Source organism: Prionailurus bengalensis, chromosome B1, assembly GCF_016509475.1.
Source record: "Prionailurus bengalensis isolate Pbe53 chromosome B1, Fcat_Pben_1.1_paternal_pri, whole genome shotgun sequence".
NCBI classification, from domain to species: domain Eukaryota; kingdom Metazoa; phylum Chordata; class Mammalia; order Carnivora; family Felidae; genus Prionailurus; species Prionailurus bengalensis.
This window is the reverse complement of record NC_057344.1, coordinates 165,869,206-165,923,192: the sequence shown is the minus strand read 5'-3', so window position 1 is coordinate 165,923,192 and position 53,987 is coordinate 165,869,206. Positions and strand designations below refer to the sequence as shown.

The 53,987-nt window shown below is 39.3% G+C and overlaps 1 protein-coding gene and 1 pseudogene across 1 annotated transcript; both read right to left on the bottom strand.

The window, feature by feature from the left end:
- Nucleotides 1-526: 526 nt before the first annotated feature.
- Nucleotides 527-35,060, bottom strand: CNGA1 (cyclic nucleotide gated channel subunit alpha 1). Its single transcript, XM_043572720.1, has 9 exons — nt 34,790-35,060; nt 21,606-21,726; nt 20,621-20,743; nt 19,114-19,176; nt 15,041-15,082; nt 14,841-14,951; nt 13,077-13,184; nt 11,977-12,083; nt 527-2,647 (listed from the first exon to the last, which is right to left on the bottom strand). The coding sequence occupies exons 2-9, from the start codon at nt 21,710-21,712 to the stop codon at nt 1,233-1,235; spliced, it is 2,076 nt and encodes a 691-aa protein (XP_043428655.1). The 5' UTR covers nt 21,713-21,726; nt 34,790-35,060; the 3' UTR covers nt 527-1,232.
- A 9,880-nt stretch (nt 35,061-44,940) lies between these two features.
- LOC122478912 lies at nt 44,941-46,449 on the bottom strand (annotated as a pseudogene).
- Nucleotides 46,450-53,987: the final 7,538 nt, after the last annotated feature.

Here is a 53,987-nt window from a genome sequence, read left to right as displayed (position 1 = left end):
CTGAAGTCGGACGCTTAACCGACTGCGCCACCCAGGCGCCCCTCAAGCTTTAATGTAGGTATGAATCACCCAAGGGTCTTGCTAAAAAGTAGATTCTAATCCAGTAGGTCTAGGGTAGGGCCTGAGATTCTGAATTTCTAAGAAGCTGCCATTGACCTTTCAGATCTCCTAACATTACAACAATTTCCTTTGTTAATCACCCAGCAATAGAATTATTTTTATCCCTTTTTTATTGCTGGCCAGTCAGATAAGGAAGATAGTAGTCATTGCTGTCAGGCCTTAAGAATCAGAGAAATTTTGGGGCGCCTGGGTTGCTCAGTCGGTTGAGCGTCCGATTTCGGCTCAGGTCATGATCTCATGGCTCTGAGTTCGAGCACTGTGTCGGGCTTGAGCCTGGAGCCTGCTTCGGATTCTGTGTCTCCCTCTCTCTCTGCCCCTCCCCCATTCATGCTCTGTCTCTCACTCTCTCTCTCTCTCAAAAGTAAACATTCAAAAAAAATTTTTTAATTAAAAAAAAAGAATCAGAGAAATTTTAAAAAATTTATTATAAAAGATTCCTACATTTTATGATTTTAATGTTACATATTTATATATAAGCATATATATGTGAAGTCTAATTTGTCATGTTTTTATCGTAAGAAGTTTCTCTTAACTACGCTTCCCAAGTCCAAAAGTACAATTATTACTACCCTTAAAATGACTCTGAAGGTCTGTAAGATCCTAAACTCCCTACTAAATGATCCTTAAAATGACTCTGATGCTCTATAAGATCCTAAACTCCCTACTAAATGATCAGATAAAGAGTATTCATTTTAGGATTTATTTTACTTTACTGCCTTGTAATTCTTTTCAAAATGGTACCCTGAACATGATGTACATGGTAATTCCCAGATGCTCCTCAGTGATCCAAAAATGCCTGAAAGTGAAGGATACTTATTCACTTTTATAAAGCATATTACACAAAAGGAACATACATGAAAAAGATCAGAAGATATAGAGACTGACAATCATTCTATATCTTTGCACACTATCCATTCTGAAAAATCCTAAGTACGATGATTCTTTAATCACAGTACCTCGCAAGTGAGTATGTGGGCCTTGTGCCCTGCACCAAAGCACATTTTCCTTATGGAAAAATCCCCCAGCTGAATCTTCCTCTTCTTCCAAATTAGGGTGGCCTAATAACATCACCAAAAGGATCATGAGGCATGTCCTTGTTAACAACCAGGTTTTCAGTCCTGGGTGGAGTCCATGGGCCCACTTTCAACTCCAGATCCTTCAAGAGCTGAAAATTCTGTGTCAATAAGTGGTTTCAGAAATCGCTCGACCTTAGTGAGTCTTTGCTTCAGTTTCTGCTGCATTGACTCATACTCCGCCAGGATCCGAGCAAACCTCGTTTGCAAGAGGTCTACGGACCCCTCCATTCGGGTGACCTTCTCCTCAAGATCCTTAGGATCACTTCCAGCATTTGCGACATTTATATCCAGCAGGCCATCTTTCATCAGGATTTGCCTTCCTTTCTCTTCTAACATAGTTTTGGCATCTGGGTACTCAGTCAGAGCTTCCATGAGGTCATCTTTTGAGAGACAGAAGAGATCTGAGTAGCCAATGCTTTTAATATTGGCTGTTCTTCGATTGCCAGCTTTGCTACCTTTAATGTTAAGGATACTGATCTCACCAAAGTAGCTACCATCACTCAATACCACAAACTGAGTGATTCCATCATCTGCCACCACAGCCAGTTTCCCCTCCTTGATGATGTACATCTCTCGCCCGATATCCCCTTTCTTGCAAATGTAATCTCCAGGACTGTAGACTTGGGGCTGTAATTTCAAGACCAACTCCACCAAGAGACCAGCTTCACAGTCCGCAAAAATACGCACTTTTTTTAATGTGTCTAAGTGAACGTTGATGGCGATCTCTGCTCTCAGCTTATCAGGTAGATACTTCAAGACTTCTCTCTCATCAACCGTTTTTTGGTTGGTCCACAGATAGTCGAACCATTTAATAACTCTCTTTTCCATATCTTTGCTTACATTTCGAAAATGCATATATTGCTTGATTGCATCAATTCTTGCTTGAAATTCTGCTCTGGCAGCATTCATGTTGGAAATCATAGAACCTATGTTACCAACGATGGTAGCAAAAATTAACACTCCGATTAAGAAATCAACCACCACAAAGACAAACTCAGAATCCCTCACAGGAGGTGGTGTTTCACCAATTGTGGTCAAAGTCAGTGTAGACCAGTAAAGGCTGTACACATATTTTCTAGCCAAACGGCCAAATTCAGGATCATTAACATCAGGATACACCCATGTGTCATTTCCAAATCCAATAGCTTTGGAAATAGAGAAGTACACACATGCATTCCAGTGGATAATGATGACAATATACATAACAAGATTAGAAATCCTGAAGATGTTTGGGTAGTTTGTTCTCGTTTCTGTTCTCTGGAAGAATTCAAACATCCTAGAGATCCTTAACAGTCTGTTCAATCTAATTTCTGGATAGTTCCACCCTAGCTTAAAATACAGCAGATCAGTTGGTATCAGTGATATAAAATCAAGTTTAAATTGCAAGTTTGATTTATATTTCTCTATGAGTTTAACCTCTTCCTTTACCAGCAGTCCTTGTTCCAAGTAACCTAAAATAGAAAAAAAAATTTTTTTAATGTTTTTCACTTTTATGCCATTAGGAATTTTTTCTAAAATAACCCTCAGTGAACTTCACTGAGTGCAAAACAAGACTTCATTTCCAGTAAAAATGCTTTTAGCAATGCAATCAGATATGACTACCAATCAACATATGGCTACGGAAAATATTATTTTGCAGAAATAAAAAATAAAACTTTGTAAGTGCAAAGTGAGAGATTCCATACAATGTATATCTGCAATTCTCTCTAGATCCAGCCTGTCTATGCACGTAAAGCCAAGAACAGTGTTCTTGGGAAGTTTTCTAAAACACCCCAGCTCTTGTGCCTACAGCCATACACCACTCTCTTCCCAGAATCCTAGCCCCACCTTTGAAATTTGGGTACCTGCCTTACTGTGTATTATGTGTATTCTTGCTTGTGCCACCAATGTGAAGAATAAATGTCTTTCGAAGATTCATTTTCTCTAGCCCTCTTATCCCTCAGGCTTCCTTACACATCTGGGATCTTCCCTTCTCTGATGTTAACACAGTAGGCCGTGACTTTTAGCATTCTGATACATTTTATCAAGGAAAGAATTTGTTCCCCTTTCTATACTGGCCACCAGAGCTGTGACTAGGACAGAATAACAGGAACATTGCTCCAGCACACTGGGATTTACAACACGTCCCTATTTTACATAATGATTCTTAAATGCTATTCTCTGTACAGTGGTTCCCTTTGAATGTAGACAGCAGTGTAGAAACAGTAAGCTTATACCTATTTAAAAAGCATATTTAAGTGGGAAGCTATCAGATCCTGCTCCCTGGTCAGTAATGCCTCACCATGACCACAAAGTTGAGTTAAGGATGTGTGTACTGTTAGAAAGAGAAATCAAGAAACTGATCCCATTCAGAATTGCACCAAGAACCATAAAATACCTAGGAATAAACCTAACCAAAGATGTAAAATATCTGTATGCTGAAAACTATAGAAAGCTTATGAAGGAAATTGAAGAAGACACAAAGAAATGGAAAAGCATTCCATGCTCATATATTGGAAGAATAAATATTGTTAAAATGTCAATACTACCCAAAGCTATCTACACATTCAATGCAATCCCAATCAAAATTGCACAAGCATTCTTCTCAAAGCTAGAACAAGCAATCCTAAAATTTGTATGGAACCACAAAAGGCCCCCGAATAGCCAAAATAATGTTGAAAAAGAAAACCAAAGTGGGAGGCATCACAATCCCAGACTTTAGCCTCTACTACAAAGCTGTAATCATCAAGATAGTACAGTATTGGCACAAAAACAGACCAATGGAATAGAATAGAGAACCCAGAGTTGGACCCACAAACATACGGCCAAATAAGCTTTGACAAAGCAGGAAAGAGTACCCAATGGAAAAAAAGACAGTCCCTTTAGCAAATGGTGCTGTGAGAACTGGACAGCAACAAGCAGAAGAATGAAACTAGACCACTTTCTTACACCACACACAAAAATAAACTCAAAATGGATGAAAGACCTAAATGTGAGACAGGTAACCATCAAAACCCTAGATGAGAAAGCAGGAAAAAACCTCTTTGACCTCAGCTGCAGCAATTTCTTGCTCGACACATCTCCAAAGGCAAGGGAATTAAAAGCAAAGATGAACTATTGGGACCTCATCAAGATAAAAGCTTCTACACTGCAAAGGAAACAATCAACAAAACTAAAAGGCAACCAATAGAATGGGAAAAGATATTTGCAAATGACACATCGGATGAAGGGTTAGTATCCAAAATCTATAAAGAACTTACCAAACTCAACACCTGAAAAACAAATAATCCAGTGAAGAAATGGGCAAAAGGCATGAATAGACACTTTTCCAAAGAAGACATCCAGATGGCCAAGAGACACATGAAAATATGCTCAACATCACTCATCATCAGGGAAATACAAATCAAAACCACACTGAGATACCACCTCACCACAGAGTGGCTAAAATGAACAAATCAGGAAACTATAGATGCTGGTGAGGATGTGGAGAAACGGGAACCCTCCTGCATTGCTGGTGGGAATGCAAACTGGTGCAGCCACTCTGGAAAACAGTGTGGAGTTTCCTCAAAAAATTAAAAATAGAACTACCCAGTGACCCAGCAATAGCACTACTAGGAATTTACCCAATGGGAATTTACCCATACAGGAGTGCTGATGCATAGGGGCACTTGCACCCCAATGTTTATAGCAGCACTTTCAACATTAGCCAAATTATGGATAAAACCTAAATGTCCATCAACTGATGAATGGATAAAGAAGATGTGGTTTATATATACAATGGAATAGTACTTGGCAATGAGAAAAAATGAAATCATGCCATTAGCAACGTGGATGGAATTGGAAGGTGTTATGCTGAGTGAAATAAGTCACTCAGACAAAGACAGATGTCATATGTTTTCACTCATATGTGGATCTTGAGAAACTTAACAGAAGACCATGGGGGAAGGGGAGGGGGAAAATTAGTTACAAACAGAGAGGGAGGGAAGCAAAGCATAAGAGACTATTAAATACAGAGAACAAACTGAGGGTTGATGGGGGGGGAGAGGGGAAAATGGGTAATGGTCATTGAGGAGGTCACTTGTTGGGATGACCACTGGGTATTGTATATAAGCAATGAACCACAGGACTCTACCCCAAAAACCAAGAGCACACTTTACACACTGCATGTTAGCCAATATGACAATAAATTATATTTAAAAAAAAAAAGGATGGGGGGAAAGATGGCAGCGTAGGAGGACTCTGGGCTCACCGCGTCCTGCTGACCACTCAGATTCCACCTACACCTGCCTAAATAACCCAGAAAACCACCAGAAGTCTAGCAGAACGGAGTCTCCGGAGCCAAGCGCAGATGAGAGGCCCACGGAAGAGGGTAGGAAGGGTGGAGAGGCGGTGCACGCTACACGGACTGGTGGGAGGGAGCCCGGCGGAGGGCCAGCCTGCCGGCCAAGCAGAGTCCCCAAGTCTGGCTTGCAAAAGCAGAGGTGCCGGACGGAGTGTGTTCGGACAGCAAGCGGGACTTAACATCTGGAAGGTTATAAGTTAACAGCTTTGCTCAGAGAGTGGGAGGGCGGGAGGACAACGGGAGGGAGAGTTGTTGAGCCCCGGATGACAGAACGCAGCTTGGCGGGGAACAAAGGCGCTCGCCAGTGCCATCTCCCTCGCCCATCCCCCAGCCAAAATCCCAAAGGGAACTGGTTCCTGCCAGGGAACTTGCTTGCACCGTGCAAACACCCAATGTGGTGCTTCTGCGGATCCATCTCTCCAGCGGGTCTGACTCCCTCCCGGTGCCACAGGGCCCCTCCCGAAGCAGATCTCCAAAGGAAAAGCGAGCTAAGGCTGCCCCTCCTGCCCCCGTGCACCTTGCCTACCCACCCCAGCTAATATGCCAGATCCCCAGCACCATAAGCCTGGCAGTGTACAAGTAGCCCAGACGGGCCACGCCACCCCACAGTGAATCCCGCCCCTAGGAGAGGGGAAGAGAAGGCAACACCAGTCTGACTGTGGCCCCAGCAGTGGGCTGGGGGCAGACATCAGGTCTGACTGCGGCCCCGCCCACCAACACAAGTTATCCAAGACAACACAGGGGAAGTGCCCCGCAGTCCCGCACCACTCCAGGGACAATCCAAAATGATGAAATGGAAGAATTCCCCTCAAAAAAACCTCCAGGAAATAACGACAGCTAACGAACTGATCAAAAACGATTTAAACTATATAACAGAAACTGAATTTAGAATAATAGTCATAAAATTAATCGCTGGGCTTGAAAACAGTATAAAGGACAGCAGAGAATCTCTTGCTACAGAGATCAAGGGTCTAAGGAACAGCCAGGAGGAGCTAAAAAATGCTATTAATGAACTGCAAAATAAAATGGAGACAACCACGGCTCGGATTGAAGAGACAGAGGAGAGAATAGGTGAACTAGAAGATAAATTATAGAAAAAGAAGAAGCTGAGAAAAAGAGAGATAAAAAAATCCAGGAGTATAAGGGGAAAATTAGAGAACTAAGTGATGCACTAAAGAGAAATAATCTACGCATAATTGGTATTCCAGAGGAGGAAGAGAGAGGGAGAGGTGCTGAAGGGGTACTTGAAGAAATCATAGCTGAGAACTTCCCTGAGCTGGGGAAGGAAAAAGGCATTGAAATCCAAGAGGCACAGAGAACTCCCTTCAGACGTAACTTGAATCGATCTTCTGCACGACATATCATAGTGAAACTGGCAAAATTCAAGGATAAAGAGAAAATTCTGAAAGCAGCTAGAGATAAACGTGCTCTAACATATAAAGGGAGACCTATAAGACTCGTGACTGATCTCTCTACTGAAACCTGGCAGGCCAGAAAGGAATGGCAGGAAATCTTCAATGTGAGGAACAGAAAAAAATATGCAGCCAAGAATCCTTTATCCAGCAAGTCTGTCATTTAGAATAGAAGGAGAGATAAAGGCCTTCCCAAACAAACAAAAACTGAAGGAATTCTTCACCACTAAAACAGCCCTACAAGAGATCCTAAGGGGGATCCTGTGAGACAAAATATCAGAGACATCACTACAAGCATGAAACCTACGGACATCACAATGACTCTAAACCCATATCTTTCTATAATAATATTGAATGTAAATGGACTAAATGCACCAACCAAAAGACACAGGGTATCAGAATGGATAAAAAAACAAGACCCATCTATTTGCTGTCTACAAGAGACTCATTTTAGACCTGAGGACACCTTCAGATTGAGAGTGAGGGGATGGAGAACTATTTATCATGCCACTGGAAGTCAGAAGAAAGCTGGAATAGCCATACTTCTATCAGACAAACTAGACTTTAAATTAAAGGCTGTAACAAGAGATGAAGGGCATTATATAATAATCACAGGGTCTATCCATCAGGAAGAGCTAACAATTATAAATGTCTATGTGCTGAATACAGGAGCCCCCAAATATATAAAACAATTACTCACAAACATAAGCAACCTTATTGATAAGAATGTGGTAATTGCAGGCGACTTTAACACTCCACTTACAGAAATGGATAGATCATCTAGACACACGGTCAATAAAGAAACAAGGGCCCTGAATGATACATTGGATCAGATGGACTTGACAGATATATTTAGAACTCTGCATCCCAAAGCAACAGAATATACTTTCTTCTTGAGTGCACATGGAACATTCTCCAAGATAGATCACACACTGGGTCACAAAACAGCCCTTCAAAAGTATACAAGAATTGAAATCATACCATGCATACTTTCAGACCACAATGCTATGAAGCTTGAAATCAGCCACAGGAAAAAGTCTGGAAAACCTCCAAAAGCATGAAGGTTAAAGAACACCCTACTAAAGAATGAGTGGGTCAACCAGGCAATTAGAGAAGAAATTAAAAAATATATGGAAACAAATGAAAATGAAAATACAACAATCCAAACACTTTGGGATGCAGCGAAGGCAGTCCTGAGAGGAAAATACATTGCAATCCAGGCCTATCTCAAGAAACAAGAAAAATCCCAAATACAAAATCTAACAGCACACCTAAAGGAAATAGAAGCAGAACAGCAAAGACAGCCTAAACCCAGCAGAAGAAGAGAAATAATAAAGATCAGAGCAGAAATAAACAATATAGAATCTAAAAAAACTGTAGAGCAGATCAACGAAACCAAGAGTTGGTGTTTTGAAAAAATAAACAAAATTGGTAAACCTCTAGCCAGGCTTCTCAAAAAGAAAAGGGAGATGACCCAAATAGATAAAATCATGAATGAAAATGGAATTATTAAAACCAATCCCTCAGAAATACAAGCAATTATCAGGGAATAATATGAAAAATTATATGCCAACAAACTGGACAACCTGGAAGAAATGGACAAATTCCTAAACACCCACACACTTCCAAAGGTCAATCAGGAGGAAATAGAAAGCTTGAACAGACCCATAACCAGTGAAGAAATTGAATCAGTCATCAAAAATCTCCCAACAAATAAGAGTCCAGGACCAGATGGCTTCCCAGGGGAGTTCTACCAGACGTTTAAAGCAGAGATAATACCTATCCTTCTCAAGCTATTCCAAGAAATAGAAAGGGAAGGAAAACTTCCAGACTCATTCTATGATGCCAGTATTACTTTGATTCCTAAACCAGACAGAGACCCAGTAGAAAAAGAGAACTACAGGCCAATATCCCTGATGAATATGGATGCAAAAATTCTCAATAAGATACTAGCAAATCGAATTCAACAGCATATAAAAAGAATTATTCACCATGATCAAGTGGGATTCATTCCTGGGATGCAGGGCTGGTTCAACATTCACAAATCAATCAACGTGATACATCACATTAATAAAAGAAAAGATAAAAACCATATGATCCTGTCAATCGATGCAGAAAAGGTCTTTGACAACATTCAGCAACCTTTCTTAGTAAAAACCCTAGAGAAAGTCGGGATAGAAGGAACATACTTAAAGATCATAAAAGCCATTTATGAAAAGCCCACAGCTAACATCATACTCAATGGGGAAAAAATGAGAGCTTTTTCCTTGAGATCAGGAACACAACAGGGATGTCCACTCTCACCGCTGTTGTTTAACATAGTGTTGGAAGTTCTAGCATCAGCAATCAGACAACAAAAGGAAATCAAAGGCATCAAAAGTGGCAAAGATGAAGTTAAGCTTTCACTTTTTGCAGATGACATGATATTATACGTGGAAAACCTGATAGACTCCACCAAAAGTCTGCTAGAACTGGTACATGAATTTAGCAAAGTTGCAGGATACAAAATCAATGTACAGAAATCAGTTGTATTCTTATACTCTAATAATGAAGCAACAGAAAGATAAATAAAGAAACTGATCCCATTCACAATTGCACCAAGAACCATAAAATACCTAGGAATGAATCTAACCAAAGATGTAAAAGATCTGTATGCTGAAAACTATAGAAAGCTTATGAAGGAAATTGAAGAAGATATAAAGAAATGGAAAAACATTCCATGCTCATGGATTGGAAGAATAAATATTGTTAAAATGTCAATACTACCCAAAGCTATCTACACATTCAATGCAATCCCAATCAAAATTGCACCAGCATTCTTCTCGAAACTGGAACAAGCAATCCTAAAATTCATATGGAACCACAAAAGGCCCCAAATAGCCAAAGTAACTTTGAAGAAGACCAAAGCAGGAGGCATCACAATCCCAGACTTCAGCCTCTACTACAAAGCTGTAATCATCAAGACAGCATGGTATTGGCACAAAAACAGACACACAGACCAATGGAATAGAATAGAAACCCCAGAACTAGACCCACAAATGTATGGCCAACCAATCTTTGACAAAACAGGAAAGAACATCCAATGGAAAAAAGACAGTCTCTAACAAATGGTGCTGGGAGAACTGGACAGCTACATGCAGAAGATTGAAACTAGACCACTTTCTCATACCATTCACAAAAAATAAACTCAAAATGGATAAAGGACCTGAATGTGAGACAGGAAACCATCAAAACCCTAGAGGAGAAAGCAGGAAAAGACCTCTCTGACCTCAGCTGCAGCAATTTCTTACTTGACACATCCCCAAAGGCAAGGGGATTAAAAGCAAAAATGAACTACTGGGACCTCATCAAGATAAAAAGCTTCCGCACAGCAAAGGAAACAACCAACAAAACTAAAAGGAAACCAACGGAATGGGAAAAGATATTTGCAAATGACATATTGGACAAAGGGCTAGTATCCAAAATCTATAAAGAGCTCACCAAACTCCACACCTGAAAAACAAATAACCCAGTGAAGAAATGGGCAGAAAACATGAATAGACACTTCTCTAAAGAAGACATCCGGATGGCCAACAGGCACATGAAAAGATGCTCAACGTCACTCCTCATCAGGGAAATACAAATCAAAACCACACTCAAATATCACCTCACACCAGTCAGAGTGGCCAAAATGAACAAATCAGGAGACTATAGATGCTGGAGAGCATGTGGAGAAATGGGAACCCTCTTGCACTGTTGGTGGGAATGCAAACTGGTGCAGCCACTCTGGAAAACAGTGTGGAGGTTCCTCAAAAAACTGAAAATAGACCTACCCTATGACCCAGCAGTAGCACTGCTAGGAATTTACACAAGGGACACAGGAGTGCTGATGCATAGGGGCACTTGTACCCCAATGTTTATAGCAGCACTTTCAACAATAGCCAAATTATGGAAAGAGCCTAAATGTCCATCAACTGATGAATGGATAAAGAAATTGTGGTTTATATACACAATGGAGTACTACGTGGCAATGAGAAAGAATGAAATATAGCCCTTTGTAGCAACGTGGATGGAACTGGAGAGTGTGATGCTAAGTGAAATAAGTCATACAGAGAAAGACAGATACCATATGTTTTCACTCTTAGGTGGATCCTGAGAAACTTAACAGAAACCCATGGGGGAGGGGAAGAAAAAAAAAGGAGGTTAGAGTGGGAGAGAGCCAAAGCATAAGAGACTCTTAAAAACTGAGAACAGGGGCGCCTGGGTGGCGCAGTCGGTTAAGCGTCCGACTTCAGCCAGGTCACGATCTCGCGGTCCGTGAGTTCGAGCCCCGCGTCAGGCTCTGGGCTGATGGTTCGGAGCCTGGAGCCTGTTTCCGATTCTGTGTCTCCCTCTCTCTCTGCCCCTCCCCTGTTCATGCTCTGTCTCTCTCTGTCCCAAAAATAAAAAAATAAAATAAAAAAAAAAACGTTGAAAAAAAAACTGAGAACAAACTGAGGGTTGATGGGGGGTGGGAGGGAGGGGAGGGTGGGTGAGGGGTATTGAGGAGGGCACCTTTTGCGATGAGCACTGGGGGTTGTATGGAAACCAATTTGACAATAAATTTCACATATTGAAAAAAAATAAAAATAAAATAAAATAAAATAAAATAAAATAAAATAAGGATGTGTGTACTGTTATAAAATGTCTAGTACAGCTATGCCGGATACACTGATTTCTCCCCATGCCTCTTCATGGAATCTCTCTGTGAGGTAGCAATTACCTTTTCACCATAGAGCTGGCACAATATTTCTGTTCTCTCTATTCCTCCCACTGGCATAAAACCCATGAACAAGATAATGGAGGAAAGCCACCAATCCACATTCAAAATGTTGCCAAGTAACCTGAATCTGTTGGAGTAGCCTAAGCTTGTGGGTGAATATATGGTATTCTTGTTTCCAACGGTGCTTTTTCTCCTAAAGTAGATCTGTGAGCTTATTTTGAAGAAGACTTGAATTAAAAAATTTCAAATTTTACTATAGAGCTAAAAGCACAACATTGCAAAATATCCAAAGCTGAACGTATTTACCTGTCCTTGTTCGTACAAACATATCAAGAAGATAGACTATGTCTGATAGGTAATCAAAAATGAGCCAATATTCTAAGTAATCAGACTGAAGTTCATCAAAACATGCTCTGTAAAAGAAAAACATGTAAATAAAATGAACTGGGAGCCAGTTTAAGTAAAAGTCTTCTCTGTATACTTTTTATCGTGGTAAGAGGTATAATGCACTAAGGCTGAGAGGGTCCTTAGAGTTCATTTAATCAACCACAGCTTTTCCGGATCTGAATGGTTTGATTTATTTTTCTCATGCGTCTGAATTCCAACATTCTTTCGATTACACTAGTTCGCTTTGTGGAAACATCAAATAAGAATAAATGGCCTCTTGGGGCGCCTGGGTGGCGCAGTCGGTTAAGCGTCCGACTTCAGCCAGGTCACGATCTCACGGTCCGTGAGTTTGAGCCCCGCGTCAGGCTCTGGGCTGATGGCTCAGAGCCTGGAGCCTGCTTCCGATTCTGTGTCTCCCTCTCTCTGCCCCTCCCCCGTTCATGCTCTGTCTCTCTCTGTCCCAAAAATAAATAAATGTTGAAAAAAAAATTTTTTTAAAAGAATAAATGGCCTCAAGCTAATGTCAAAATATATTGGCTTATACACATTGATAACCAGGTTCTTATTGACTATCTGTACCCAAAATGCTTCCAGGAATTGTGCTTGGTCCTGGGTTGCTGAGATGTTTACTATCTAAAAGACAGAGAACCATAGACATACCTGAGAAACAGATATTGCTCTAAAACAACCTAAATTTTTTTATCTTTTTCCACTCCTGGCAATGTTTTTTTCTTAGGCCACAAAAATAAAGTTTCTCCCAAAATTCTAATAAAACGACTCAGCAATCAAAAGTTTAAAACTATCCCCCCACACTTCACTCCAGTACTGGATTTCCAAGTATACTGGGAACCAATACATCTTCTCCTGATGTCAGGAAAACACATTGAGAATAACATAACCTCTCTTTACAACCTGAGGTGGAGAAAGGATGTATGTCCTGAAGAGCTCTGGACCAAACCATTAAGTCAGTTAACTCAGAAACTAGAAGCAAATTGAGATCCACAAAAATATATAGATACCTTGCAATAATCATAGTCCAGTTGTACATGACAGGTAAGGTGATGCAAAACAGCCAGTTGTAGTATATGTTTCCTGAGGGATCAATAACTGTGACTTCTTTCTTCTCCCTAGCAGCAATTTGAAATGAAGTAGAAGGTACCAAGAAACAAGAAAATTTTTATTTCACATATTAAATATGGTTATGTCCATTATCCACAATTAATGAAACAGAACTAAGCTGGAGAAGCTCACCCTCCAGGGAGAAGATTAGCTTGGCATGAGTGTATTAGACATGAGCAATTGCCTAGTGAGGGCTGGACAGATGGTTAAATTATTAGTCTTACATTAAACCTTACATTAGACTTTTATTAAAGCCCTGTTTTACTGCCATGCTGCAGATACTTCCATCAATTCAGCCACTGAAAAGGAATAATGGCACAGATCATGCCAGATTCTGAATATTCCATAGACTTCTTTGGTAGGTTGTAGGTGGTGAGAGAATGGTGGTGTTACCACTTTTCCTACCAGGTAACAAAATAATCAGGAACTACACTGTGAGAGGGAGCTCTCATCTGTGTGGAAAGAAGACTATAACACAATCTAATAAAAGGCACTTGTTCATAAGCATCTATGAAGGATGAAGAGGCAATAGGAGGTGGAAGGAAGGAAGGAAGGAAGGAAGGAAATATATCGTCAAATGGAAAATTTTTTTTAATTGCCTAGTATCAAGCCTCTATTGGGTTTGGGGAGAGGGGTTGGGTTTTTTTTGTTTTTAAAGATATTATTTTAAAATAATCTCTACACCCAAGTTCAAGCTCCAGTGTGGAGCTTGAACTTAACAACCCGAGAGGAAGAGTCGCCCCCTCTGCTGACTGAGCCAGCCAGGCACCCCAAGCCTATATTGCAAAGGACTTTTTCCTTTGTAAGAACTTCAATGACTTTCTAGCAGGCACAAATAAGTGAATATTATCTGGTAAAGAAAAAGAGTTTTCTTTAAGCTTAGAAAACAATTTCCCCTTTAATAAAAAGTAAAAAGATAGTTTTGAAAATATCATTCGGCCTCACCCTTATGAAATTCTAACCCTCAAATGTTTGCTTACAAAAGATCTTGCAAATGGTTGGAGTTTTAATAAGCATTTGTACTGAGCTCAGAATTTTTTTTTAATGTTTCCTTATTTTTGAGAGAGAGAGACAGAGACAGAGAGAGAAAGAAACACAGAATCAGAAGCAGGGTCCAGGCTCTGAGCTGTCAGCACAGAACCCAATGCGGGGCTGGAACTCAAAGTCTGCGAGATCATGACCCAAGTGCAAGTCAGACCCTTAACTGACTGAGCCACCCAGGCGCCCTGTCCTGCTCTCAGAATTAAGCATGGCTTTTGCAAGGAGACTAGCTTACTTTGGAGTATTTGCCATACAGTATTTATTACTCAAAAATGTTAGTAAAATTATTAAATTTTTATTTCAATTTAAAAAAAATTAATGGTAAGACCCTAGAAACCTAATTCTCTTGAAATCCAAATATCTCCGAATGGTAAATTTATCTTCACCAGGACTTGAGGAAGTCAGTTAACCATAACATTGAAAAGTCTTGATGAGAAAAGTAAGAATAAAACTACCATTGGTCACTTTAAGGAAATAAGAAAAAAAAATTAATTCCCATTAGATAACAGTCTATTCAGTCTTTTACACAAGGTTTCATAATTATAAACCTTTAGGAAATTATCCTTGCATCCAAAATCCATTACAAATTAATTCCTAATTTCAATGCCAGTAAAAACACTTACTCTTCTTTCTTATCTTTGCCTTTCTCCTCTTTCTTTTTCTTCTCTTTTTCCTTTTCTTTCTTCTTTTTCTTCTCTGAGTCCTTTTTATTTACATTTTTATCATCTGACTTGCTGAAAAGTGAGAGATGTAGTCAGTAATAAAATATGAAAATGTTATGGGCCGAAAAATCTGGGATCATTCATGCCAAAGCCTAACTTACCTCTTCTTTTCTTTCTTCTTTTTCTTTTTTTCTTTTGGTTCTCTAAAGAAGAAATAATATCTAAGTCACACAATCAAATTACATCCTGACTTCCATTCTCATTTACTTCCCTCTCTATTGAGCAAGAAATATGAACCTTGTCTTCAGAGACCTGCCCACGTGCTAAGAACTAGAAATCTGGTCTTCTAATGGAGAGTTATACAAAAATAGACCTACACCTAGATAATAAAACAAACAAACAAACATTCCTGGGTTAGTACACATAGAAAATTGAAGACAAGGGAGGTGGATAAAGGCATAAACCCAACAAGGGAAATTTAGAAAACAACAACCCCCAAGAGTGCACTTTCAAAAAGTCTCCATGTGTACAAAAAAAAATTATTATTTAAAATGTAAGCTTCTTGATATCACTTATATTTATTATTGAGTAAGAGCTTGGAGAATTTCAAGAAAATGCCATCAATTTTCTTTAGAAGGGCAATCCTGACTGAAGCAATTTTTTATGAGTAGTCAAAAAACTCCACACAGTGGAATCCCAATTCTTAGAATCATTCACTGAATTTGAGATCACCTTTTCTCTATATACAATTTCTTCTGCAGTGGAGATTATGCGATTTGAGGCTCCTTCCTACAGTTGGTTCTATTAGCTGAAGAATGGATTCTGGAGTCAGGCAGACCTACGGTCAAAACAGGCTGCCATTGTTGGCTCAGATGTCTTGGGAAAGTTTATTATTCAGACATGAATGAACAGGCATTGACTACCACTAGGGTAGTCAGAGAGGATGTTAAAGGGAGATAGGGCTAGGCCTCAAAGCATGGGTAAGAGTTGGAGTGGTTGAGAAGAGTGAGGACACTAAAAGGAAGAAAATTTTCAGGTGCAAATTTACAAGTGAATTTAGTCTGCATATCAATAGCCCAGGAAAAGTAGAATGCTGCTATTGAGGAGAAATATGAAATAAATTAGATAAAGACATGGGGCTTGGCATCTAAGACTGTCACGTACAAAGGGGAACAGAACATAAAACTGGAAAATGGAGAATTTATTGCCATGACAGCATATTCTTGTGTTATAGGCTTCAACACCCTAGCCCAGATCCATGGAAATGGTGCCAACACACTGCTGGGATGGCTCTCAGAAGCTCAGAAAAAATGATGATTTGTGCTAAGTGTAATAGAAATTACAAAGTGCCATGACAGACGGTGGAGGAAGGTATCAGGAAGACTGAGAGAAGTGATGTGCTGAAGTGGACATACCAAGTAAGGAAGATAACCCACCAACTGACTATGGTCCCTAAGAGGGCTCAGAGGACACAAAAATGATAAGGAATATGCTGGTGAGAGGTGCACCAGCATCATTAAGAAACTCAGTGGTATTGTCCTCTATAAGCCAGAGCTGGTAGTGGGAGATGCTGAACTGGGTGCAAAACTGGGTTCCCTGAGAGCAATTGAGATGACAGAACCTGGGAATAAGAGATCGGTGGCAGTGCTTACACATCAGAGGAGAGATGGGTCCAATAACTATAATTACCATGAAGGTGAGCATGGTAGCCAGAGGGTTTAACTCATAGACAGCTATAGAAGAAGTTAATTGTATACTGGATTCCTAGATAGATGGGCATCCTTTTGGTTTGTTGGGGTACTGTTTAATGTATACAATGAAAACCTATCAGGTATGGATGATTAAGAGGTTGAAGGCAACTTAACTGGATAAAAAGTCACAACCTTATGAGTAGTTTCTAAACCTGAGCCAGTTCTCAGAAATGAAACCACTGACTGAAGAGGGAGCCAAGCCCCCATGAAGAAAGACTCTGCAAACACCATGACCAGTATACTCAGTAATGATTTCCCCAGTCTTTCCCCAGAGAAAACCCATGGTCACTTACATAGGTGACTATACGCTGGGAGAAGAGGGAGTACCTAGATACATTAAAGACTGTTTGGCAAAAGACCCAAGCTGTTATTGAGACCCAGGGATTGAAGCGTCATCATGCCTCCCATTAAAGTGGGGGGCAGCATATGGTGACCTACTAATAACAGAATCCTGTATGATTTACAACTTAGGGGGTTTCCACTGGATCTAAGGACCCCTATTGTGGTCATTTCTCCAGTTCCTCAATGTTAACTGGAATGTAAGTGGATGCATATATTTGGTCATTGGCAGAACCCTATCCCTACTAGTTCCTTAACTTGTAGAGTAAGAGCTATCATAAGGGGGAGGGCCAAGTGGAAGCTCTCAAGCTGCCTCCTACCTGCTGGCCGAAAACAATATTGCATCCTAAACAGGAGGGAAAGAAAATGAGACCCTTAAAGACCTAATGCATGCAGGGGTGGTAGTCCCCTCACATTTAATTCAATGTCTTGTCCCTACAAAATTCACATGGATACTCATGAACAGCAGTAGACTATTGAAAATCAAGCACATAGCAGCCCCAATTGTGGCTCCTGTGGCAAATGTGAAAAACAATGCATTTGTGCTATCTAAACCATATACCTAAAGTTCTGGGCCAGTCACAGTGACTGTGTTATTTTTTTTTTATCACTATCAGAGAAGAGGATCTGAAATAGTTATGGGATGGAAAATGGCACATTTATAGTCTCTTCCAAGGCTATGTTATCTGTCCTGCTTAATGTCATGACACAGCCTAGAGGGACCTGGACTATCTGGACATTCCTTGGAGCGTCACATTGGTCCACTATATCAATGGCATCATGTTAATAGGGCCTCGAAAGAGGACTGACTAACCATGGAACAGAAGATGACCGTTGACCATGAGTTGGATTCTGTCAGAACTAACAAGTCATGAGGTTGTACAGCAATCTATCACATGATGAAGTGGTATATCTGGGATTGAGCAGGTGCTCACTACCCTTCCGTCATGTCATCTACCACCGTTGCATCAGCTCCTACTCTTCAACTCTCCACCAGGGTCATTGTGTGGGTCTTACAGGACAGGTCATCATCAATGATCTGGTCGATGAATGGGTCAGCTTGACATCAGGATACAAGCCAAAATGGGCTATGTCTATACCATAGCCCTCCTTAGAAGTGACCTTGAAAGACAATGGTAAAGTTAATCTTTCTAATGTCACAGCTCCAAGCAGTGCCCAGTCATCCCTTTTGTGTGGAAAAGGAAATGGCCATGCATGGGTCTGGGAACCAAGGAGTTGAAGTAGGAGTGACTCACATAGGAAATGTGTGCTTCTCATCCCCACAACTTTCTGCTCTGTGGATCTAAAGGCTTCCAGATAGGTCACGTGTCTTCCAGGGAACACGGTAGGTGTCCCATTAAACATTAAGCTATGACTGCTCCCCAGTCACTTTAGGCCCCTCATGCAAGGCATGAAGCAAGTTCTTTAATCAGAACTAGATAGTGTTGCTGTGTTAGAGTGGGTGAGGGGGATGTATTTGGCACATAGATGATCCACTCTGGTGCCTTTGGTGTTCTCCAGCCCAGTTTTAGTGGTAAATGGACAAATACGGCAGCTATAACTCAAGAAAGGCACAGTGACAAGGGGCTGAAATCCATCAGGAATAAGGGTGACTATGACTACAGTGTGCATGAGGGTAAAGGCCCGGTCCTACTGCCTAACTATGACACAACTCTGAAGGGCCATCCCTGCTCTAGAGTTTCCCATGGGATCGTATGGCATATCAACTCTATTCTCTGAAGTTCAACTTCTCCCTCTGCCCCGTTCTGCTCCCCTAACTCCCTTCTCAGAGATCGTCTCCTGAGGAATTGACCTAAGGCACACTGGCTCAGAATGGAAAGGATTACTGATATTTCATTTATTTTTGTCCACCAGGTGGGGCAACTGCATTTACACAGGAGACATGGTTTTCTATATGTATTTAAACACACATACATACCTAAATACATGCTGCTTTTAATATGGGTAGCCACATTTTTCAGAAGTAAATAACCACATGACAAAATAATAGAATACCATTGCCATTGCATTAAATAGAGTTTTCCTAATAAAGTTCTCCTCTATAGCAGATTCAGATATATTCCTACATTTGACTGGTGTTCTTTAAGAGCAAAGCTTTGGTTTTCTATTGTAAATGTACTTACTGCTCCTTATTGCTGCTGTTGTTAACGTTGAAAAGTGCAATGGTACCAGGCAGGTAGTGCTCCCTGGAAAATGAAAAAGTACAGTAAAATCATAATAGTTACCATCTGCATAATGCCATTAAAGAACAGTCTTTTTTAAAAAATTGTTTTTTTAATGTTTATTTATTTTAAGAGAGAGAGAGAGCATGAGCAGGGGAGGGACAGAGATAGAGGGAGAGAGAGAGAATCCCATGCAGGCTCCATGCCTTCAGTGCAGAGCCTGACATAGGGCTTGAACTCACAAACCATGAGATCATGACCTGAGCCAAAATCAAGAGTCAGATGCTTAACTGACTGAGCCACCCAGGTGCCCCAAGAAGTCTTAAAGAACAAATTATCAGGGCATCTGGGTGGCTCAGTCAGTGTAGCAGCCGACTTTGACTCAGGTCATGATCTCTCTGTTCACGATCTTGCAGTTCATGACCTTGCGGTTAGTGAATTCGAGCCCTGTGTTGGGCTCTGTGCACACAGCCCAGAGCCTGGAGCCTGCTTGGGATTCTGCATCTCCCTCTCTCTATGCCCCTCCCCCATTCGTGCTCTGTCTCTCCCTCTCTCAAAAATAAATAAACATTACAAAATTTTTTTTCAAGAACAAATTATCTTCAGTTACTAACTATTGTCTAGACAAATTTTGAAAATATAGAGCCTCCATGAAGCTTGAATTGCTAAATATCAATGCGATGAACCAAAGTGACTAGTAAACACCTATCAGTCAATGCTAGCACCAAAAATTAGCATCCTCCATGGCCTCAAGTGAGGCAACTTGGATGCCAGTAAGACATCTAAGACTTAGATTGTCAGAGAAGATTGGAAGAGAAGAAAAGACAAATAAAAAACACTGGGGAAACTGAAGGTTGTTGGTGGAAGCAGAAATAAGAGAGAGGAAAAAAGGAGGGAGAAAAAGCAAAGAAAAAGTAAATGTGTCCCACAATATGGGAACTCCTGGTCCACACCAAAATCACATTCGTGCCCACACCCTTAGAGGCACGTGTGTGAAGTTCTCATGAGTGCTTCATTTCCTACTAAGGATTTTTAGCTTTTCTGTTCTAGCTACTCACTCCTGTGCTCAACTTCCCTGAAAGTAGGGGCAAATGGGATACAGCATTTCAGAGGATGACAGCCAACCCTTCCCACATACCATTGCCTCAGGGCCCTGAAAGAAGGATCAGAAAGGCGGAGGAAGTCAGAGAGGACTGAGGCATCAGGTTCTAAAGGGGCAGAGACACCAGTCTCAGGGGAAATGATCAGCAAGAGTGTTTGTGACTCAAAGCCCCGTGGGCATCTATAATCATCAGCCTGTGCTTTCCACGAGAGGAAAAGAATAAGTAGCAAGTTACTCCTGAGATCCTGCACAGTGGCTGGGTAGCAGGAGCATTGACAAGCCCACTAAATGGAGGAGTAGAATACCTTTCTTTCCTCTAAATAATAGTTTAGAAAGAGATACAGAGGGATAGATTATACTGCTCACCTCTGTGTTGGTCCCCTTCTGCGTGAGTTATTTCTAAAGGAATCCCCTGCATGGGGTGTTTCATTCTCTGACTCTTCAAACATGGAGGCACTGTCGTCATCATCATCATCATCAGAAAAGGAGCTATGGTCCAATAGGAGGCAGAGGTGAATTAGATCAATGTTTTAAATTATTATGAAGGAATAATGTTTCTCATTAGGAGGACCACTGCCTCATCTTTTCTCCTTCCCTCTCAAACTAACATATGACACTTTTTCTTTTTTTTTAAGTGGGCCTCACACCCAGCACGGAGCCCAATGTGGGGCTGTATCCCATGACCCTGAAATCAAGACCTGAGCCAAAATCAAGAGTCGGATGCTCAACCAACTGAGTCACCCGAGTGCCCCTACCCCCATTTTAATTAGAGGGAAATGAGAACTTCTAGAATACATGGAATTAGATAGAATATATGCATAATTCAGTGCATACTACTGAATTGTAGTTCAGAAACCACTTTCTAGGTCTTCCATATTTCTATTACTTGACGCATTGATTAACATTAATATTTATCAAATAGAAAGTATGATATCTATGTTTTTAGGTCACATTATACATGTGTATGGACTAACCTGTAATAACATTTCTTTCCACGAAAAATAAATATGTGTATAAATGTCTATGCATTCATGGGGTAGCCACTTTAAATTATACTTCCAAAACATTCAGCATATCACACTTTCTATTATTTTCACATTCACCTATGGCAATGCCACCCCTTTAGATTTGAAATGTCCCATGAGAAAAGGCCTGGCCTAAGTGCTTCTAAATAATCACCCCAATAATATCTCTGTTCACTTGTGAGACAAGTTATGCTGTTCCAAAGTATAAACACATTCACAAAATCAAATAAATTACCAAGGGTAAAGTCACAAATTAAAAGTTAAACTGAAACCAAGCCTAGTTAAATTTATTAGCGGTGGCTGGTATTATCAATGCATGGATTTACCTGCATGCTCCATTTTCCATCCTTCTTATTTCCTTTTCAATATCTGGAACAATCACATTGGGAACGTTTATAAAAGAGAACCGTGTATTGATAATATTTTTCTTCATGGTTAGTTTAATACCTGGGGAGAAAAAAAGTCTTCTTAGTAGAAAGACTATATATTTACATATACAATCAAAAGTTTCACTCTACCATTCATCTAAGGCTCTCATCATAATTTTATTTCCAGTTATATATAGGACTTATCTTCTAATAGGATATAGATGTGGCCTAAGCCCTTCATTACCACTAGCCAGTTTTTTTGTGTGTGTATTTTTTTTAATTCAAGAATATACCAGAGGTGTAAACTTTTTTCCCTTAATTTTGGATTTACCACAGCTTTTTCTTTTAATGTTTATTTTTATTTTTGAGAGAGAGACAGAGCACAAGCAGGGGAGGGGCAGAGAGAGAGAGAGAGAGAGAGAGAGAGACAGAATCCGAAGCAGGCCCCAGGCTCTGAGCTGTCAGCACAGAGCCCCCCCACAAGTGGCTCGAACTCACCACCTGTGAGATCATGACCTGGCTTAACCCACGGAGCCACCCAGGTGCCCCTGAATTTACCCCAGCTTTAAAATATTCAGGCAATGTCGTCAGAGAACAAAACTATAGGGACCTCACATACAGATCAAACAAGTAATAAAAAGCAGTAAAATAAAATACCAAAATGACTGTAATCAGCTATGAATTTCTACAAGCATTCCAAAAAAACAGAGCGGGGGCGGGCGGGGGGGGGGTGGTTCTTGAGCGGTATTTAAACTTCGGAGGAAAAACTGGATGTGACACACTTAGCAAGGCCCTTAAATGATTACATATAGTGCTCGGCTGCTCGTGCAACCATCTCAGGCATCAGGAGAATGCCCAGAACGAAGGGATTCTGAATTCCCCCAGGTACGTTCTACCCCGCGGCAGTTGGCAGTTCGAGACCAACCTCTGGCTCTTGGACAGACGCGCTGAATGGAGCGCAGGTGCGCTGCGCATCACCTTCCAGGCGAGGCTCTGCAGTCACCCAGAGACCACGCCACTGCCCTTAGCGACCTCTCACGGTCGTCTGCTGGCCTCCGGTGTGCTGCAACCACGTCGCCTGGAACCTCGGAGAAGTTCCTGGTGGGCACGAACGGTGTGCCTGTGGGGAGATACAGCCGCTGCTTTGCGACCATTGACTTGGAAGCCCAGACGGGCCACAGGGCCCAGCTGGCGCCTCCCCTCCACCCCGCTTGCTTGACAGTTACCGCGCTGCCCTCTGGGCTTTTCATCCACGGTGGTGTTTCCTCCAAATCTGCCTGGAGGCAAATCCCTCAAGATGGGTGCTGGGTGTCCATCCCAGCCTCCCCTCTCCCAGACCAAGTTTCCTCACTCTAAAAGCTCCCAGTGTCGGCAGGAAAAAAAAAAAACCAAAAAACCAATATCTGGTCACTCCAAGAAAAATGCCACTGTTGACCGGCTCTTGTATTGAAGGTGTGTGCCATGGTCTGGGGATGAAGACCCAAAAAAGGTCAAGGCGGTGAGAGGAGGACTGTGGGGTGCTAGACAACTTCAATACCTCCCATACCTCTACCTTCCCAAGATGGTGGGTCATCTATCCATCCCCTACACCACAACACACACCTAGCCTGCACTCCCAAGTTTTTATTGTATGACTTGGGGAGATTTCCTTTGTTATTTTTCTACCACTGAGTTCTAGGTTTGGGCAACAAATTTGCCTTTGTTATTAATAACATAGAAAAGCAAAAATAAAGAGAGAGAGAGAGAGAGAGAGAGAGAAGGAATCATTTGATATGGAAAAAATGTATAAAACACTTCATTCTTTATAGTAAAATATGTTAAGGAATGATTTGCTTTTGGGGGCGCCTGGGTGGCTCAGCTGGTGAAGCATCGGACTTGATTTCGACCCAGGTCATGATCGTAGGGTTCATGAATTCAAGCCCCACATTAGGGGCTTATTTATTTTGAGAGACACAGAAACAGCATGAGGGGCGAGGGGCAGAGAGACAGGGGGAGAGAGAGAGGTGCAGAGCTGGACATGGGACTCAAACTCACCAAACTATGAGATCATAACCTGAGCCAAAACCAAGAGACAGCTGCTTAACTGACTGAGCCACCCAGGTGGCTAATTATCTTGACTAAAAAGTTCCAGAACATAATACGTATCTTGATATCAACATTGTCTTAACAGATACCTAAGTGTGGTTTGGGCTTTATACAAATATTTTTAGCATTGGGGCGCCTGGGTGGCTCAGTGGGTTCAGCGACCGACTTCGGCTCAGGTCATGATCTCACGGTCTGTGGGTTCGAGCTCTGCATTGGGCTCTGTGCTGACAGCTCAGAGCCTGGAGCATGCTTCTGATTCTGTGTTTCCCTCTCTCTGCCCCTCCCCAACTCATGCTCTGTCTCTCTCTGTCTCAGAAATAAATAAACATTAAAAAAAATTAAAAAAACAATACAAATATTTTCAGCATTTTACCCTCAAGCATGGTGACAACCCTTGGTTTGAGAGAAATGTTTGATTCGTGTTAAGGAAGTCTCCATTCAATCTTATTTTATCAATTTTTTAAAATTAGAAATAGGAATGAATATTGATTTTTATTAAAGAATCTCTTACTTTTATAGAAATAGTATTTTTCCTTTTAATTTTTTTCTATTAACATGATGAACTGTATTAATGAATTATTTTAATAGTTATGAAATAAACTCTTCTTGATTATGGTAAATTCCTTTTTTCGTATGCTATTGGAACCTCGCTGCTAATACTGTATTTTATTTTGCATTTTTACATTAAAATGTTTTGCATTGTATTAAAACACAAAATTAGTCTGTTGCTTGGGAAAGGGTTTTTAACAGTAAATGTTGACGTTTTTCATATACTTTTCAACTCTTTTTGGTATCATAGGATTGTTAAGAAGGCATCTAAAAAGAACGAAAAGATTCTTCTTTTAGAGAATTCATTGCTTTGCTGGTTTTCCCGAATATGAATTTTAAATCAAAATTTGTGAATCAAAGAGAAACAGCTGCTTTTAAAAATAAGTTTCAGGGGTGTCTGGGTGGCTCAGTTGGTTGAGCATCCGACTTCAGTTCAGGTCCTGATCTCACAATTCCTGAACCCGAGCCCTGTGCCGGGCTCTGTGCTTTGGATTCTGTGTTTTCTTGTCTCTCTTCCCCTCCCTGAGCCGTGCTCTGTCTTTCTCCCTTTCAAAACTAAATAAACTTTTTTTTAACTTTTCAAAAAATAAAGTAAGGTTCAGTTTTCATGTTTAGCTGAATCACAAAAATTTCTCACTTAAATGAGGATGTAAAAACCCGAACAAAGATAAAGCAAAGCAAATGACAGGGAAAATCTTATGGAGAGTTCAGGAAAAATTAATTTGGAATATAAACTATGAATTCCCAGGAAGTCATCTATTCTATTGATTGACATCAGGCTCTAACTTGGGTTCAAATCCTGACTCTCTCACTACCTGAATGAACTCAAGTGAGTTTTTTTTAACCTTACTGAACCTCAATTTTATCATGTATAAAATCAGAATAATAAAATCTCTTTTATATCCAATAAAGATGTTGTGAACCCCCAATCTCAAATCCACACATCCAAACATAATTTAGTATGCAGCAGTAAATTCTAAATTTAGTAGGAAGGATACCTGTGAAACTTGTTTAAAATGCAGATATCACAGCCCTGCTCTCAGGGTACGAATGAAGTATGAATTCGAGCAGACACGAATCTACAATTTCATCAAGCACCATAAGTAATTCTGTTTCAAGGGGTTCCTGAGTCACACTTAAAGGAACATTACTCTATGCTATTGATCTTGGTGCACTACCCCAGTCATATCTGTATTTCTGATTATAGTAGCGAGAGACACGAATTAACCATCAGGAAAGGCTTCAACATCGCTGTTACTTCTCTGACATTTCAGATCTACAAATCTGAAAACTTTAGAATCAATTCCTGAAGACAAATTTCACAAACAACTATTGTAACAAGAAGTCAATTTCATAACAGAATGTAAAAAATATAGACTTTGATTTGAAAAATGGTCTGTAAAATTCACTGTGTTAATAGAAGAAAGATGAGAAAAGTCATATGATAATTTCAACAGATGAAGAAAAGGCATTGACAAAATTCAACACCTATTCATAATACAAAATCTCAGCAAATTCAGAATAGAAAGGAACTTCCTCAACCCAATAAAGAACATGTACAAAAAACCTATAATTAATAACATACTTAATGATAAAAGACTGAACATGTTCTCCCTAAAGTCAAGAACAAGGCAAGGATATTTTAGAGGTGTTCAACATTGTGCTGTCTCTTGCAACAAGCCCCCCAAAATATTTAAATATAAAAAAATAAAAGATATCCATACAGTGAAGAAATTAAACTATCTTTATTTGCAGATGACATAATAGTGTATTCGACAACCCTAAAGAATCTACAAAAAAGGAAATTGAACAAATTAGTAAACTTGGCAAGGTCTCAGGATAAAAATCAATATAAAAGTTTCATTTTCTTTCTGTATGTTAGCAATGAATTGAATATATACATAACAAGCAAGTAATGTCTACGTCCAATTCAATAAATAAGTACTGTATACAAAGTTCTCTGCCAGATGCTGTAAAAAGGAAGCCCAAAGAGGGGCACCTGGGTGGCTCAGTCGGTTAAGCGCCCAACTTCAGTTCGGGTCATGATCTCGCTGCTCGTGTGTTCGAGCCCCATATCAGGCTGTGTGCTGACAGTTCAGAGCCTGGAGCCTGCTTCAGATTCTGTGTCTCCCTCTATCTCTGCCTCTCCCCTGCTCATGCTCTCTCTCTCTCTCTCTCTCAAAAATAAACATTAAAAATAGTTTTTTAATAAGAAGACACTTCTATATGAACAGGTATTGAAAGTCCTCAAAGATATAATATAGTACCATGTGCAGGGAAAAAGGATATATAATTTCCTGTGTGTGTGTGTGTGTGTGTGTGTGCACGCACACGCGTGCGCGCACATGTGTAGACAGAGGGAGAGATGCCACAAGAAATTGGTACCAGTGATTACCTTCCTCTAAGAAGAGGAACTATGGATGGGACTAGATGATAGGAGAGGAAGAGGGAATATTTTGTACCTTTTAAATTTTGTATCATATAAATTAAGTACTTAGTGGATACACGTAGTGACCCTTATTTCAAAATGCAAAACAGTACAAAAATGATATCATCCATAGTTCTACCACCGAGAATTATCGTTACCTTTTGCCTTTTGTCAAATTTGCATCCACACCTTTTATGGTAAGTGAAAAACAATAAAACTTTATGCCTAAAGTTACAGCCCTTTAAGAAATTGCCACCTCCCAGTGCTGTTCTTACTGTCCCGTTCCCTACCTCCCAGAAGCAACCACTACTGTAAATTTGGGGTGTGTTCTTCCAGACCATTCTCCCTCCTACCACATGCCTACATATGCATCCATCAGTGTATAGTTTGGACATGTTGTTTAAGCATGTAAAGCTTCACCTGTGTATAATTTTGCAACTTGCTTTTTTCACTCAAAATTATGTTTTGAAAAGTATGCTAATATACAGAGCTTTTTCCTTTTATAATATTGTTTGTAAATATTGCAGTCTACGTGTATCGTATTGTGTTCCTTTTCTCTATGTGTATTTCTTCTCTCTAATAACGAAAGATTGGTTCTTTCTAGTGTTTTGCTATTGTGAGCAGCGCTGTAGCAAAATTAAAATTCCTCTGCATATCTCCTTAGACACATGTGCGAGAGTGGTTCTTATGTACATATCCAAATATGGAATGGTTAGTTCTAGTTTTAGGTTATTAGAGCCAGCCAGATCACTGCCCGAAGTGGAATATCATTTTATGTATCCTGCCAACCCTATACAAATGTGCTATATCCCCAACATCCTCACCAACCCTTCCTGACGCCAAATTTTAAGGTTTTCCCCAATTTGATGAGTAAAAACTTTTTTGATTTGCATTTACTAGTAAAGTGGCAAAAGTCGCATGTGTCCATTGGTCATTTGGATTTCTTCTTTGTGAATTAGATGTTCATATTCTTGGCTAATTTTTCTTCAGTTGGATTCTTTCACCCATTCAACATGTAACATGTGTTTAATAAATGCCTGCTAGGCATCAGACATTATTACTATCCCCTACGTGAATATGCACCCTGATTCTCTATTAATTGTACTTTACTTTGCTAAAATAAACATAAAATTCTGCCATCAACTGATGTCATTTGTGTACTTTACTAATCTGTAAGTCCCTTCAATTACATAGCAATGCGTGTTTACCGGTATATGGCTTACAAAGCAATCTGACTCCTCTAATCTCAGTTAACTATTATCTCTCTACTATGTCGTGATCCATAATGGGCTATATTATGTCACCCAAGCACTTTTATACCACTTCTGGATAAAATTGAAAACTGACCTGAGACATTCATTTTGCAAGGCCAGCATAGTACGCAGACTTTGAAGCATCATCTTTACTTTTCTTTTTTTGAGAGAAAGGAAGAGAGAGCATGTGGGCACACAGGGGCAGAGCAGAGGGAGAGGGAGAGAGAATCTTAAGCAGGCTCCATGACCAGTGTGGAGCCCAACGAGGGGCTTGATCCCATGACCCTGGAATCATGCCCTGAGTCAAAATCAAGAGTCAGATGCTCAACTGACTAAGCTCCCCCCCGGCACCCAAAAACATTATCTTTAAAAGAGGATAGTTACATATTAAGCAGGTCAGAGCACCCACACCACCTAATGATTTGAAGAGGGCCAAGGATGATTCAGCTTGTATAAATAAGGATTGCTGTGTGCCAGTGCTTTCTGGAGTAGATTTCTTTGTGAATGTTCCAAATGATTATTATAAATGATGTGTTTGTTTTTCGGACATTGTTACATTGGCTCTAATAAGTAAAATATGTACCTTCTAAAATAAATGATGTACCCTTCTCCAACAGGGCAAAGCTTTTCTAAAGAAGGCACTCTCATCTGCCAAGGCAACCAGTAAAATTCAGCCTCATAGAAGAGTGCAGAACTATATGCACTACACTGTAAACAACAGTTTTGGAGCACTCTCTATTGTTCTCTGTATTATTCAAGTTTTATACAATGGGCATGTGTTAACTTAATAATAAAAGGATAAATTTGATATTTTTTTCTCTAAAGAGCATAACTTAACAACTTGTAGAAATGTTCACGCTACTGTGTCAAGCAGGAAAAAACCGATTGTTCAGCAATATTTATAATATCATCCCATTTTATTAAAAATTGTGTACATGTGCATACAAAGGGTAAGCACTTAAATGGTAAACATGTTAAGTTTTCAGTGGTGAGATCATTAGTGTTTTCACTTTCTTCTTTGCGCGCTTCTGCATTTTCTCCTAATTTATTTTTTTTAATGGGAAAAAAGGTAGTATTCTTAAATGGAATTTTGTTTCATAACAAGAATAATTAGTGTCAGCACTTTTTCTTTAAAATAATGTTTCCCAGCCCTTGCCCAATCTCAGTATTCAGTTGCGGAGTTAAGGTTGTTGCTTAATATTTAATAATCCTCCCAGAGTTGTGTAACCACCCAGAACAGGCTTTGCTGGCTGTACCAGAGACAGGCAGCCAGTGCCTGGAAACAGCCACCACCTGCTTGGCAATGATGTTGGTTCTGGCCCCAGCTCTTCCCCAAATTGCCGGTGAGATCTTGGCAGAGAGATCTCTCTGAGCTTCAGTCGCCTCTGCTGTAAAGTGGAGATGATAATACTTGCCCTGTCCAAGGTGATGATTGATTCTCTATGGGGGGCTAAGGAAAAAACTCACATAAATACCTCGAAAGCAATATTGAAGGGCTATATAAATGCAAATTGATGATATTCTTATGTAATCCCCAAGCTCAGAGAAGCGACCATCAACTTTCTCATGGAGACAAAGAGAGTTAAATGATTAAAATAATCTTTCTTTAAACCCTTCCCCTTGAACTATCACTTTAAGAGGTCAAATTGGTCAGAGCAACTATTTAATAATTATCTTTATAGGATTATAAACAACCTGTAATTCCCGTGAAAACGAAAACAGAGCTGGCACAACACTGTTGCTCTATCTGCCTTTAACAAACATTGGGACCCGACAGGCTTGCTAAGTCACTTGTTACCAACTTATGAAGAAAACACGATTCTTTCTCAGGAAGAAACAATTTCACCAAAGAGTCGTAATTATTATAATCATTACCATCCCCTTCAAAATCCACAGGAAATTTATAGAGTGACCATCATAGAATAAAATCTTGGTTGATCAAAAGCCAATGAACAAAACCAGCAAGTAACCAAATAAATACATCTTCCAATATTCCCTTTTTCTTGGCTAAAACATTTTACAAGAAAACACAGTGATAGAGAGTGGTTTAAATGTCAGAAAATGTAAGTGCATTAGAGCAAAAAATTGTGTCTTGTTCACTCCTACATTCCCACTGACTAGAGATCTTTTTCAAATAAATTTAAAGAATTGATTTTAACTATAAAGTCATATATATTATGACATTGGGGTATTGCAAAACCTTATATCATTGAAGAAAGTTTTCTTTAAAATCAATACATTCTATTGATCAAGGGTAAGAACAAGGAATTTTTTGCAATGGTCGGAGGCTTTAATGTGTTATCTTTCTACTTTCTCCTTTAAATCAGAAAGCAGTCAGAATTCTAAAAACTGACCCCCCCAAAATTAATAAATATATTAATAAATTATGAATTATATATATTATACATAGAGAGGGAGAGAGAGAGATGAAGGGAGAGAGAGAGGGAGAGAGAGACAGAGAGAGACTATATATTAAATCATTTCTTTAGCCCTAAGCATTTACTTCTTGGTACGTACATCTATGGTTGCGTGTGAATGTCCCACTTTTCCAATATTCTCTAAGCTACTTAAGGACAGAGAACTTCCTTTTTCTCTGTATATGCCCTGGGACAACACAAATACAAACTTTATGGAAATAACAAAATTGAGGAAACATATAAAAGTCAAAAAATACTTAGAACTCAGCACTTGAGGTCCCCTGGACTCTAATTATATGGAGATGTTGTCAGTCACAACGAGTATTTGAGATTTAGGATAATTTTTTTCCTGCTTTTCTTACAAATTTATACCTGTACCCAAAAGAAACACCTTAAGAGTACTGATATTTTGACTTGCAAACCATTTGCAGAGAACGTAATCCAATCTGCACTCAATATTTTTGCTTCTCAACATTTGATGAGCACAGGCCGTGTAAACAGCAGCACCACGTAACTCGCTGAGGTGCGAAGGCGAGAAAGAAAAGAGGATGGCTGTTGATGAAGACAGGCTCCCGGGCCAAGAAAAGTTAGTAAGAGAACCAGGTACGTAATAAAAATCCAGTGGGACAATTTTGTGTGTGTGCAACACCGTACATCAGGGAGATTCACAAAAAGCTTTCCAAAGCAGGGGATATGCACTTGGATTTTGAAGGATGAGTAGTTTGCCAGACAGGAGAGGAAATGAGCATTCTTGGCAGAGCAACCAGCATGTGAAAAAGGTAAAGAAAGAAGAAAAGAGCAAGTATTTCTAATGGCAGGAAGAAGATGCCTGGGTGTGTGTGGTTTCCCTGAACACTCAGATAATGGGGAGCACTTATTATCAGAGCGTGGATCTTTTATGATGATCCCTTTATAGCGGTGTCTTTCCCACCAGCCTTGAGAGCAGGTACCAGTGAGCTCTGATTTTTATGTCTGCAGCACTTTACATAATATCTGGCTCATAATAAACAACCAAAAAAATTGTTTTACTTTCGTTACTTATTGTATTGCACAAACACCACATCTACACTACATGTAGAGGTAATAAACATCTACACCCCATCATCGTGTTAAAGACTGCACTTAAGTAACTATTTCTACGTCACTACAACATGTACATTTATTATTCCCAGTTGCCTTTAGAATAATGTTCCCTGGAACACAATATGTTTTAAAAAGATATTTCATTAAATGTATGAACGAATTTTGGGAGAATCAACATGCTTAATATATTAAAACTTTTAGGGGCGCCTGGGTGGCGCAGTCGGTTAAGCGTCCGACTTCAGCCAGGTCACGATCTCACGGTCCGTGAGTTTGAGCCCCGCGTCGGGCTCTGGGCTGATGGCTCAGAGCCTGGAGCCTGTTTCCGATTCTGTGTCTCCCTCTCTCTCTGCTCCCCCGCCATTCATGCTCTGTCTCTCTCTGTCCCAAAAATAAATAAATGTTGAAAAAAAAAAATTTAAAAAAACAAAAAAAACAAAAAAAACAAAAAACTTTTAAAATTACATGACAAGGGGGGCACTTGGGTGGCTCAGTCAGTTAAAGGGCCAACTTCGGCTCAGGTCACGATCTTGAGGTTTGTGAGTTCAAGCCCTGCATCGGGCTCTGTGCTGACAGCTCAGAGCCTGGAGCCTATTTCGGATTCTGTGTCTCCCTCTCTCTCTCTGCCCCTCCCCTGCTTGCTCTCTGTCTCTCTGTCTCTCTCTCACTCATAAACATTAAAAAAATAATAAGAAAATAAAATCACATGACAAGGGACATCTCATTTATCGATGGCTTTAAAAATCTACTTTGTAAGTCTTTATCATTTTCTTTATTTTTTTTAAATTTTATTTTTAAGTAATCTCTACATCCAACATGGGGCTCGAACTCACAACCCCGAGATCAAGAGTAGCATGCTTTTCCAACTGAGCTAGCCAAGCGCCCCAAGTCTTTATTATTTCCTTTAAATAAGCATGTACATTTCCTATTAAATGCATTATACATAGTTAAATGTTTATTTGAAAATAAGATCTATTTTTATTGTATTGACTGGGAACTATTAATTTACATATTTATTTTGTAGCCTATTATCTTATTGACATTTTTATTAGTTTTAATAGTCTTAAATTGATCCTTTGGAGTACTCTGAGTAGACAATTATATCATCCATAGGTAATGATAATTTTATCTCTGAAAACTGTATTTATTTATTTTTCTTGTCTTATTGTGTTGAAAGAAGTCACTGAACAATGTTAAATAATAGATACCCTGGCACTCCTTGTTTTATTTCAGACTTTGGAGCTTCTCCTATTTTTGCACGTTGATTTCAGATAAATTATTTATTGTGTTAAAGAGTTTTATTTTATTATTAATTTGCTATCATATCAAAAATAGATGTTGAATTTTATCAGTTACCTTTTTATCAACTAAAACTATATGAATTAAAGCTAAATTTGTGTACCATGGAACGTTTGTTCATGTGAGAACAATTAGGCATAAATATAACTATTTGTCCCCCATGTAGAGTGGATGGAGAATGTAGCCTGTATGCTTTTTTTTGCCTATATTAGCATAGTTCATAGCATAGTTCAAAATCTTCGCACAACAGTTGTCTGCTGAAGGGAAGGTACGTTATATTTCTCCTTTAAGGGGATGTAGCTGTGGGAAGTTTGGTTAGTGCCATAGCCAAAACCTAAAATATGCTATCCAAATTCTCGTGTACTTTTACCCAAGGTGAAAGGTTCTGGCATTATGTGGATTTATTCCTTAGACCTATTGATGAGGACACAGTAAGAAACAAACCAAAGTTTCTGGCTAAGACAATGCCTTTCACATAATAGGTACTAATTAAACATTTGTTGAATAAATTATTGAGTAAAAAATTTTAAGTTACAAGTGGCTTTTTTTTGGAAGAAGTTCTTGGACTCTTCTCACTTTTGCCCATAATTTTTCATCAATTGAATTTTTACTTCCTAAATTAAATGTACATTGAATTTGTTTTTTTTACATTTGTTTTTATAGAAAATAATCTATTTTATCCAGATCTTTTACACATATTAACATCACGGCCTAAAAAATTACCTCCATGAAAAGGAAAATCTATAATTGCTGTTTTTCTATCTTCAATTAAAGAAGTTTTTGATGATTCTTCCCCCACCCCCAAGTTTACCCTCAGTATTTTTTTTTTATTCCTAAGGGTAGGGTCTTTAATATAAACTTTACTTATTAATTTCTAACTTTGACTGTTGGCAGAGATTATAGCCTGTATGCTTTTTTGCCTTACCGAGATCATTTTGTGACCAATTTATAAACATTCCAAGTGTAGAGAAAAGAGGGTGTACCCTCTATGATATATAAAGTGTAATCAGTAACTATTAGGGCTTTTATTTACAGTTTCTCTCTGATGCTTCCCCCCCCACACACACACACCATCCTGTTTCCTTTGCCTGCTTGATCTAACAAAGACATGAGTGAAAGATGTTTATGGAAAGAATGTTAAGCAAAAAAATGAATGTAATTAAATGAATCAATTAAGGGTTATATAAATGAAAAAAACCAAAATGTCAGAAACCGTGTGTTTATTAATAAGAACATTTTAAAAGCTTAGTTTAACAACACCTTGCTTTGTAATACAGAATGAAATGACAAGTATTTATAATTTTGTATTCTTGACACAATAAAAGTGATAAAGAGTAGTTTTTAAATTTATAAAAATAAAACATGACAGTAAATAATAATAGTTTTTAAAAGTCTAATTAAAATATACTGACTATCATGGAGAATTAAAAGAAGGCAAGGTGATTTCAGTTCTGTCTCCATCACACGACAATAATATTTTACCTTGAGGAACCCTCTTAATCTCCTTAGAACACTTATTTATCTCTAAAAGGAAGTGTGCAGGTTGCTATAATAATGCTTAGAAGTATCTAACACTTAAGAAGCTCTCAATGAGTTAAAGCTCATGTTTTCAGGAATTAATTTTTTATTAAGATATATACGAATTTAATGGTGTTCAATCTTCAAACATTTTAAAGAGAAAGAAAACCCAGCATAAGACACTTCCTTTGAAAAAAGACACATCTGCCAAAGTTATTGTTTCTGGCTTCTAAAAATGAACTTGAAATTTGCAAAAAGCAAACTGCGATATTCTGATTAACAGAATCATATTACCAGGTATTTATTTATTATTACTTTTAACTAAAAATGTATTTTAGTGTAATATTCATTTATCTGACAAAACTACAGAGAAGTCAATAAAGATACAAGCAATCATTGCTGTAAATAGAAAGCACGTAACAGAAAACAAAGCAAATGCTGATATTTTAATAAATCAAAACAGAGGTATAAACATATGTGAAAATACAACAGTAATTACTACTGGGTTCTTACCTTTGGTTGCTTAAGCAATGTATCTGTGTCTTCTAGAAACAGAAGTCAGTAGTATATCCAAAACAAACAGGGAGATAGTGCAAATCTTGACATTGTCAAAAGCCAGGTCCTAATTTTTTTAAATAATAAATATACAGATCTTTTTCCTTTCTTTAAACATGTGAAAACGGCTAGTTTTCTTAATCATTCCCAAAGAAAGAAACAATTCTGTGGCATTGCCAAAGGAGGATTTTCATGAGTCGGTATTGGATTTGCGGATTTATATACGGATGAAAATAACAGCAACCAAATCACCATTATCCTTAGCTGGAGCTGGAGCTCATTAATATGTATAAGAGTGAGGGATAAAAGGAGGTTTCTCAGAACTACATGCACCTCTTAACAAATCTGAAAGTAAAGTTAGCCAAAGGTAATACTGCCTAATGGATTTTATTAAAATGACACTATCAATTCATCCAGGGTGAATTCTTGAAAGAATTGTTTAGGTTTTTACAAAGTATGATTACATTTCTAAATACAGTGCCATCATATTAAAAACTCTTAAACTATAAATAGGGTGCATTTATTCATTCATTGATCTGTTTATTGTGTATTTTGCGAAATAATTGCATGTGTGAAATACACCTGGGCAAGAGATAAAAATAGGGTAAGTCTGAACTTGCCTGAAAGAGTAATTCATACTTCAGCTATGAAAAAACATTAAGATATGCCAGTTAGCATCTAAATGTTATTCTAATGACCCCAAAATAAATTTCCTTAAGAATTTTTAGTGCGACATTTGACAGTTTACACAGTTACAAAACTTTGGCTTTTGACTGAAAATAGAACAGCATGAAATAAATACTGTCTCTATTTATTTATTTAAAAAAAAAATTTTTTTTTTCAATGTTTATTTATTTTTGGGGACAGAGAGAGACAGAGCATGAACGGGGGAGGGGCAGAGAGAGAGGGAGACACAGAATCTGAAACAGGCTCCAGGCTCTGAGCCATCAGCCCAGAGCCCGACGCGGGGCTCGAACTCACGGACCACGAGATGGTGACCTGGCTGAAGTCGGACGCTTAACCCACTGCACCACCCAGGCGCCCCAATACTGTCTCTATTTAGCAAAACTGCTTTCATTTCAAACTATCAGCTCCAAAAATACATCATTCTTTTTCCAGTACTTGAACTATTTGTCCTGCTGACTAATTAGCCGTCGAACAACCCAGTAATGTTTATTGTTTCAGTTAAATGGCCTCAGCACCCAACGGACTGCAAGGCTCCCAAAAGGGGAAATACCCCACAATGCTGAGCAGAGAAAATGAGGCCAGTACTGAGTACTCTTTTGTTTTGGAAAGTTGACTTTTGGGTTTCAGGATTTTTTAAATAATATTTAATTTCTAATCATAAAATAACATGTTTCATAAGATTTGGATATTATAGAAAGGAAGAAAAAATACTGAAATATATTCTTACCCTACTCCTATTGTTATCATAATCAATATTAACATTTTCGTTTAGACATTCATATAGACAGTTTTTATATAAAATCATTCTGGTTTTCTTTAATATTATATTGTTGTCATTTTTATATTACTAAGTATGTCCTACAGCATCCTTTAGAAGACTGCATAATATTTTATCTTCCATTATTCCATAATTTATTGACTGATTTCCCTTTCATTGGACATATTTCCTCTAGTCTAAATTTTTCAAAGTGAATGTCTTTATTTTTATTTTATTTAACTTAATTTATTTATTTTATTTTATTTTTATTTTTATTTTATTTTATTTTATTTTTATATTTATTTTATTTTATTTTTATTTTATTTTTTATTTTTATATTTATTTTATTTTATTTTTATTTTATTTTATTTTATTTTATTTATTTTTTATTTTATTTTAAAATATTTATATTTTATTTTATTTTATTTTATGTTATGTTATTTTATTTATTTATTTATTTTTAATTTACATCCAAGTTAGTTAGCATATAGTGCAATAATGATTTCAGGAGTAGAATCCAGTAATTCATCCCCTACATATAACACCCACCCCAACAAGTGTCTTCCTTAATGTCCCTTGCCCATATAGCCCAGCCCTCCAACCACAACCCCTCCAAGAACCCTCAGTTTGTTCTCTATATTTAGGAGTCTTTTATGTTTTGTCCCCCATCCTGTTTTTATATTATTTTTGCTTCCCTTCCCTTATGTTCATTTGTTTTGTATCTTAAATTCCATATATGAGTGAAGTCATATGACATTTGTCTTTCTCTGACTAATTTCGCATGGCATAACACCCTCTAATCCCATCCACATAGTTGTAAATAGCAAGATTCCATTCTTTTTCATTGCCAAGTAGTACTCCATTGTGTGTGTGTGTGTGTGTGTGTGTGTGTGTGTGTGTATACCACATATTCTTTATCCATTTATCTGTTGATGGATATTTGGGGTCTTTCCATACTTTGGCTATTGTCGATAGCGCTGCTATAAACATTGGGGTGCATGTGTCCCTTTGAAACAGCACACTTGTATCCTTTGGATAAATACCTAGTAGTACAATTGGTAGGTAGTAGGGTAGTTCTATTTTTAATTTTTGAGGAACCTCCATACTGCTTTCCAGCGTGCCTGCACCAGTCTGCATTCCTACCAGCAATGAAAAAGAATCCCTCTTTCTCCACATCCTCACCAGCATCTGTCGTTGCCTGAGTTGTTAATGTTAGCCATTCTTACTGGTGTGAGGTGGTATCTCATTGTGGTTTTGATTTGTATTTATCTGATGATGAGTGATGTTGAGCATTTCTTCATGTGTCTGTTAGCCATCTGGATGTCTTCTTTGGAAAAGTGTCCATTTGTGTCTTTTGCCCATTTCTTCACTGGATTGTTTATATTTCTTGGTGTTGAATTTGATAAGTTCTTTATAGATTTTGGATACTAGCCTTTTATCTGATATGTCATTTGCAAATATCTTCTCCCATTCCGTTGGTTGCTTTTAGTTTTGCTGATTGTTTCCTTTGCTGTGCAGAAGCTTTTTATCTTGATTAGATCCCAATAGTTCATTTTTGCTTTTGTTTCCCTTGCCTCTGGAGAGGTGTTGAGTAAGAAGTTGCTGCGGGCCAGGTCAAAGAGGTTTTTGCCTGCTTTCTCCTCTAGCATTTTTTAAATTTTTTTTTAACATTTCTTTATAATTGAGAGACAGAGAGACAGAGCATGAGCAGGGGAGGGGCAGAGAGCAGAAGAGACACAGAATCCAAAGCAGGCTCCAGGCTCTGAGCTGTCAGCACAGAGCCCGACACGAGGCTCGAACTCACAAACCACGAGACCATGACCTCAGCCCAAGTCGGATGTTCAACCTACTGAGCTACCCAGGCACCCCGTCTCCTCTAGTATTTTTATGGTTTCCTGTCTCACAGTTAGGTCTTTCATCCATTTTGAGTGAATGTTTTTATTTTTAAATCATTGTATATACCTGTGATTACTATTTTCTTAGAAATGAGATTACTAGATTAAACTGTATTACCATTCTTATTACTTCCAATTTGTATTGCCAGTATAATTTCCAGAAAATCTGTTTACCTGTTTGACCTCACAACATTAAGTAAAAGATTATCATTTGTAATTTGACTTCCTTCAATTTTTCAATCAATGTGTTACCAAATATACTATTTTAACTTATGTGTTTGCCATCTTGTAGTTAAAAACATACCCTTTAAACTGCTAGAATGGGTGTGTTTGATAAATCCACTCTGTTATAAACTTCCTCCAAACTAATCAATGTAGCCACTTTGGTCACAATTTGGTTTTATGCTAAAATGTTATTGTGTCAGTCTCTTTAAGTAGAGTTACATAATCTCCTTAGGAAAATAAGCCCCTTCTTTGAATAATATGGCAGTATCTCAAACCCATCTCAATGAAATTAATTGTAAACATTTCAAAAAGCATGAAATGGTAATAAATGTTAAAATCACCCATATAAAGGATAGTAAGTAATGAAGAGACCCACAAAGGGAAATTCTCAAGACAGAAAGGAATTTAACTTTTCTCAGTGGTAAATAAATGTTTTAAAACTTAACAATCCTGTGGGGTAGGTACTGTATCAACTTCATTTTACAGAGGAAGAAAGGAAGGCTGGGAGGTGAAGTAATGTCCTCAGGGACAAAATAGCTAGTATTATGCCAGAGTTAGCTGGAATTTACATCCTGATAGGGTTCCCAGATTCAGCAAATAAAAATACAATATAAGTATAGCCCACATATTACTTGAGACAGACTTATACTAAAAAATTATTTGATGTTTGTCAGAAATTAGAATTTAACTGGGTGTTCTGTTTTTTATCTGTCAAGCCTGCAGCAAGTCCTATCTGACTCCAGAGCACCACACTGCCCTAATATCTGGAAGGTATGAGCACTAAAAATCAAACCAGGCCACCCATATCAGCAATGTGTCTCTAACAGCAACAGCGAAAAGCATTGCATATGAGAAAACACTATCATCTGCATGCACCTGTAAACCCCTTAGCATTTTATCTGCAGGTAAGTGCTCAAAAATTATAGTTTTTAACTATCGTTTTTGTATTATCAGTCTGCTCTTCACATCTAAGAAATTTTCTCCTTGAAGTATTTTAAATGTCTTAATCAGCCAGTTTGGATCTATCATTCAGGAAAGGAGTCAGACCCTTTGTGGACTTTCTTCATATTCTCAGCTAGATCTTACTTCTTGGGACTAAGGGTTTTCAGAAAATTGCTACTCGTTGTCTAATACAGAAGACTCTTTCAGCCTTTTTTAAAAATTTTTTTAAGGTTTATTCATTTTTCAGAGACAGAGAGACAGTGTGAGTGGGGGAGGGGCAGAGAGAGAGGGAGACACAGAATCTGAAACAGGCTACAGGCTCTGAGCTGTCAGCACAGAGCCTGCCCAGGGGCCCCAACTCATGGATGGCGAGATCATGACCTGAGCGGAAGTCGGATGCTTAACTGACTGAGCCACCCAGGCACTCCAAGACTCTTTCAGTCTTAACGCTAGTGTTGACTTTGCCTCTGCCTGTCTTATGCCAATTATTGTTCCCCCGTTTGGGGGGAAGGTGGTTTCTATGACACTGTGCTAGATTTATGTGCAGAGGATTAGAGTCCCAGGCCTGAGTTTGCATCTCAGCTCCATGGTTCACTAGTTCTGGGACTTGGAGCATGGTAAGTGAACCTTCTGGGCCCCAGTTTCAGTATTCATGGAATGGACATGATAATATCTGATAGATTTGTTATAAGGATTAAAAGGAACTATATTAATATGAAGAATTTGTTTTACAGTCCCAAAAGTAAACAATTGACAGTGGCTAGTATTCTAATTTTTAAAAGACAAATAGCAGAGTTAAGCTTCATTTATAATGAAATAAATTTGCCTGGTTTCATTATTGTTTAATTAAAAAAATTTTTTTTGAGAGAGAGAGCAAGTGGAGGAGAGGAGCAGGAGGAGAGAGAGAGAAAAACTTAAGCAAGATCCACACTCAGCACTGAGCCTGACGGGGGGCTTGATCCCAAGGCCCTAGGATCATGACTCGAGCCAAAATCAAAAGTCAGACACTCGGGGCGCCTGGGTAGCTCAGTCGGTTAGGCGGCCAAATTCAGCTCAGGTCACGATCAGGCGGTCTGTGAGTTCGAGCCCCGTGTAGGGCTCTGGGCTGGTGGCTCAGAGCCTGGAGCCTGCTTCCGATTCTGTGTCTCCCTCTCTCTCTGCCCCTCCCCCGTTCATGCTCTGTCTCTCTCTGTCTCAAAAATAAATAAAACGTTAAAAAAAAAAAATTAAAAAAAAAAAAAAAAGTCAGACACTAAACCAACTGAGCCACCCAGGCGCCCCTGCCTGGTTTCTTTTAAAAGTTAAAAATGCATGTTTTGGTTAAGAAATATACTAGGTTTAATTAGAGCAATCTTTTTCTAATCCTATCTCACATGTGAAAGACATAACTAAAATAAATATACCTAAAAATAAAACAAGATGACCAGATTGGGAATTTGTTCCCATGTATCTCCACAGAATATTCATTTTCTTATGGATTGTTTCTTACTTGAAACTTTATCAAATGACTTAATGAACTAAATAGTTGGAACAATCATTCTAACAAACCTTTCTTCCTCCTGCCAGCTTAACTCCTGGTTGACATCATGAAACTTCATAGAATTTGTTATAATTATAAAATAGCTCTTGCCCCAATGAATCTTAACGTGAGGTCATTGAGGGCAACAATCACAAACAATTCTTGAGACACTTATGGCTCAACTTAGTAAGTGTATTTAAGTAGTACAGGGACAGGACTTTTCGCTGTGTGAGGTTGGTGGTTATATACTTACTTAGTAACCAAAGGGAAGGAGGCATGCAGAGAGTATCAGATTACAAAAATGTCTTCAAATTTCTTTGCATTTCTACTCCTAAAACTACTTTTGTAAGATTCCTCTGGCGCTTATCACTCAGTTCAATATTAACTATTGGTGAGGCAGTGGTGAGACCCTTAAAGAATGTAGCAAACAGAACATATTTGATCCTCATCCGAACTTATGCAGGCTTTAGGTCAGCCTTCTGGGCAAAGGGTAAACATTTTCCTGCTTCTGTCCTCCTCAAATGTCTCTCTCTCTCCCTGTCCCTCTCCCTCTCCTTCTTTCTCCTCTCTCCCTCCCCCTCCCCCCACACAAAATTCTTTACTCCTTGGAATGATTCATTTGTTTCATCTTCAATGCACCTTTCTTTTCACCAGCTCTTACACTTCCTTCTTGTACCTTTCCACTCCAAAACTATAATTAAGGATGAAATGAATGTTACTGATTCTTGGGATAATGCGTAGTAGCTGCGTAGAGAAAATGACTTCATCTTTCTGAGCTTCAATTCCCTTATCTGTAAAATGAAAGTGTAATGCCTACTCCATTAGGTTTTTGTGAAGATAAATGGAGCATGGTTATAGAGCATACACCCATTTGGTATACGCAATAAATGTGTGCTCCCGCTCTTTCCCTTTCCTCTAAGCCCTCGGACTGCACCTAAGCGGGAGCTTTGAAGCATTTTGCTTAAGCCTCACCTGTCCTCCATATATTGTAATGGGACTTCGATAGCAAGGTACACGCAGCCATTAAATAACTGCCTTATTGAAAGCTGTAGAGCTATTATTTATACCTTCTCTCTAAATAATTTATTATATAATTCTAGTAAGTGTGACCAAATAAGTAATTCATTTTTTTTAAGTTTATTTATTTACTTGTTTTGAAAGAGAGATAGAGGGTGAGCAGGGGAGGGGCAGAGAGAGAGAGGGAGACAGAGAATCCCAAGCAGGCTCAACACTGATGCGGGACTTGAACTCACAAACTGTGAGATCATGATCTGAGCCAAAACCAAAAGTCGAACGCTTAACTGACTGAGCCACCCAGGCGCCCCATTCATTTTTTTTTTAATAAAAAACCCTGTATTTTATGTGTAGAGCACTTAACAATGTGAAATAATAATCCTTCATAAAGGCATAGAATTAGTCCAGGTGTTTATTCATTCATTGAACATGTAATTTCTAAGCACCACACTGTGCTGGGCACTGTTCTAAGGTTTGGGAGCATAATAAACAAGACTTTTTCCTGGAGACAGTACACAGGAGAGAGATAGGCAAAAGAAGAGATGCTTATAATACAAGGTGCTCAGGAGCTGAGGAAGCACTTACAAGGAGCCCTAAGATTTGGGGAGAAAAGGAGCTAGACTGGAAGGCTGCCAGGGGAAAATTATCTCTGCTGAAATGGAAGGTAAGTAGGAATGTTGTTTTCATATATAAAACATACATACTAGGATATTTTTCCAGGCTAAAAAGGGTAAGAGTGTGTTTGATTTTATTTTGTTTTGTTTCCCCCTCCAATGTGATTAGCCTGACCCAGTCTATCAATGGATTTCTCTTCCTGGGACCCGCAGTAACCTTGACTGGTGGAAAGAACATAGCCACATTGGATTATCTGTTTTAGTAGGCTACTTTTAGTTTGGTTCCCAGTCTTGCTTTGTCAGCTCCCTCTAATCTTTATAATCCTATTTAAACTGCCTCTAACCACAGCTGCTCATTTGCATGACATTGACTCTGGTATTTTCATCTCAAAAATCATGTGATTTGAGGGATTCTGGCTCTTGACCCCAAATTATTAAATATTTCATAGTCTGTCTTCCAGCACACCAAGGCTTTTAGCCAGAGTGGTCAGTGATGTCTCTTCAACGTTTATAACCCTATACATTAAATGTCATGTAATTCATTGTTTAATGTGTGTCTTCCAAGAACTGCAAATTCCATGGTGGCAGGCACTGTCTGTGCTTTTCTTTACTGTGTGTCTACTGTCTACCCTCCTTCTATAGTAACTGAAATTACAAAATCCCCTCATAAATAATTATGCGATTTAAAATAAAGAAAATGGGGGCACCTGGGTGGCGCAGTCGGTTAAGCGTCCGACTTCAGCCAGGTCACGATCTCACGGTCCGTGAGTTCGAGCCCCGCATCGGGCCCTGGGCTGATGGCTCAGAGCCTGGAGCCTGTTTCTGATTCTGTGTCTCCCTCTCTCTCTGCCCCTCCCCCGTTCATGCTCTGTCTCTGTCTCAAAAATAAATAAACATTAAAAAAATTAAAAAAAAAATAATAAAATAAAATAAAGAAAATGTTTATTTTCTTTATGTTGTGTTTTATCAGCGGAATGGGAGGGATTCTTTTTACCAGGTTATGCTAATTTGAGGTAATCGCATTAAGACTTCCCACAATGTCTGGCATAAATAAGGTCCTCAATTATATAATTATTAAGATTGTTATTATTTTACTGACAAATAGCTCCTGATGCTCACTGTTAATTAGTACTGTCAGAGTGTCAAATTTCTAGGTAAACGACATAATTAGATATAGAAAGGCTCAAAGAATTCAGAGCAGGAATGAATCTATCCTGGAAAAGTGTATGGTTGTACCAGAGGATTTTAAGTCTTTTAGGTAAATATGAAAACATTTCGTATTTTGTAACTTTGTGCTTTAAATACATCGGGATTTTTGCAGACGCTACAGTGGAAATATGGTTGCTTATTGCCCTTCCCACAACTGGCTTTGGATTCAGCTTTCTCAGATAAACCAAATCATCTATATGACACCTAACTTTCTTTTTAAAGACTTTTTTCCTTATTTTATTTTTGAGAGAGAGAGGGAGAGTGTGAGCAGGGGAGGGGCAGAGAGAAAAGGAAACAGAGGATCCGAAGCTGGCTCTGCACTGACAGCAAAGAGCCCGATGTGGGGCTCGAGCCCACAAACCATGAGACCATGACCTGAGGTGACCTGAGCCGACCTGAGGTGACCTGAACCGACCTGAGCCGACCTGAGCCCAGGTCAGATGCTTAACCATCTGGCTTAAGCCACCCAGGCGCCCCTGATACCTAACTTTTTTAATTTGGTTGCTTCTCCCACAGGCCCACCACTACCATCAGCAGGACTGAGGAAAGAGAACAAATAGAGGCCTACATACCACATGCCTAAGTATCAAGTTAATGAAGTATTAAATAAAATGTGTTTTGTCTTCACCTTGAAAAATATACCTTTGTAACAAAAATCAAATCCATAGGGGCGCCTGGGTAGCTCAGTCGGTTGAGCATCTGACTTCAGCTCAGGTCATGCATGGTCTCATGGTTCGTGGGTTCGAGCCCTGCATCGGGTTCTGTGCTGAATGCTTGCTCAGAGCCTGGAGCCTAATTCAGATTCTGTGTGTCCTTCTCTCTCTGCCCCTCCCAGCTCACACTCTGTCTCACTCCCTCAAAAAATAAATAAATGTAAACAAAATTTTTTTAATTTGAAAAAAAATCAAATCTATAAAATGATTGTTATAATGTTATTGAAACTTGGCAAAATTTCAAAGACAACTAGATTTAATTATTGCACGTGTCTGGGTCGATCTATTGATGGGCCAGGGATGTTGATATCAGTAATAAAATAAAGATACACCTAAATGATAAGTTATTATATATTACATATAATTTATTTTCCTGCCTTTTCAGAAAAATTACTAAGTGCCTTATAACAATCAAGATTTTACATTATTTGTGTTCTATTGACAGTATGGCCAAATGAAATAACACACTTTTTTTTTCTTTCTTTCTTACTTTGAGGTATGATGGACAAATCTTACAGGTACACAAGGAAAAGTAAGACATGATCGCAGTGAAAAGTGAAGACAATCTAACCAGAAAGCTTTCAGCTAATGTGGAAGCTGAAGTTCTGAGTGGGACATGCTTCAGGGCTGAAAGGAATGGTAATTAATGTTCCTCCCCTTCTTCTTCACTCTCTCCTTCAACAAAATCCACACCCACTTCATAATCCTTCTCAGGGGCAGCAGAGTCCTCACAGGTCTCAGAAAACTCTCCTTCCTTCATACTCTCACCCGTATACCACTGAACAAAAGCACGCTTGGCATACATCAGGTCAAACTTGTGGTCCGGACAAGATCAGACCTCAGCAATGGCTCTGGTGTTGCTCAGCGTGCACACAGCTCTCTGTACTTTGGCCAGGTCTCCACCAGGTACCACAGGCTGGTAATTAATGACAACTTGGAAGCCAGTGCTGCACCAGCCCACAAACCGGATGGAATGCTTGGTCTTGATGGTGGCAATGGCAGCATTGACACCTTTGGGAACACATTGCCATGGTACAACAGGCAGAAAGCCATGTAGTTACCATGCCAGAGGGCACATTTCACCTGGTTGGCTGGTTCGAAGCATGCATTGTTGACCTCTGCTACAGAAACTGTTCATTGTAGGCTTTCTCAGCAGAGATGACAGGAGTATTTGTGGGCAGGGGAAGTGGATGCGAGGATAGGGCACCAGGTTGGTCTGGAATGTTGTCAGATCAACATTCAGGGCTCCATCTAATCTGAGGGAAGCAGTGATGGAAACACACTCTGGCTAATAAGGCAACGAAGTTAGTGTAGGTTGGGTGTTCAATATTGCACTTTCTATGGCAGATGTCATACACGGCCTCATTGTCTACCATGAAGGCACAATCAGAGTGCTCCAGGATGGTATGAGTAGTGAGAATGGAGTTATAGGGCTCAACTACAGCTATGGAAAATTCAGGGGCTGGGTAAATGGAGAAATCCAGCTTGAATTTGATTCCATAATTGACAAACAGATGTTCCATCATCAGCGAGATGAACCCAGAGCCAGTTCCCCCTCCAAAGCTGTGGAAAACCAAGAAGCCTTGAAGACCTGGGCACTGGCCAGCTGATTTCCCAATTCGGTCCAAGACAAGGTCAATGTTCTCCTTGTCAGTGGTGTAGTTCCCTTGGGTGTAGCTATAGGCAGCATTATCCTTACCTGTGATGAACTACTTTGGGTGGAAAACCTGGTGGGAGGTGCCAGTGCAAACTTCATCAATGACTGTGGGTTCCAGGTCTACAAACACTGCCCTGGGCACGTGCTTTCCAGCACCTGTCTCACTGAACAAATGTTAAACGAGTCATCTCCTCCTCCCCACAATGGTCTTGTCACTTAGCATCTGGCCATTGAGTTGGATGCTGTGTTCCAGGCAATAGAGTTACCAGCAAGCATTACCAATCTGGACACCAGCCTGACCAATGTCGATGGAAATATAGTCATGCATAGTGGCTATGGGTTAGCAGGTTCAGGCAACAAGAGCAGATACCAGGTCCCAGTTACAGCCCCCAACAAGCTAAGAGTCGAGGTAAGTAATGCACTCAAGTTAGATAATACTTTTTGAGTCATGGTAGAGTTTAGATCATTTTGTTAATTTCTTATGTGAGCAATCTTTGTACTGTTTGTTAACACAACTCATAATATGTTACTTAGATTCAGAAAGAAATAATAAATTTAAATATCATGTTCCAACATTGCATTTGTCTCCTACAAATCACCTATACTATAGATCTTAGTTTTTGCTCATGAAAAAGTAGCTTGACTCCAAACTGGACAAAAGATATGAAACAACTATCTTCAAAATACTGGACAACAGGCAGCACAGGAGTGTGATACTTGAGAGAAGCGGGGGTTGGGGGGGGGGGGATGAGTTGAACCCTGCCCAGAGGCAATTTCAGAATTGTGACATGAGAAAAAGGAAATCAGGCACAGCCCAATGCTCTTGCTTAATTGAGGAGTCTGAATTACGATCTTGGAGACCAAAGTGTCTAGAATATGCAAAACAGAGTACCAGTGAGAAGGAAGTTGTGCAGAGAAAAAGCTCCAGAAATTTGCAAAGGGGTCTTCTCAAGTCTTTGGTAGAATAAAATAAAATGCATCTTTATGTCATTTATAAACAATGTTTTTTTTTTAAGTTTATTTATTTACTTTGAGAAGGAGAGAGCACATGCAAGCTGGTGAAGGGACAGGGGGAGAAAGAGAATCTCAAGCAGGCTCTCAAGCAGAATCTCAAGCAGGCACGTTGTCAGTGGGGCTCAATATCACTTAACCCACTGAGCCACCCAGGCACCCTCTAACTTATCTTTATATTTAAAACATTTCTTTGGGCGCCTGGGTGGCTCAGTAGGTTAAATGCCGAAGTATTGATTTTGGCTGGGGCCATGATCCCAGGGTCATGAGATTGAGCCCCGAGAGGGGTTCCATGCTGACAACGTGGAGCCTGCTTGAGATTCTCTTTCTCCCTCTGCCCCCTCACCCCACCCGCATGCTCTCTCTCTTTCTCTAAATACATACATACATACATACATACATACATACATACCTCCTCTGAGCTTAGTGTGGAACCTGCTTGAGCTTCTCTCTCTCTCTCTCTCTGCCCCCCCTTCCTCTCTCCCACTCATACATGTGCACTCTCTCTCTCTCTCTTAAAAGTTAAAAAAAAAAAATTAACAATAAGTTAGAGATAAAGAGGCAGAAAAATATATAACATGTAAATTCTAGTAATAAAACAGTTTAGCTATATTAATATCAAACAAAGTAAATTCAAATCAAAAATATTACTAGAGGGGTGCCTGGGTGGCGCAGTCGGTTAAGCATCCGACTTCAGCCAGGTCACGATCTCGCGGTCCGTGAGTTTGAGCCCCGCGTCAGGCTCTGGGCTGATGGCTCGGAGCCTGGAGCCTGTTTCCAATTCTGTATCTCCCTCTCTCTCTGCCCTTCCCCCGTTCATGCTCTGTCTCTCTCTGTCCCAAAAATAAATAAAAAACGTTGAAAAAAAAATTACTAGAAAAGACTGCTAGAATTGATTCATGAATTCAGCAAAGTTGCAGGACATAAAATTAATGCACAGAAATCGGTTGCATTCTTATACACGAACAGTGAAGCGACAGAAAGAGAAATCAAGGGATCAATCCCATTTACAATTGCACAAAAAACCATAAAATAACTGGGAATAAATCTAACCAAAGAGGTGAAAAATCTATACACTGAAAACTATCAAAAGCTTATGAAAGAAATTGAAGAAGACACAAAAAAATGGAAAAATATTCCATGCTCCTGGATAGGAAGAACAAATATTGTTAAAATGTCGATACTACCCAAAGCAATCCACGTATTCAATGCAATCCCTATCAAAATAACACCAGCATTCTTCACAGAGCAAGAACAAGCAATCCTAAAATTTGTATGGAACCAGAAAAGACCCCAAAGAGCCAAAGCAATCTTGAAAAAGAAAACCAAAGCAGGAGGCATCACAATCCTGGACTTCAAGCTATACTACAAAGCTTTAATCATGAAGACAGTATGGTACGGGCACAAGAACACACACTCAGACCAATGGAACAGAATAGAGAACCCAGAAATGGACCCACAAACATATGGCCAAATAATCTTTGACACAAAGCAGTTAAGAATCCAATAGAATAAAGACAGTCTCTTCAACAAGTGGTGTTGGGAAAACTGGACAGTGACATGCAGAAAAATTAACCTGGACCACTTTCTTACACCATACACAAAAATAAACTCAAAATGGATGAAAGACCTCAATGCAAGACAGGAAGCCATCAAAATCCTCGATCAGAAAGCAGGCAAAAACCTCTTTGATCTTGGCCACAGCAACTTCTTACTCAACACATCTCTGGAGGCAAGGGAAACAAAAGCAAAAATGAACTACTGGGACCTCATCAAAATAAAAAGCTTCTGCACAGGGAAGGAAACAATCAGCAAAACTAAAAGGCAACTGACCGAATGGGAGAAGATATTTGCAAATGACATATCAGATAAAGGGTTAGTATCCAAAATCTATAAAGAACTTACCAAACTCAACACCCAAAAAACAAATAATCCAGTGAAGAAATAGGCAAAAGACATGAATAGACACTTCTCCAAAGAAGACATCCAGATGGCCAACTAACACATGAAAAAGTGCTCAACATCACTCATCATCAGGGAAATACAAATCAAAACCACAATGAGATACCACCTCACACCTGTCAGAATGGCTAACATTAACAACTCAGGCAACAACAGATGTTGGCGAGGACGCGGAGAAAGAGGATCTCTTTTGCATTGTTGGTGGGAATGCAAGCTGGTGCAGCCACTCTGGAAAGAGTATGGAGGTTCCTCAAAAAACTAAAACTAGAACTACCCTATGACCCAGCAATTGCACTACTAGGCATTTATCCACGGGATACAGGTGTGCTGTTTCGAAGGGACACATGCACCCCCATGTTTATAGCAGCACTATCAACAATAGCCAAAGCATGGAAAGAGCCCAAATGTCTATCAATGGATGAATGGATAAAGAAGATGTGGTTTATATATACAATGGAGTATTACTCGGCAATCAAAAAGAATGAAATCTTGCCATTTGCAACTACGTGGATGGGACTGGAGGGTATTATGCTAAGTGAAATTAGTCAGTCAGAGAAAGACAAAAATCATATGACTTCACTCATATGAGGACTTTAAGAGACAAAACAGATGAACATAAGGGAAGGGAAACAAAATATAAAAACAGGGAGGGTGACAAAACAGAAGAGACTCATAAATATGGAAAACAAACTGAGGGTTGCTGGAGGGGTTGTGGGAGGGGGGATGGGCTAAATGGGTAAGGGGCATTAAGGAATCTACTCCTGAAATCATTGTTGCACTATATGCTAATTTGGATGTAAATTTTTAAAAATTAAAAATAAAATTAAAAAAAAGTATTACTAGAAATAAACAAGAACATTTAATAATGATAAAAGTGTCAATTTATTAAGAAAGCATAATAATCCTACTTATATGTGCACCTAATGACAATACTTCAAAAATTCATAAAACAAAAAGTGACATCACTAAATTTATAGCCAAGTTCACAATTACAGGTGGTTTTAACACTTCTTTCTCAGTAATTGATAGAAAAAATGTAAAAAGCTATCATAAACTAGATTTTGAGCAACCAATTTAACCTAATTGACATTTATGTAACACTATATCCAACAACTGCAGAATACAAAATCTTTTTTAGTCTTACTTGGAACATTTACCAACATAGGCTGTATGCTGAGCCATAAACCAAATCTTAATAAATTTCAGAGGACTGTAAGTATACTGAATATATTCTGTGTCCAAAACAGAATTACATCAGAAATCAATAATAGAAGGATGTCTGGAAAATCTCCAAATATTTGGAAATCAAGCAACACACTCTTAAATACCCAATGGTCAAAGAAGAAATCACTAGGAAAGTTTTAAAATACTTTGAACTAAAAGGGCACCTGGGTAGTTCAGTTGGTTGAGCCTCTGACTCCTGATTTCAGCTCAGGTCACGATCTCAAGGTTTGTGGGTTTGAGGCGCACATTAGGCTTTGAGCTGACGGCTCAGAGCCTGCTTGAGATTCTCTGTTTCCGTCTCTCTCTGCCTCTTCCCTGCTCTCTCTCTCTCTCTCAAAAATAAAATAAACATTAAATAAATACATACATACATAATACTTTGAACTAAATGATAAAAACACAACATACCAAAATTTGCTGCATGCAGCTAAACCAGTATTTGGAGGCAAATTAGTTTTAAATGCTTAAATTAGAAGGAATAAAGGTTTAAAATAAACGATCTATGTTTCCACCCTAGAAACTAGGGGAGGAACAGCAGATTAAAGTCAGTGTCGAAGGAAAGAAGTAAAAATAATAAATATATATAATAAATACAATATGAATATATAATAATAATAAAAGCAGAAGCCAATGAAATTTTTTTTTTAATTTTTTTTAACGTTTTATTTATTTTTGAGACAGGGAGAGACAGAGCATGAACAGGGGAGCGTCAGAGACAGGGAGACGCAGAATCTGAAACAGGCTCCAGGCTCTGAGCTGTCAGCACAGAGCCCGACACAGGGCTCGAACTCACGGACCGTGAGATCATGACGTGAGCCGAAGTCGGCCGCTTAACCAACTGAGCAACCCAGGCGCCCCACCAATGAAACTTTAAAAATCAGTAAAGAAAACCAATAAAAGTAGCAGTTGGTTCTTAGAATGATTAATAAAATTGAAAACCTCCTAGATAGACTAATTGAGAAAAAAAAAAAGGGACCACGAATTCTCAACTGTAGGCTTGGCACAGTGCTAGGCAAGCCATAACATTACTGCAGATAGTTGCAAGCCCCTGCAGGGACACCATTCTTCCAGCCTGTCATGCCTTCCCTGCTCCAGAAACCTCAGATCTCTCCACAATGTAGCAGCTGAGAGGTTAAAGCTTCACAGGATAGGAACCCTCTCAGCCCCTGCTGCTCACAGAACCTGTGTCCTTGTCTCTGGAAGCCTTGAGGCTCTACTGATGACTCATTATTTTGACCATCACTACTGAATCTAAGCAACTTAGCACAAAGGTCAGTAACACAGGGGCGCCTGGGTGGCTCAGTCAGTTGAGCGTCCAAATTCTACTCAGGTCATGATCTCCTGGTTTGTGGGTTTGAGCCTCACATCGATCCCCGATCAGCCCACGCTGACAGCTGGGGGCCTGGAGCCTGCTTCAGATTCTGTGCCTCCCTCTCTGCCCCTCCCCTGCTCACCCTCTGTCTCTGTCTTTCTCTGTCTCTCTCAAAAATAAATAAACATTTAAAAATACTGGGGTTTTTTTCCATTTAAAACAAAGACCAATAATAACACAGGAGCTGACATTTTAGAGGATCTCATTTTCTTAAGTTTTGAGTTAGAAGAGGAATTTTCCCAGAGTTGTACAGTGGGCCAGTTGGAGACTTTTTTGATGTTCTTCTTTTGGTTACATAAACACCATGTTTTTTGTTGAGAATAAAAATCCCCAAAGTTAATGTCACTCAGGACAGTCCATGGTGCTGTAACTGCATAAATCCAAAATCATCTGGAAACAGGCAGTGAAGGAAAATATAAAGTTCTGCTAGGCAACAATTAAGCTGAGAAAACAAGGATCTTTAATAAGGTTAAATTTTTTTTTTCTGAGTGTTTTTCTCCTTATTTTCAGAACTGAAAAGCGAGAAGTACAGCAAAGTGCCTCCTATCTAAAATAGACCTTAATAAGAAACGAGAGGGGCGCCTGGGTGGTTGAGTTGGCTAGGCATCCAACTCTTGATTTCAGCTCAGGTCATAATCTCACAGTTCTGGAGATTGAACCCGGGGTGGGGCTCTGCACTGACTGCACAGAGCCTACTTAGGATTCTCTCTCTCTGTCTCCCCCTCTGCCCCTCTCCCTCCCTCACATGCTTTCTCTCTCTCTCTCTCTCTCAAAGAAAAAAAAAAAATCTCAATGATACATTTTTCAGTGTTTTTTTTTTTTTTCAAAAAATATCCAATGAGCAAATGGGTTAAGAGCATAGGTTCTAAAGCCAGACTTCATTAGTTAGCATCTCATCTCTACCACTTATCAGTTACATATCCATAAGCAAGTTATTTAATTTCTATGTGCCTCCCTTTCCTTATCTATAATGTAGGGATTCATAATAGTATCTATGCATTGTGATCATTTAAAAAGCAAATATTTATAAATGCTTAGAATAGTGCTTGTTCACATAAATGCTATATTGGTGCTAGTTAAATAAATAATAAGTAGTATTCTAGATAACAGTTACTATTATCATCAATAAAGGCAAGTTTTTCAATCTTATGTTCAAACAAAATGTTTAAATTAAAAAATTTTTTTTAACATTTATTCATTTTTGAGGGCCAGAGCATGAGTGGGGGAGGGGCAGAGAGAGACGGAGACAGAATTCGAAGCAGGCGTCAGGCTCTGAGCTGTTAGGTAGCACAGAGCCCAAGGTGGGGCTCAAACTCACAGACGTGGAGATCATGACTTGAGCTGAAGTCAAAAGCTTAACTGACTGAGCCACCCAGGCACCCCCAATACATATAAAACAATACGTTTAAATAGAAATCGAAGCTTTAAGGCTTGTTGTCCAAATTTGGCATAAATGTCCTTCCCTTCCGACTTTCCCCTATTCCCCTCCCTATGCTATTCCTTCTCCACTAAGCCATCCACATGTGAAAGTGTGGGCCCTGTGTTGATAAACTGATTGTTCTTAACTCTTCGTTCATCAGCCTAAGAACAAGAAAAGCAAGATTGAGGCCGATGCTATAAAACTCTGAGTCAATAAAAATAATAGTGCTGTTTACACTACCTAGGGCAAAGGCAAGGTAAGCAGACAAAAAGGACTTTTCTTCATTGCTGAAGTCCCCGAGCACAGAGGCACCCCATATCTGTGGTGAGGGCTCTAGCAGGAATTATATCCATTTGGTGTTGCATAATGACCTGCTACCAAGCCTTCCAGTAACTAGTTGGTTAAGTTACTTAACTTCGCTCTTTGCATCTGATCCCACATCAGTAAAAGCTAGGCATTAATAGACTAGGTTGTGAGATATAATGAGTTAATGTATACACATGCATGGTAAAACAAGAATATCATAAATGTTAGCTATTACTATTTTGTGGGAATAAGTCTTTTCAGTTGGAACATTGCTTCTTCTTCTTTAGCGTTTACTGCAAATAACTGCACGACTTAGAAAACGGTGTTGGGGGGACCAGGAGTTTGTAGCCGAGGGACCGCAGGGAGAATTTGATAGCACCACAAGGGCAAAATCTACTAGAATCAACTTTAGCATGGTGATTAGAGCAGAATCCCAGTGGCCAGCAACTTCCTTACAAAGCCTCTAACGTCCGAAGCAGGGCCCTCAAAAAGACATTTGTATCGCCTAGGCGGCCAGAAGGGGCCCTCCGCACAGCCTTTTCTCCACTAAATTCCGGGAGAGTTGGCTCGGCGGCCTCCACGCTCCCAGAGACGTCTTTACCCTGTGAGGTGTGTCTGTGCTTGCCGGC

What these genes read in the sequence shown, in the direction of transcription:
- CNGA1 (XM_043572720.1), bottom strand. Translation starts at nt 21,712, where the DNA reads ATGAAGAAAAATATTATCAATACACGGTTCTCTTTTATAAACGTTCCC. An exon ending in GGCAAAGATAAGAAAGAAGA is followed by an intron (nt 13,185 to 14,840) that starts GTAAGTGTTTTT and finishes AATTGCTGCTAG; the next exon opens with GGAGAAGAAAGAAGTCACAG. An exon ending in TGGACTATGATTATTGCAAG is followed by an intron (nt 12,084 to 13,076) that starts GTATCTATATAT and finishes TTTCTTTTACAG; the next exon opens with AGCATGTTTTGATGAACTTC.